This window comes from Pinus tabuliformis, chromosome 9, assembly GCF_031772625.1.
Source record: "Pinus tabuliformis cultivar Carrire ecotype Pingquan chromosome 9, CPIR1, whole genome shotgun sequence".
Taxonomy (NCBI): domain Eukaryota; kingdom Viridiplantae; phylum Streptophyta; class Pinopsida; order Pinales; family Pinaceae; genus Pinus; species Pinus tabuliformis.
The window spans coordinates 1,247,561,584-1,247,633,672 of NC_142307.1; the positions used below are offsets into that span (position 1 = coordinate 1,247,561,584).

Consider the following 72,089-nt stretch of genomic DNA (forward strand, 5'->3'; position numbering starts at 1 on the left):
GTTAGTAGATGCCTCCCAACCATATTTTCTGGCATAGGGTGTTACATGTGACTATTCTAGACACCCAATTTTTTCTCCATTACCATGCAAAAACTTTGAGCTTCCTAGAACGTGTTGCTCCACCCCTTAAGATCCATAAGCTGATGTGACTAGAAATAGTGAAATGTCAACTTACAAGGAAACTAGTGAAATGCAAGAATATTAGTGCAACAAACAAGGAAAGATTCCGTGAGTTGAAAATAGTGCAAGATTATGTTTAGTGCATGTTTATAATAACATTACAAAGGAAAGTGTGGAAGAATGATCTATAACTAAATATCATGTCATAGAGTTTAATAATACTGCATGTTGAAGATTGTTACAACGGGAGGATCATTGCGACAAAATGAAAACCAAATAAGGAAATGTTTGAGCAATCTAGCATTAGTAGTCTTTGTTAAAAAAAGAAATGTTGATGTACTAGACAAAATATGGGGAGGTAGAAAACACCATCTAAGAGGTAGAAATTTGAATAATTTAGTAAGTACCACTAATAAAGAAGAGTTTGAGGATGTGAGCCTTAGTGGACCAAATTTGCAATAGTTAGTAGAAGTGGAAGAATAACAACAAGTGTTTTTAAGTAAAATAAATTATGATCATTAAAAACAAGGAAATCAGTATGGAAAAGTTGAGTGTGGATATGAAAGATAACTTACAACTCTAAATTGTAGAGGTTAGGATTACCAAGAAGAATAAGATTAAGAAAGAAGAGAAAAGGAGATTTGTTTCCAACTATGATGTAATTGTAAAAGAAATTACAAACATGTTGAAGAAAGATAAAGAGGTTAAATGGAACTCTGAAGCTCGAATCTCATTAATTGAGTGATTGAGTGTTAGTCAATTAATTGAGTGATTGAGTATTTGAGTGTTAGTCAAGTCGAGTTAAGTGATAAACGTGTAGTTGCATGTGGATGCATGTCAAAGCGAGTAGCTAGGTAGAAAAGGATAAATACCCTTCATCGGGTTCATTGTAATCATCATATTTTGTGTGATCAATAGAAGAGAAGCAACTCGTGTTTTATGTGTGAATTATTTGTGCTTTGTCTTCTCTGCCTTTCCAACAAATTGGTATCAGAGCGCGAGGTTACATAGAGCGAAAGAGAATGGATTTGCAGTAGTTTGTGTAAGAGGAAAAATCTATTTTTTTCTTGTGGTTTGAGCATTAAAGCATCCTACAGTTCTATACAGGGCGCTATAACCCACCCGAGCTCAGCATAGAACCACGTTAAACGTAAAAAACTTACGTTGTGTTCGAAGCACGCAGGTCAAGTCAGGTTTACGTAGCGTTAGAGCCCTAACGCAGGACTTAGTCGTCATGCAGGGTGTTAGTTGCATGCGGTCTTCATGTGGGGAGTGTTAATAAACCAAAGAAGAGGCATGTGGTCTATCTGCAAGGTTTTAAAAAGGTCAACAAAGTCATGTTGATTTAAGTTTATGAGAGTGCCTTTTTAAAAGGCCTTTTAATATATCAAAGGATCCACATAAAAAAAAAAAAAAAAAAAAAATTGGTGAACAACGATTTATAAATGTGTTTTTTTTATATATAAAGATTTTTTTTTTTAATATTTCTTTTATATATAAAAAATAATTAAGAGATTTTCAAAAAGGGTTTTTTTGCCAAAGTATTTTTTAAGTTATTTTCCTTAAACTTATGGTTTTATTGAAAGGGGTATTTTTTTGAAAAAGAGTTTTACAAAGGAGAAATTTAGGGTTTTTTTCAAAAAGGGATTTTTGGAGAATAATGGCTTTCTCAAATTTCCAGCCCCAGTTCACACCGTTTACAGGGAAAGATTATGATGTGTGGGCCATTAAGATGGCGACCACATTGCAAGCACATGATGTTTGGGATTATGTCCAGTTTGGGTTTTCAGAACCTAAGAATGAAGAAGAAGAACAAGCTCTCAGTAATACAGAGAGGGAACAATGGAAGAAAGACAAGAAGAAGAATGCACAAGCGTTGCAGCTTATTTAGCAGGGAGTGGACCGAGTAGTGTTCTAAAAGATTATGATCACGTCTTCAGCAAAAGTAGCATGGGATACTTTGGCGACAAACTATACAGGTATGGCCAAAGTCAATATTGTTAAGTTGCAGAATACTAGGAGAGATTTTGAAAGTTTGCAGATGAAAGAGATAGAGGACATCGATTCTTTCATGAATCGGGTCATAACTATCGTAAATCAGTTAAAGATTTATGGTGAAGAAATTAAAGATCAAACAGTGGTTGAGAAGGTCCTCAGATCTTTGTCTACCAAATTTGATGTTGTGGTAGCAGCCATAGAAGAAGCCAAGGATTTGGCATCATTGACAGTTGATGAGTTAATGGGATCACTTCTATCGCATGAGGCAAGGATAGACAGAATAAGGATTCCACTTTATAGACTGCTTTCAAAAGTCAGGTTTCTATTTCAAGACACTGGGGTCGAGGCATAAGTAGAGTGAGAGGCAAAGGTCGAAGCGGAAGATATGGTGGTTAGAGAGATGAACGAGAAGAGCATGAACATGCAAGTGGAAGCAACTACAAAAGCTTCAACAATAATCAAAGAGTTGACAAATCAAAGGTGAGATGTTATTATTACAAAAAATTTGGTCAATATGCTCATGATTGTAGGAAGAAGATAGTTGATCAAGGGAACCAAAGAGCTAATACCACTATAGAGAGTACTAGCTCCATGTTCCTAGCTTGCCATACCATGCACGAACAATCTGCTAGTGTGTGCTTGTTAGACAGTGGTTGCAGTAACCACATAACAGGCAACAAGGATTTGGTTGCAAATTTCGATCAATCTGTGAAAACAGAGGTAAAGTTGGGGACTGACAAGACTATGGAAGTAGATGACAAAGGAATGGTCAACATTCTGACCAAGCAAGGGGAGCCGAAGACAATCTCAGAGGTATATTATGTTCTCAGTCTCAAACATAATTTGTTAAGTGTTGGTCAATTGACATAGAATGATACAGAGTTATCTTTCAAGGTCAAGAATGTGTTATATATGACAAGCCCCCAAACAAAAAGTTGATAGAAAAGGTGCAGATGACGAGGAACAAACTCTTTCCTCTAATTTTGAACTATAGTGGTCAGCTAAGTTCTTTTATAGTTGCATGTTCTCATGATTATTGGTTATGGAACTTTCGATTTGAACACTTGCACTTTTTTGGTTTAAGATTGTTATAGCAGAAACAGATGGTGAGAGGATTACCTCCCATCAAAAAACTTGCTAGTACTTGTGAGTGTTGCATCTTGGGAAAGAAACACCGTGAAAGCTTTCCAAATGGAGTTGCATACAAAGAAAAGAAACTTCTTGAGCTAGTGCATACAGACTTGTGTGGACCTATGAAGACACAGTCGATTGGTTGAAGTTGTTACTTCCTCACTTTCATTGATGACTACAGTAGAAAGACTTGGGTTTACTTCTTGAAGCAAAGTCTGAAACTTTTGCAAAGTTCAAAGAATTCAAAGCCTTAGCAGAGAATCAAAGTGATCGACAGATCAAGGTATTGAGGGAAGATCATGGTGGAGAATATGATTCAAAAGCATTCCATGATTATTGCAAACAACTTGGAATCAGAAGATAGTTTACAACTAGGTACACATCGCAGCAGAATGTGTGGTAAAGAGAAAGAATAGGACAATTATGAACATGGTAAGAAGCATGTTTAAAGGCAAAAACTTTTCTAATGAGTATTGGGCAGAAGTAGTTTCATGTGCTATTTATGTGATCAACATATCTCCTACAAAGAGTGTGATGAACAGAGTACCATAACAAGCATGGTCAGGTATGTATTGCAACGTCTCTCATCTCAGAGTATTTGGATGTGTAACTTCTGCACACGTGCCTAAGGAGCGAAGAGGCAAATTGGATGATAAAAGTGAAAAATCCATATTCACTGGTTATAGTGAGAAATCAAAAGCCTACAAACTGTATAAACCTGACACAAAGAAGACCATAATTAGCAGAGATGTTGTGTTCAAAGAAAAAGAGTCATGGAATGGAACTGTTGACAAAACAGTTGATGCACAAGTGCCACTGATGGAAGAAGATGATGTAGCAGAAAAGGAGCAGCAAGAATCACAGGTTAAGACATCAAACAGAAACACACCAACAAGGACTCCAAGGTTTTCAGAGCAACATGGATCTTCAAGCATATCAACAGATCGAGATTCTCATAGCAACCAATCAGGTGATGAATCAAGCAATGGTAAGAGAAAGATGAGAAGTTTGAAAGATATTTATGATGATTTGGATGTTAGTTCAAATTTTGCATTGTTGTCATTCCAACATTCTTCGTTTGAAGAAGCAATCAGAGACAAAAATTGGGTGTAGGCCATGGATGAAGAAATTGAAGCTATTGAAAAGAATGACACATGGGATTTGGTTGATTTACCAAAGGATAAAAATCTCATTGGTGTGAAGTAGGTGTACAAGAAAAATTTGAATGTGAAAGGTGAAATTAACAAATTCAAAGGTAGACTCGTAGCAAAAGGATTCTCGCAGCAACCGGGAATAGACTTTGGAGAAACATTTGCTCCAGTAGCTAGATTGGATACTATAAGAGTAGTTCTAGCCACAACTACTTAGAACAAGTGGAAAGTATATCAAATGGATGTGAAATTAGCCTTCTTGAATGGAATTCTAGAAGAAGAAATTTATGTGCAACAACCTCCAGGATATGAAGTTGAAAGTAACGAAGACAAAGTTTACAGGTTGAAGAAAGCGCTCTATGGCCTGAAGCAAAAGAGCTTGGTATAACAAAATTAACAGTTACATGATCAAGATGGATTTTGTAGAAGAAATATTGAGCCTACCTTATACACAAAGGTAAATGAGCATGGACAGATTTTGATTGTTTGATTATATGTTGATGAGATGATTTTTACACAGGATTTTGAGATAAATGAATTTAAAGCAGCCATGATGAAAGAATTTGAGATGACAGACCTTGGTCTGATGAAATATTTTCTTGGCGTGGAAGTTGAGCAATCTTAAAAGGGAATTTTTATTTGTCAAAATAAATATGCCAAAGATTTGTTGAAAAGATTCAGGATGGAGAATTGCAAACCCGTCCCTACACCAGTTGCAACAGGTGCAAAGTTAAGCAAGGATGATGAAGGATCAGATGTCAATCCAACTCTCTTCAAAAGAGTGGTTGGTGGCGTCATGTATCTCACAACTGCAAGACCAGATATCATGCAAGGAGTGAGTTTGATTTCCAAATTTATGGAGACTCCAAAAGACACACATTGGAGTGCAGGAAAAAGAATTCTAAGATACATAGCAAGAACTAGAGATTGTGGCATAATGTATGCAAGCACTAAAAAGAAGGATTTGATTGGATACAGAGATAGTGATTTGCAGGAAATTTGGATGATAGGAAAAACACTTCTGGTTATGTGTTCCACCTTGGTTCAGGTGTGATTTCATGGGCATCTAAGAAGCAACCCATTGTGACACTTTCGTCAGCAGAAGCAGAATATGTAGCAACAACATCAACAACATGTCAAGCAGTATGGTTAAGAAGAGTATTTGATGGACTCAAGCAGAAACAACAAGGATCAACAAGAATTTACTGTGAGAACACTTCAGTGATTGCACTATCCAAGAATAGTGTGTTTCATCAAAAGAGCAAGCGTATTGATACTAGATATTACTTTATTAGAGAACTTGCGAGTAATGGAGAAGTTCACTTGAAGCCTTGTAAATCTAGTGATCAATCGGTTGATATATTTACTAAGTCATTAGCACAAGATGTGTTTGGGTTTCATAGAAGAAACTTAGGCATTGTAAGCCTAGCTGAGACATAGACCAGCAGGCATGTTTGAGTTGTCATGAGTCAGGTTTTAGCTTAGCGGTCGTAATTAAGGGGGAGTGTTAAAATAAGATAATTACTCCTGCATGAGGAGTTAGCTAAACATAGAGAGTTAGTTAACTGAGTGATTGAGTATTTGAGTGTTAGTCAAGTCGAGTTAAGTGATAAACGTGTAGTTGCATGTGGATGCATGTCAAGGCAAGTAGCTAGTTAGAAAAGGATAAATACCCTTCATCGGGTTCATTGTAATCATCATATTTTGTGTGATCAATAGAAGAGCAACAACTCGTATTTTATGTGTGAATTATTTGTACATTGTCCCCTCTTCCTTTCCAGCTTTCCAGCGTACAAAAGTATGTATAAAATCTCTATTCCAATTAATAAATTTGCAGATGTCTTACCATGATATGATATGCACCACCTTGAGCAATGCATCAATCGTAGCTTTATTGACATTATATATGTACTTTCTGCCTGTTTGGAACCGAAGTAACCAGTGTTATGCTACCCACAAGCATAGAGGAAGGGTATCTTTGCATTTAGATCGGATGACGCAAGAGAAGGATTAGACAGCGATTCAGAGTCAACTATCGAGTCGAAGTACAATAGTGCGAAGCAGCATGCCTTGATAAGTTGGGAACATAAACGAAAATAAATTCGAATCAAATAGTGACCATGAGTATTGAATCAAAGTGTGTGCACTCTTCCTTGAAAAATTGCTGCATCCAAATCTGTTGCAAAACCCAAATGATTACAGTAGACTGTACTCTTCCACCGACTGTGCCCGGGCTATGACTATTGACTCATTTTTTTCATTTATTTGCATCATACCATTTTGCAGAGGTTCTTTGTTTCAATGAATCATCATAGAATAAAAGGAAAAAAAAATTCTAAGAGCTTGAGTTCCTTTGGGTAATCCTCACTTCTTTGACTTTTTAAACTTAGTGGGCTCGCATTTTTCGATTTCCCCTCTACCTTTTTGACTTTTCTCTCGTCGTCTTCTTCTTTTCAAGTTAGTGGAACGGTGTGTCTCTATTCTCTCCTTTTCAACCTTGACTCTATGTTCTCTGCTTCCGCAAAGCTCACTGGCTCTCAGCATCATGGATCCTCCCAAGTTCTTTTCTATTGATATTTGGGTTATGTATATGACTTATTTATTATCTTGTGTGGTTGGAAATATTGTTTGTTTTTTCATTTGTATGGATTTACTAAAAGAATAGGTTGGTGTTTTGTATAGGGCTGAAAACATAAATAGGTTGGTGTCTTGTGATAGGGCTAAAAAGATATTCACTCTAGTTAAAAAAGAAAAAAAATAGAGATGTGATAGTATCATCATTTTAGTTAAAAAATCAATCAAGATATGATTGCCCAATACAGTAATGAATAATCACTGGCAAACAAGAGCATCTTTTAGAACATCAATTGAAAAGAGAAAATTTAGGTCTTAAGAAAGTTTCAATTCACAGATCTAGCCGGTCTTAACAAACTTTCAATGTACAGACTATGCCGAAACCAACCAATATATGCAACAAACTATAAGAAATAGCCATATTTCTGATACATCCTACATGCATTGATGATATCGAAATTCATAGAAAGGGCTAGAACCCGCATTACACAGCATCTCCGATTGGATATTATGATAGAGACTGAGCTATAGTTTAGCATGTAGAAGAAACAGGGACACCATGGCACCTGGAGCCAACCTTTGGTACTACAGCCCATCATAGGCATACGGTTCGCATGGTATACCATACTACTTTGGGGAGTACATAACAATTGCGAAAGCCTACTGATGAAGAATACGAGAAATACTGAAAGCATACATATAAGGACAATTAATGCAACAATGGAACAACAGTAGCAACATGAGAAGCAACCAGAGTTTCACAAATTTAATGGCCTAGAAGCTTCACGGCCACTGTATTAACTTCTCCTTCCGCAGTGGACGGTGGAAGCGCAGTCGAATTAAAGAAGGGATATATTTCATAACGAACTATGCAGCTTCCCATCAAACCCTGCGCTCCCGGCGTTCCACCAAAAACTGCAAAAATATAATTGATTGTATTTGAGAGACATGTGTTGCAATCGTCAGTAGATATATCTTTCCAGCACTGGACGAGCGCGTAGATCTTTCGAAACAAGGAGTCTACCGTTTTACCGGAAGCGTATCCAGATCCAGATTCTGCTTCAGCTAACAATTTGTTGAATAACCTATTTAGAGCGGCGTTAAAGACTTCAGGGTTGGAGACATTAGTAGTAATATAAGTATAAAATCCATCAGTGTCCAAATTTCCGAAGAAACTATAGTTTTCGTAACGTAAGAAGCAGAGATCCAACCAAATTCTACCGCCAACAGCACTCACACAACTTTGTTGGATGGTACTCCTGGCTCTTTGTGAACAATTGTAGCATTGGTCGTTTGTTGCGTCTCCTCTACATTGCAAAAGGCCATATATTCGGTCAGGACTTTCTCCATATTCAGAAGTATTAAACCCAGTTTGGTACGTGTCCTGAACAAGAGTATTCAAGACTCTATTCAGATTTCTCTCAAACTTACTGCCTTGTGTATAGTTAACGTCGTGGTTGCACATAGTTAGCTGTGCATTGCAAATCTGTGCATCAAGATTAATAATAATCAGGAGAACAACAAATACATAGAATAACTTACTAGTTTCGCTGATCAGAAGAGAGAATGCGGAATGAGTTGGGATTGTCATGGCCTTGGGGCAATGGAGAGCTTGCAGTGAATTGGAAATCCCAATAATTTCCTAAGATTCAACTCTACTCTGCGGAGATATATAATCACTAAACCGTGGTTTATGGTTTCAGCCACGATTTAATTCTAAACGCACTGACGTTCCGGTCGACAGGGATAGCGAAACCAATTAAATTGTAAGTCAAATCAAGATATGAGCGAATCGATATCTAGACGCCCACGAAGGCGGGCAGACTTTGACTTTCATGGGCCGCCTCAGTCTGCATCAAAGTTATTCAACCATCCACAATCCATTTTTTTGTCTCCATTCTTCACCAACCACTTTCCAAAGTCATTACCAATTTTTTTTTGAGGTTTATATAGGAATGTGTTAAAATGACAATTCACTTATAATATATTATATATTTAAGGGAAGTTATTCAACCATCCACAATCCATTTTTTTCCCATTCTTCACCGATCACTTTCCAAAGTCATTACCAATTTTTTTCCTGAGGTTTTGGCGCATATATATATATATATATATATATATATATAATGGGATAGGAATGTGTTAAAATGACAATTAAATATTATAATATATTATATATTTAAGGGAAGTTTTAGCTTAAATGAAATATAAATGTTTATCAAGTATGACAATGTATACTATATTATATATTTAAGAGAAGTTTTGGTTTAAATGAAATAAAAATGTTTATTAAGTATTACAATTTTTTATATACTTATGGGAAGTTTTGGCTTAAATGAAATGGAAATGTTGATTAAGTATCACAAGTTTTGGCTTAAATGAAAGTTGGACACTGAACTTTTAGTGAATGATTATATAAAATTGATACTTATATCTAAATTACAATATTTTTTGACAAAAGAAATTATGCATATTCCATTTTGTTGCTAAGGTTAATTAAGTATCACAATGCCTTGTAAGTTTCAGGGAAGTTTTGGTTTAAATGAAGGTAGGTTGGAGATGTAAAGCTTTAGTGGATGATTATATAAAATTGGTACTTATATTTAAATTTGGATGGGACCATTGGGATTTTGTAATGGCAATATAATTCTAATAAAATTTTGATAAAATGTGAAGTAATTTATTTTTTTAATTTTTAATATTTTGTATATTTTATAGAAGATAATCATTATAATCCATGTTTATCCATATTAAATTTCAAATAAAAATGCTAAATTGTTATAAGAAATTATTTTACTTATATAATTATGTGCATTTGTATAGATTTAGCCAAATTAATATGAATTCCTTTAAGTTAGAAATTTCAGCCTAAGACCAAGTTGTATTACTTTTTTTTTTGTAGGAAACAATTTTTCTATAGAGAAGAGACATAAAAGAAGTGACCAAAATATGCATGTGTCGCATGTGTCACATGTACATGTCACGAAATTACATAGGAGATCAGCAACCATAGTTTTCTAACTATCTCAACCCTCTCTAATTCTATGCTAGATCCCTTGATCTCTAACCTCAATAAAAGCTTCCTACACTTGACTCTAATACATTGCACTATCTTTTTTTTGGCGTAGCAAGAGCCCATCCTTCTATTTCATTAATTCAGAATAAAGTTACATAATGTACACAAATATGTCCATTTCCATGAACTTCAGACAAAGAGTCCCTTACCCAAAACCAAAAACCCCACACCCATCCCCAGACAATTCCCAATCTGTGGGAAACCATCTCAAAAGTTAACAATGGTCATCCCCGGCCCCAAAAACCATGCCAAAGGGTGATCAAACCCTCCTGGCCCCACAAAGCAACCTGCTCCATCCCAACCGTCGATGCGGGCGCCTGGATCCAATGGCCAGGAACCATATCGCTCCTCCCAACATGACCGATCGTTAGTAAGTGATGAAGGGTGGTAATCAAAACAACCCTCTACCATGTGTTGAAGACTCAATGGAATCGCTGCCAAAAAAGTAAAACCGCTTACCATCCAAGCGACGCGCGATCACGAGGAAACCAGCCATGGTGAGGTTTTCCAACCCGAAAATGGCAAGGATATTAATTCTGGTAACTGGAAAATCAAACCTCCCACCCATCCTGATCTTACTACGGACCCTGAATCCGAGACTGCCCTGATAAAGAAAATGACCCATCTTGAATCCTTCCGAAAACCAGGGGAATCCTGTTGAATTACTTCAGGTGAAAAGCAACCTATCTCAGAGGCAGTGGAAGCTCTAGCTAGGAAAAATCAATTCGTGCTCGAAACCCTTCCTCGATATCGAACCACTTCTCTGTCCTCTACAGCTTGTTCATCGCAGAGAGCCTTTAAACGGTTCTGGGGCATTTCCTACCACTTCTTCTCCATCCTGCAATCAGCATTGTTCACACCTTGGTTGGCCAGAATGTCCGCTAGCTTATTGGCATTTCTACGCACATGATTGAAACTAATAGTACGAAGTCCCTAAAGGTGTACTTGAATTCTTTGATAAAACTGAATTAGTCTCCAGTGATTTGAGACTTTCTCCGGTTTAGTACCACAGCTAATTCTCTTTACAGAGTTGATGGTTATTTCTAAGTTCGCTTCTATAATGACATTTGAGCTATGGTTGTGAATCAGAATCTCCAGACATTGCTCCAGAGCCTTTAATTCTGCCATATTATTGGTGGCTTTTCCTAAATGGCTGTGGAAGATTAAGATGATGCTGCCCTCTTCATCTCTTAAAACTCCTCCAAAACCAGTTGTTCTTGGATTGCCTTTTGAGGCACCATCAATATTGAATTTCAGATAAATTTTTGGTGGAGGTTGCCAGAAATCCTTCTCTATATACATTGCTATGTCCTTTTTTTCTAGTTCTTGGGGGATAATCTCTTGCATTCCCAGAAGCCTGAGGGTTCTCATCTCTGTCTTTGAGGGAGGATTCTTTGGGATGTTGCGAACTATGGTGCTGACTGTCTCCCTGATCTGATTCAAAATCAAATCATATATCCGTTGAGGGTTGGACTTTTCATTCTTGAAAATTCTTTTATTCCTTTCTTTCCACACATTCCAGATAATGAATCCCAGCGTGAAGGCCTAGGCCAAATTAAGTGATTCATTCTCCGAAAAGATCCTTCTCCACTTATTTAGGGTATTAGTGATACTTCCTTTGTCCCTATCTGTCTGTTGGAAAATGTTGGAAAAAGAATCCCATAGCCAGGTGGTGTAAGAGCAACTGTTAAGAATGTGCTCCATAGTCTCCTCTTACTCTTCACAAAGCTGGCATCTGGAAGGACCTAAAACACCCCTTTTTCTAATATTGTCCCAAATCAAGATTTTCTTATGATGAACCAACCACATGAAAAGCTTGATCTTCATCCACCCTTGGTATTTCCAAAGGTGCTGCCAGGTTTTTCTTGGAACACTGGAATCAAGCCCAAGGAGAATACCTTTTGCTTCCTTTAGATTAAAGGTACCTTTATTGTTGTTACCCCATCTCAATTGATCCTGCCCCTCTGTAACCAAGATCATCCTTTGTTTTAGTAAGCTTCTCAGTGCCTCTGCTTCTATTTTTATGGGGTTGTCATCTCTGCAGTCAATGCTTCTCCAGCTTCTCCACTTTCCCTGTATTTGAGAAATATCCCAGAAATCCTTTACTTTGTTTAACCCTTGGGAATCTGTTTCCTGTTTGAGACTTAAAAAGTCCTCTTTTAACAGCATTGGTTCTTGTTGCCATTTGTCCTCCCAAAAGAGTGCTAGATCACCTGCTCTGATTTCCCAGAAACTGTTTTGTTGCACTATGCTTCTATTATCCCAGGCCCTGTTCCAAATGGAAGAGCCCTTTATGTTTCCTGACATTCTTATGAGATCATTAGTGTGCCAAGAGTTGGCATATTTTTCTTTCCAAATCCTTGCCCAATGGGCTTTTGGTTCCTGCACCCATCGCCACCAAAGCTTGGCTCCTAGCACTTTACTAAGAATCTCCTAATCATCTAAGCCTAGACCCCCATGGCTCTTGGGTTTGCAGATTTTGTCCCAGGAAACCAGGGCCCATTTCTTCCTTGTTTCCTCCTTACCCCACAGTAAATCTCTTTGAATATTCCTGAATTACTCTAAGACACCTTTGGTAGCTGGGAGGGCTGGTAACATGAAAACCTGGATGGATTGCAGAACAACCTTTGTCAAAACTAGCCTGCCAGCTAGGTTCAAGGCTCTGATGGTCCATTTTTTAACTTTATCCTGCAACTTATTTAGCACAGGTTCCCAGATACTTTTGAGCATTGGTTTGGCCGTGAGAGGAACTCCCAAATAATTTGAGGGGAGGGAATCCCTTTGGAATCCAAGGATTCTTGAGATATTTCTTTGAATAGCAATGTTAGTGTTTAAGAAAAAAAAATTGATTTAGAAAGATTGACTTCCATACCTGTTGCCATTGCAAAAACATTAAGGATTTGATTGTAGGCTAAAGCTTCTTTGACTATGGGGATTCCTTGCAACATGGTGTCATCTACAAATTGTTGGTGCATCAGTGTCTGACCATTCTCAGTTAATTGAAGACCCTTAATTTTGCCCATGGCTTTGGCTTGCTTGATAGACCTCCCAAGTCCTTCCATCATGAGGATGAAGAGAAAGGTAGAGAGCAGGTCTCCCTGCCTAAGGCCTCTAGAAGGAATGAAGATCTCTTAGGGAGAGTCGTTTACCAAAATTGAAAAGCTAGAAGTAGTCACCAGAGCCATTACCCATCTGACCCAATTGTGATCAAACCCAAAGGCTGTGAGCACCTTCTTGATGTAAACCCAATTGACCTTGTCATAAGCTTTGGCAATATCCAATTGCATGATCATCCCCGCCTGCTTTTTTCTAGTGAGAGAGTGAACCACCTCATGGGCTTGAATAATGTTGTTCAAAATTTGTTTGCCCTCCACATAACCTGATTGTTCCTCCGACACTAATGAAGGAAGGAGAGGTTTGAGTCTGTTAGCCACTACCTTGGATATTATCTTGTATACTAAATTGCATAAAGCTATGGGTTTGTACTTATCTGTTGTTTGAGCTGAGTCATGTTTGGGAATCAGGGAAATGAAGGAGGTGTTGAGGGCTTTCAGGATATTTTTACTACCCCTGGAATCCTCTACAACATTCAAAATATCCAATTTGACTATGTCCCAACAAGCTTTTAAGAAATCCACATTAAAACCATCAGGACCTGGTGTTTTGCCATTCTGCATTTCATTGAGGACCTCGCTAACCTCCTCTTCAGTTATTGGTTTGTTTAGGTTAATATTGTCCTCTCTGGACACCAGCTTAGGGATATATCTTGTAATTTCCTTTATGTATTTCTCCCTGTCTAGATTATTTTCCCAGGATATGTTTCAGAAATGTTGAACAAGCACCGCTTCAATGTCCTTATGTGTGTTCTGAAACTCCCCATTCTTGTCCTTTATTTCCAAGATCCTGTTGAATGCTCTATTGGCCATAGTGGATCTATGGAAAAATCTTGTATTGCGCTCTCCTTCTTTGAGCCATTGCACTCTAGACTTTTGCCTCCAAAATATTTCCTCTTGTTTGCATAGGTTTTCCCATTCATGATGAAGTTTATCAGCCTGCTCATTTTTGTCTTTGTCAAAGCCATCTTTGATCAGTGCCTGGTTGAGTTCTTGAATTTTGGTTTCCACTAATTTTTTGTCCATTAAATTTTTACCGAAATCCTTCTTATTCCATTCCTTGAGTCTAAACTTAATGTGCTTTAGTCTTTTATGAAGGAGAAACATTTTAGATCCTTGGAATTGCAAGTCCTCATTCCATCATTTTTTGATTTTACTCAAGAAATCCGGGTGGGAGAGCCAGATATTCTTGAATCTGAAGGGTCTATTCCTGGGAGAATCCAAACCCTTGATTTCCAATTGAATCGGCCATTTATCTGAGCCTCCAAAGGGAAGAATTCTTTCTGTAATTTCATTATTTATAAGCATAAGCTCCTCTGATATCATGAACCTGTCTAACATAGAGGCCACTTGTGCTACCCCTCCTCTCTTGTTGTTCCAAGTAAAAAGGCCATTGCCCAAGTCTGAGTCAACCAATTTCATATTATCTGTGAACGATTGGAATGCTAATGAGTATTTGTTTAGCACTCTGGTTCCTCCTTTATTTTCCAAAAGAGATTTGATCATATTAAAATCCTCTCCCATGATCCAAGGAATACTAGATTGTCTGTTCTTGAGATCAATGAGGGATTCTAGCAATTTGAGTTTATCATCTATTCTTTGAGGACCGTAAACATTAGTGACTAGGAAGGTTTCAGAAACCCCCACTGGTTGAATGACTACTGATAAGTAATTTATGGATGCCTCTACATCTATTACGCTGATTTTTTGGGGGTTCCAAAGAGTGAGAATGCCCCCAGTTGTGTTCTTTGCTTTAACTTCTAAAAACTAAAATCTATTGAGCCATTTTCTATGGATTAATTTTATTTTCTGGATGGAACACTTCGTTTCCCGTATGAAGATCATATCCGGCATATCTTGTTTCATTCTAAAATTGAGCATTCGTTGCTTTCTTTTACTTCCTAGACCTCTTATATTCCAAGATGTAAACTTCATAATTAAAGATTTGTAAAGGAGTAACTGGTCAGGTATTTCATCTTACCTGAGTCTATCATCAGCTTTCCACACTCCATCAATAGCTCCTTCTGCTTTTTTCTGACCCTCTTCTTTCCTACATTTCTGGTAGCTAATGTTGGAGTTGATTTCATTGTTTTCACACCTCTCCACTCCTGCATGTCGATGCTTTTTCCTTTATCTGACCCCCTTTCCTGAGTTTTCCACAAAAACAATTGTTGTATTCTATTTCATTCATCTTGAGGTAATGAATCTATCCCCACCATGGTTCCCTGTTTCAGGAACCCTTCCAGATCTAGGTGTTCTTTATCTAGAATTTCCTGAAGTTCATGATCCTCAAGATCTGTTTCACTCTGGGTCATTTCCTGGTCCATCTCTTGGTATGTTTCATTCATCATGGTTTCTTCCTTATTATTAGTATTTTGTGTTGGATTGTAGTTTTCATCCTCCTTTTCGTTAGGGCCTTCCTCCATAGATTGGTCTTCATTTGGCATTTCTTCAATCTCTACCAGAGCTTGGAACTAATTCTAACTGGCCTTTTGCCCCTCATTATGTTGCTACTTTGGTTCTTTTTTACCTCCTTTTCCTCTGCTTGCCACTTTCTCAAAGCTTTCCATATCCTTCTTTGTATTCAGTTTGATTTTGTCTTCTGCTTTACTGAGAGGGCAGTCTTTGATCAAGTTTCCATGTTCATGGCATTTACGACATCTAAATAGAATATGCTCATAATCCACCATTTGCACCCATTCCTCATCAAAGACTTCCAAGATAACTTCTTCCGGAAGAGCTCTTGAAAGATCTATCTACACACAAATCCTTGCATAGGAAGTATATTTACCCCCTTTGGTAGCTTCCGAGGCTTTGACAAAATGGCCTAGTTTCTTGCCTATTGCCGCAAGTGATTCATTTTGCTAATAATCCGGAGGTAGAGAATAGAGCCTTACCCAGATAGGAACTGAATTGAAAGTCTCTCGTTCTGGGACAAAGTTCATCACCCAAGGCCGCATATAGAGGCCCGCTTCTACAAAAAAGTAGTCTCGTCCTTCGAATATTCTATCTTTGTCTTCGATGTTTGTAAACACCACGGTGAAGAATCCCTTTGACCCAAGATGAAGATCGATGCTGCCTTTGGGTTTCTTTTGATACTTGATCCATGTCTGTAAATCCTTTTCAGTGGGCCATAATCCCATGAATTTTCATATTATGGCATAAGTCTCCATATGTTCCCTGTGCTCCTGCAGTGCAGGATTATTTAATACTACTCTCGGAGTGATTTTCGTTTTGGGTCTGCAAGGTCCCTTTTGTTTTTTTTCCCTTGTTCCCTGGTTTTTGTCTTCTTCCTCCTTGTCCTTTGTGTTGTTATTTTCCTTGGAATTTTCCCCATCTGTCTCCTTTTCATTATTTTTGCTTTCTTCCTCCACTGAACCTCTGACATTAGCCAGATGTGACTTGCCTCTGCTAGCCACTGCGTCTTTGTAGGAGGGAGTGGAGCTCCCTCCTCTGTGGCCCTCCATTAGGGTCAAACTTTGAGACTCTCAGAAACCCTACGCGATTTCCGTCCTCCATCTTCACTTCACCACATCATCGTCCTAATACATTGCACTATAATTTGCTACTCAAATATGTATATTTGCAGTCATTCAAGTTGGGGCACATTGGTGACAACTCTATATAAGATGATGTAATGGGCCTTACGAGATTGGCATTGAAGAACATTACCATGTGCTACTCAAATATGTATATTAGCAGTGATTCAAATTTGGGCACATTGGTCACAACTCTATACAAGATGATGTATGGGCCTTACTGTATTGGCATTAAGTAAGAATATTTATGTAAGATATTATTAAATTGGCTTTTATAGAGATACATTATGCTAACACTTAGAATGTTTTTGAATATGATCAAAGATTTTTTCCACTTATGACCAATTCTTCTATTAGCAATATTTTTTATGGATTTGAATCAACAATTAATTGGAATAGCAATGTTTTTTTTTATGGTTTCTTCATGTTGAAAATCAATAGTTAGTTGACCAATAAAGAAAAATGTGTTGTAGATATTTTGATGTCCATATCAACATTATGGCTCACATGGAAATTACTTCTTCAATAAATGGATCATTGATCGTAGATGGCTTGGATAAATATTGTAATGAACAAAGTCGAAGATGTGATTATTAACACTCTCATCATATTAATGGTGAGGATTATGAAATATAACTGAAATCAATTAAATGATATTACTAATTTATGGGATGAAACATGACAATTATAATTTTAAAAATCATAAATCCATTTTGTATAGGGACAACAAATAACTTCAATCCATTATAATTGTATGCCAAGTCTAACTTGTTAAATCGACTTTTATAGAGAAACATTATAATAACACTTACATTTTTTTTTTTAATATAATTAAACTTTTTCCCACTTAGGAACAATTCTTCCATTAGCAATTTTTATTTTTTATTTCTTTTTATTTCTTTTTCTCTTTTTTTTTATGTTGAGAATCAACAATTAGTTCGCCAATAAAATAGAATGTGTTGTATTTTTTTTTCATGCCCATATCACCATTATGACTCACATGGAAATTACTTCTTCAATAAATGAGTAAGAATCATAGATGGCTAGGGTGAATATTGTAATGAACAAAGTTGAAGATGTTATTCCCAACATTCTAATCATATTAATGGTGAGGATTATGAAATATAATTGAAATGAATTAAATGTTGCTACTAATTTATGGGATGAAACACAACAATTATAATTTTAAAAGACATAATTACAATTTGTATAAAGGACAACAAATAGCTTCAATTCATTAAAATTGTAAGCCAAGTCTAACTTGTTTGAATATAATGACCATTTGGTTAAGAGGTGGCACTTGAAACTATGAAACATCATCATATTTTAGTGTTATATATGTATATATTCTATTAATTTTAAGATAAACTTCTTTAAATTAGTAAGTAGATATGATAATAAACTTTAGGTGACTTGTCCATCTTTACATTTGGGTTGGTGTTAATTACCTTTGTAATAATCCTATGATTTGAGTTTATGGAAATGACCAATATGAATTAGATATAAAATTGTGTTTGAATATTTTTAAGACCAAGAAAATATAAAATAAACAATGTTGTGACAACTAATATTATGGGCTTGTGATGGAAACAATATATTATTGCAAGTCTTATAGGATTTTCATAATTCCTAAATTATTGCTTCCCAAGTAAATCTTTAGTATGAAATCTAGATTTCCTTCCCATTTACAATTTCCCTTTTTGGTACCTTTTTGTTGGGCATTCATGACTATTGAAAACCTTGGTGTTCCCAATAAAATCTAGAGGAAAACAAGTTTTTTACACAAATAGGGACAAGTGGACAACCATAGATGGAAAATAGTTTTATAAGACTAACACTATTTTTTTCCATCAAAACATGTTAACTATTACCTTTGGTTTTTGAGATTGTATGTTTGCATGGTCATATCACAATGTGACATTTTCTTGTAATAAGCCATTCAAAAAGAAACATAACTAAGCTCATCCTTACACCTCCGATGATTGAGTATTTATCCATTGATTCCATCAAATCCCAATGAGAAAGTATCTAACATTGAAGAGTGAAAATCTTGCATATTAGGCATATTTCACACAAATTGACCATTTGTTGTTCCACTTCGATGAGTAGGATCATTGGTGGAAAATATTTAAGTTTGGTCTATAATAGTGTACTAATCTATAATCTAAACAATCATTGATTACGTGTAAGAAAGAAAAAAGCATAGTAAATGAACCATCAATTCAAATCTGGCTAATTCCTTGAATTGGTTTTTGTATAAAATATTGCAATCTCAATATTGCTTCAACAATTGTTGAATGAGTTATCCATACATGAACAAGTTTGAGAAATGGAGGATATAACCCTATATTTACATACAATTACATGCACCTTCAAATAAAAGGAAGAGAAATTTCATTGGGTGGAATCAAGAGTAGTCCTATTGGCTTTTGCATTGAGTCTTTCATGTCTATGATGATGGGATTGTTGGATTGAAAATGTTTCTAAAGTTTCTGGAAGTAATTCTTATGGTAGCAAGGGGATTAACTCACCTCCATTATGATATTCCTTTGTCCTATTTAAATAGTATGCATAACAAAAAAAACATTTGGTTACATGGATGTTTTGGAACAACTATGCCATTTTCTCTCAATGAAGTCCAATTTTTTCTCATGGAAGCTAAATATTGTACAATTTTAATGTTTCACCCTAGCTCTTCTAGTTAAAGGAATGGGTCGATACTTAATGTATAATTGTCAATGCTAGTATATAAGGTCTATTAGGTAAATAGAGTGTGTAATCAACAAATGTAAGGTGACCTCACTAAAAAAGGTCCACTAGGTTGTTGGTGTAGCCTATATAATGAAGACACATTATGTGGTTGGGGTTTTGGGTAGATAGAAACTATTTATAGAAATAACAGTTATGTAAAAAAGTTCCAAGTGAGCAATATTGTATTAGAGCATTTCTAAATTGAAGGTTTCCTCGTTGTGGAGACTAGTGAACATTGCTTCCTATTTAGAATATTGAAAAAAGTTTGTTTATTGTTGGTGATTGAATACTTTGGTTATATTTTATTTTTTTATGGTACATTTATATAAATATCTCTCTTAGTATTTTTTTCCATGTCCCAAGGGGAAATTCAATTGGTGATTGAAGTGATGAGAAATCGTGCAAACCAAGAGATCCAAGGTTCAACCCTCTAGTCGTGGCCCAATAAACGAAGAGTAGGACATGCTGTAGGTCCCTAGAAGTATGGTAGTAGCAGCCATAATCAACCCTGTGTCATACAAGTACGATACTAACCCATTTTCCAATTCCTTTGGGTTAAAAAAACAAAAAAAAAATGTATCTCTCTAAGTCATTTTTTTTTCCATATATCAACATACACCACAAGTGGTATCAAAGCACTTTCCCATGGATCCTGCACCTAAAATTTAGGTATTTTTCTTTTTATTCTAAGGATGTATTCTAGAATATTAAGACATAAAACAAGTCATTTAATAGGTAAATTGTAATTGGTAGGCATACACATATGGAATACAAGTGAGTTCAGTTCGTTGGATTCTCTTATATACCTTTATTGGTACCTACTAAGTAGTACCATATTAGAAAGATTCTTTATAGGGATTAAATATTCCATGTAAGCTTAGATATATTGAAATCCCTCTAAGTGCACCTAAAACCATATTTACATAAAAATATCAACCATATTGTGTCTATAGTATATTGAGCATAATACTCAGAGAGATCACCCTAATTTACTAGGGAATTGGCTACTATGACTAAGGGTGTGGTTTATCCTCCTTATTTAGCATCATGAAAAACCAATTGAGTGTTATTATTGGAAAAATTATGTGTATCATAGAGAAATATTTTTTGGCACTACTTTTTTTGTAGGATTGTGTAAAACCTGAGTCCTTATAGCACAAATAATGCAATTATTAGATAACTTGGAATATTAACAATTTGAGAATTTTTCAGTATATTAATACTCAAGTGAGAGTAAGTACTTCATAAATGCTTTAAAAAAAGCACATATATCTCAAAATACTCTTATTATGATGTTGATCATGTTGAAATATCTCTTCAATAACCCTTTAGGTGGAAGTATGAGTCATAGACAAAGCCAACCCCTAGAAATGGCCTATCACAACAACAATATATTATGATGCTAATCTTACTAATATACTTTCCTAGTAACCCTTTATGGGATGAAACACAACAATTATAATTTTAAAAGACATAATTAAAATTTGTATAAAGGACAACAAATAGCTTTAATTCATTAAAAATGTAAGCCAAATCTAACTTGTTTGAATATAATGACCATTTGGTTAAGAGGTAGCACTTGAAATTATGAAACATCATCATATTTTAGAGTTATATATGTATATATTCTATTAATTTTAAGATAAACTTGTTTAAATTAGTAAGTAGATATGATAATAAACTTTAGTTGACTTGTGCATCTTTACATTTGGGTTGGTGTTAATTACCTTTGTAATAATCCTAAGATTTGAGTTTATGGAAATGACCAATATGAATTAGATATAATATTGTGTTTGGATATTTTTAAAACCAAGAAAATATAGAATAGAGAATGTTGTGACAACTAATATTATGGGCTTGTAATGGAAACAATATATTATTGTAAGTCTTATAGGATTTTCACAATTCCTAAAGTATTGCTTCCCAAGGAAATCTTTAGTATGAAATCTAGATTTCCTTCCCATTTTACTTTAGAATTTCCCTTTTTCGTACCTTTTTGTTGGGCATTCATGACTATTTAAAACCTAGGTGTCCCCAGTAAAATATAGAGGAAAAAAAATTATTTACCCAAATAGGGACAAGTGGACAACCATAGATGGAGAATGGTTTTGTAAGACTAACACTATTTTTTTCCATCAATACATGTTAACTATTACATTTGGTTTTTGAGATTGTATGTTTGCCTAGTCATATCACTATGTGACATTTTCTTGTAATAAGCCATTCAAAATGGAAACATAACTAAGCTCGTCCTTACACCTCCGATGATTGAGTATTTATCCATTGATTCCATCAAATCCCAATGAGAAAGTATCTAACATTGAATAGTGAAAATCTTGCATATTAGGCATATTTCACACAAATTGACCATTTGTTGTTCCACTTTGATGAGTAGGATCATTAGTGGAAAATATTTGAATTTGGTCTACAATAGTGTACTAATTTATAATCTAAACAATCATTGATGACTTGTAAGAAAGAAAAAAACATAGTAAATGAACCATCAATTCAAATCTGGCTAATTCCTTGAATTGGTTTTCGTATAAAATATTGCAATCTCAATATTTCTTCAACAATTGTTGAATGAGTTATGCATACATGAACAAGTTTGAGAAATGGAGGATATAACCCTATATTTACATACAATTAGATGCACCTTCAAATAAAAGGAAGAGAAATTTCATTGGGTGGAATCAAGAGTAGTCTTATTGGCTTTTGCATTGAGTCTTTCATGCCTATGATGATGGGATTGTTGGATTGAAAAAGTTTCTAAAGTTTCTGGAAGTAATTCTTATGGCAGCAAGGGGATTAACTCACCTCCATTATGATATTCTTTGTCCTATTTAAATAGTATGCCTCACAAAAAAAAACATTTGGTTACATGGATGTTTTGGAACAACTATGCCATTTTCTCTTAATGAAGTCCAATTTTTTCTCATGGAAGCTCAATATTGTACAATTTTAATGTTTCACCCTAGCTCTTCTAGTTAAAGGAATAGGTCAATACTTAATGTATAATTGTCAATGCTAGTATATAATGTCTATTAGGTAAATAGAGTGTGTAATCAATAAATGTAAGGTGACCTCACTAAAAAAGGTCCAGTAGGTTGTTGACGTAGCCTATATAATGAAGACCCATTATGTGGTTGGGGTTTTGGGTAAATAGAAACTATTTATAGAAATAAAAGTTATGTAAAAACGTTCCAAGTGAGCAATATTGTATTAGAGTTTTTCTAAATTGAAGGTTTCCTCCTTGAGGAGACTAGTGAACATTGCTTCCTATTTAAAATTTTGAAAAAAGTTTGTTTATTGTTGGTGATTGAATACTTTGGTTATATTTTATTTTGTTATGGTACATTTATATAAATATTTCTCTAAGTTTTTTTTCCATGTCCCAAGGGGAAATTCAATTGGTGATTGAAGTGATGAGAAATCGTGCAAACCAAGAGATCCAAGGTTCAACCCCCTAGTCATGGCCCAATATACAAAGAGTAGGACACGTTGTAGGTCCCTAGAAGTATGGTAGTAGCAGCCATAATCAACCCCATGTGACACAAGTACGAGATTAACCCATTTTCTAATTCCTTTGGGTTAAACAAACAAAAAAAAATGTATTTCTCTAAGTTTTTTTTTTCCATATATCAACATACACCACAAGTGGTATCAAAGCATTTCCCATGGATCATGCACCTAAAATTTAGAGATTTTTCATTTTATTCTAAGGATGTATTCTAGAATCTTAAGACATAAAAACATGTCATTTAATAGGTAAATTGTAGTTGGGAGGCATACACATATGGAATACAAGTGAATTCAGTTCGTTGGATTCTCTTATATACCTTTATTGGTACCTACTAAGTAGTACCATATTAGAAAGATTATTTATATGGATTATATATTCCATGTAAGCTTGGATATATTGAAATCCCTCTAAGTGCACCTAAAACCATATTTACATAAAAATATCAACCATATTGTGTCTATAGTACATTGAGCATAATACTCAGAGAGATCACTCTAATTTACTAGGGAATTGGCTACTATGACTAAGGGTGTGGTTTATCCTCCTTATTTAGCATCATGAAAAACCAATTGAGTATTATTATTGGAAAAAATTATGTGTATCATAGAGAAATATTTTTTGGCACTACTTTTTTTGTAGGATTGTGTAAAACCTGAGTCCTTATAGCACAAATAATGCAATTATTAGATAACTTGGAATATTAACAATTTGAGAATTTTTTCAGTATATTAATACTCAAGTAAGAGTAAGTACTTCATAAATGCTTTAAAAAAAACAAATATATCTCAAAATACTCTTATTAGGATCTTGATCATGTTGAAATATCTCTTCAATAACCCTTTAGGTGGAAAGTATGAGTCAAAGACAAAGCCAACGCCTAGAAATGGCCTATCACAACAACAATATATTATGATGCTAATCTTACTAATATACTTTCCTAGTAACCCTTTAGGTTGTCCACATGGTCCTATGACTCATGCTTGAAATATGTAAACCATGGAAGCTAGAATGAACGACTTAATACTAGCAATCAAGTACCTCACATAAACAATTAATGCAACGAAGGTTAACTTTAGAACCACATGACTATCGTCAACATGTAATTGTCACTTTGTTTTGATAAACATACAAGTTAGAGGGTAAACGTGATTACAATGAATGTTCTATGGGAGAAGCCTCTTGTAGTTGAAACCCTTTCTCTTTCATTCCCATAATATGTTTAATGTTTACCTAAGGCATGTCTGAATATGTTTGATATTTCCAATTCAAGGTGGGTTGACTAGATGGAACACCAATTTTACCTCTATGCTATAGAGAATGACAAACTAAAATTCAAAATAGGATTTTTACATTTGGATTGGGAATGTTGGAAATCATGCTAATGGCATAAGAAAGAACATTCAAGATATAATACATGGAAGTAGTTGGTGAAATCCCTTTTGGATCACTCAAAAAATGATACTAATTTTGTGGAATTACTTGCAAAAGTGCATCAAATAGGAACTATAGAAGAATATATCGATTCTTTTGAGCACTTGGTAATCAATATAGAATATTTCGCTAATGATTTTTTAGGCAGTGTTTTATTAATGGTCTCAAAGAAATAAAATCCCATGTTGAAAGGAATCAACATTACCTTGTTAATAGATGCCTCCCAACCATATTTTTTGGCATAGGGTGTTACATGTGACTATTCTAGACACCAGTTTTTTCTCCATTACCATGCAAAATCTTTGAGCTTCCTAGAACATGTTGCTCCACCCCTTAAGATCCATAAGCTGACGTGACTAGAAATAGTGAAATGTCAACTTACAAGGAAACTAGTGAAATATAAGAATATTAGTGCAACAAACAAGGAAATATTCCCTGAGTTGAAAATAGTGCAAGATTATGTTTAGTGCATGTTTATAATAACATTACAAAGGAAAGTGTGGAAGAATGATCTACAACTAAATATCATGTCATAGAGTTTAATAATATTGCATGTTGAAGATTGTTACAATGGGAGGATCGTTGCGACAAAATGAAAACCAAATAAAGAAATGTTTGAGAAATCTAGCATTAGTAGTCTTTGTTAAAAAAGAAATGTTGATGTACTAGACAGAATATGGGGAGGTAGAAAACACCATCTAAGAGGTAGCAATTTGAATAATTTAGTAAGTACCACTAATAAAAAAGAGTTTGAGGATGTGAGCCCCAGTGGACCAAATTTGCAATAGTTAGCAGAAGTGGAAGAATAACAACAAGTTTTTTTAAGTAAATAAATTATGATCATTAAAAACAAGGAAATGGGTATGGAAAAGTTGAGTGTGGATATGAAAGATAACTTACAACTCTAAATTGTAGAGGTTAGGATTACCAAGAAGAATAAGATTAAGAAAGAAGAGAAAAGAAAGAAGGATGAGTGGTTGAGATGAAAACATAAAAGAAATAAAAGAAATAGATTCTCCATGGTTTGTTGATTTATCAAAAATTTTATGATAAAATACCCTCATCATATAGCTAAGAGAATTAGATGCATGATCACCTCTAAGCTTTTGGCAATCTTACATAACCTTAAAATATTTCTAAATTTGTTTTATGTTTTGTTTCAAGTTTTCAAATTTTCAATATACAAAAATAGTGATAAGGTGTTTTAATAAGTGCTCTCTCACTCCATAACTATTTTGAACATTTTATAGAAAAAACATTATTTTATCTTCACACCCAATTTCATAAAAAAATGTAAAATTAGATATGATCTGTATACTCAGTTTTTAAAATTAAAATAAAAAATTAAAATGAAATATCAAGAAGATATATTTTTACATACTCAATAATTTCCACTAAAAAAATGGATTCCACACCAATAGCATATGATAAATTCTAGATTTTATTTATACTCAAAAAAAGTCCAAAGAAATTTCCATTAAAAAGTTGATTCCACGGCAATGATATATAATTTTTATTTATAGTTAAAAAGAGCCCAAAGAGAGCTCTAAGTATTTCGATTAGTATGTTCCAACACACTTTAGAGTTTAAAGCAAGAAAGTTGAATATGTTGTAGATAGATATTAATTTTATATATCCTTCACTTCCAATAAGCATATTTAATCCTTTACAATGTGATTAAAAATCGTTTATAATAAGACTAGAAAGCTTCCAGTAAATATACCTACCCAACCCAGGATATCGAACTGTTAAATATGAAAATGAGGTTTGCGTACTTTGAAAAAGTACAATAATGAATTATGACTAGTACACCATACCAGTTTTTTGAACATCACTTGAATCAACAAAAAATAGGTCATAACAAATTTTCAAGTTCCAACCATTGCATGGTACAAACTATAAGAAATGGTCATGTGTCTTCACTACATTGATGATGTTGAAATTCATAGAAAAAGCTTGGCACCTTCCATTGGATATTATGATACAGAGAGAACTATATATAGCATGCAGATGAAACAGGGACACCATGGCACCTGGAGTCAACCGAGGGAACTCAGCCCTTATTCTGATTGCATCTTTATTTTTCGATTTTTGAAATATTTCGAAATCTTATGAATAGTAGTTAGGTCATACTGACCTAGCTACTGCAACTGAAATTTTAAATCTTAAGATATTGGGAGAATACAGCGGCATCATAAATTCTGGAAATATCTGGGAATAAGATGGACAGCAAACGAATTAAGTCAGTCAATACAGGTCATAATTATTCTAAATAAATAAAAAGCAATCGAATCCAAAATATTCCCAAAATCTACCAAAATTAACTCAAAACAATAACAAAAGTAAATTTCAAATTTAAAGACCCATAACTTCACAGGCACCATGCATGGTGCTTCCGCAGTGGACGGTGGAAGCTCAGTCAAATTAAAGAGAGAATATATTTCATAGCAAACAATGCAGCTTTTTATCAAACCCGGAGCTCCCCACGTTTCACAAAAAAACTGCAAAAATATAATTGATCTTATTTGAGAGACTTTGGATATAAGTTTTAGGTTTTATACATCATTTAAATTACATTTAAAAAATGATAGTTATAATTGAGAATGAAATTAGTATAAATTTATTTTAATTTTGGATTTATTAAGTTTTGGGACATCAATTTTTTTTATTTGATTTATTTTTTATGTTTATTTTAAATAAAAAATTAAAATAAATCTAAACTAATATATACATTTCACAAAATGAAAAAATAACATCTTAAAAAGACATACACATCCCTCTAAATTTATAAAATTCACCCTAAATTTTAAAGGGTGGCAAAAAAAAATAGTTTATTATTGTGTTTATAGTATATTGATGTTGGAAAACTTTATATAATATCATTTATTGTATATTGATTTGGTGAAATTATTTAAATTATTTACATATTTTTTGAATTCAAATTTTTTAGTTTTTTATTGGGTGGGTGGCATTCTCACTGTTTGTCAGATTCTAACATTTGATTTCTCTATCAACTCAATAACTATGAGAACCAGAGAGATTAAGCGAACAAAATTTTGGGTCGAGAGGATTGAAGGATACAAAACTGTGAAGCTGGTCAACTCTCAAAGGAAAGTTGCTATTCGGCAACTCATTGGATTTCCTTCCAGTCATTTGACAATGGTATCTTACGGGGATGGACACATTCCGAAATAAAAATCATGATAATTATTTGGTCTGCAGGACTCTCTATCTCTGAATTTTTTGTTGTCGGTTTTGGCTTGTTGTTTGAATTCATAGCAGGTGACAATTTCTTCTTCATTTTGAGTTGTAACGAGATACAGTACTGGGATTAGCGGATTGTCTGATCAATGCTTTTAAGCGATACGTGTACTTTCTTTTTTTTAAGATTAATAGAAAGTGTTTTTTTCATATTACGAGCTACCATCATTTTCAGTCTACGCGACAATACTTCACTGAAATATTTGTGAAGAAAATACATCTGTGATAATCTCACTGCGTTGAAACAAGTATATGGATAACAATATCCAGAACCAATTCTCTCCTGAAATAGAAGTCATCTGTGCGAATACTCAGCAAAATAATTAGCCATAGAAAATATTACATCAAAGAAACCAATCAAGTTGTAAAATTGGCAGCATTTACGGTATGGGAATCCCTAAAGACTGATTTTAATGTAATCAAATTGAGTCCGCACAACATGAAGAAGCGAGTGCAAATGTTTTACATCATTGCCAAGATTATTTACCATATTTGACAAGAACTAGCACAATATATGTTGAAAGGTATCCCATTCTTTCTTAAGAAAGAATAGGTTTTTATTGAAAAGCATTTGGACATTGGGAATCAGATAGCAATATGGACATCATCAAACTGCATACCAATATTTGAAACAATGAAATATGACTTAGACATTCAACACGCTGCACCCACCAATTCCAGTCTTTTTGAGATTAAGCACCAAACAAACATTGTTGGTCCAACACACGCAACTATTTATATACTTTTAATGCATAACTAAAATTAACATTCATGCTAAGCACCTATATTTCCATTGTCCCGTTTCTAATTATTAGTTACTCTGCACAATTTATTGTGTCAAAACGATCTTACATTTAAAGCTAGGAAACTATAATACCCTTACCTGTCATAATAATGTAAATATATGTATAATAATACTTGGGCTGGTGAGTCCGCCATATGTGACTATTTAGGATGGTGAGCTAAAGTTATGTTGGGGCCTATATGCCTATGTGGTTATATTTATAAGTTTTGGGGATTAACCTGTCTAAATACAAATATTTGTTATTTTTGGTTAAGTGGGGAGAGGGTCAAAATTGTAAATGATGTAAATTATTATACATATTATATTAATAAAATGGAATACTTGTGAAGCTCACTCTCAAGTAAAAGGTATATGGGGCATACAACTCCATGGTGACAGGCAACTGGGTGTTTTGTCTGGTGTTGACGGAAACATTGCACCTAGGGTCCACATGGCTTTAGGGAGTGCCACATGGAAAAAGAAGGTCATGCATATTTAAAAGGTGTATATTTTTCCTAATAGCGATTCATTCATGCATAATGGATTCATGATTTTTCATTGTATCTCATTTTAGTGAATTTGGTTTTGTGAAAGCGGTTGGTGAACTCTATGATTGGGTTATAGACTGACTGTGAGCTATTTCGGTTCATGGATGGAGAGGTCCTAAAGAGTAGCACGAGCTCCTATAAGCCCAGGCTTAGACCATTTCTAGTTGGTTGTAAGGTACCTTGAGAAGTGGACATCGCTGAGGGACTAGCGGGGCACAGAAAGGGGTGTGCCACTAACACAAAGAAGGGAGAGTGAGAGCTTGTGGTTGGGGTAGTGTATGTTGGATGGGTACTTTGTCCATTATTATGTGTTTATTATTCAATTTTTATACCATTTCCTATGGAGTTGTTGCCCCAACTCGGGGATGACCCATGGTTGGTACGTGGTACGTGAAGGGCCCTCAATCAGTTGTTCTTTCTTTTCATATAAGTGTTCATGTTTAATACTCATCTAATTTATGAATTTATGGTTGAAACCCTAATTTCATGGTTATGTTTTTAATTGTTGTTAATTAACTCTTAGTCCATTGTGCAATTTTCTATCTATGACTTATATGCATTAAATATTACATTATAAGCATTTTATTTTGAATTCATGCTAATTAGGTATTGCCGAGCGTAGGAGCCACCATGGTACGGCTAGGGTTATTAACTTCCGTAACTATATTATGCATTTTCAAGAAGTATGGTTGTGGTAGCCATGCCTAACAGAGGGCTAGGGACGTTAAAAGGTAGTATCAGAGCACAAATTTCAACAGTGGGCTTAACTGGGCTAGATTTGGGGCATAATGAGAAAAAAATTTGCCTGCGAACTGTTTGTCGAAAATTAGAGTGGTGGGATTGATAAAAAAAATACCTCGAATAAGGGCATGGGAGTGAAGAGGGGCTCAAAAGGAATAAATCTTTGCAAACAAAGGAAAATCAAGGAATTGCTAAATTTTAGCCTCATACGAATACATTTGTGAGTAAGACAACAATCTTATTTATCATGGTTTATTTGTTATATTTTTTTATAAAATATATGCAATAATATATATAAAAATATAATATATTTATTTATATATTATATATGGTGTATAGCAATATGTGTGTGTGTGTGTGTGTGTTAACTTTGGGCAAGGTTCTAGGGTGGAACCCTTTTTTACCCCACCGAGTCTATCATATACTTCCACAGGTCAAGGGTTAGAACATTCTTATAAGATTATGGACAAGGTTGAATGGTTAAACAAGTGGAGTATATGCTCATAAAATTGTGGGAGGTTCCATGAGCAGGGCTTATCATGGGACATATGCCACAAGCCAGGGAGGAGGCAAGAACCCTAAATAGGAGCTAAGCCACAAGGGTTAGTAGACCTATGCCCAAGATGTTACAAGGACAATCCACGACATCAAGGAAAAGGGCCATGGTGGTGGGCCATTGTTCCATGGTGATAACACTTGGAGGCAGGCTCCAATGTGAAGCAACAGGATTTGGCACACGTTAGTTGTCAAAACGCTCATCGTCAGAGGTGGAACATTGATGTCAATAGTTGGAATGAGGAGCAGAGGTGGCAAGGTTACGAGGAGGGGAAGAACCATGATAGTGGACCCCCACCCCCCGCTCTCCCCAAGCATGTTTTCTGACTAACTTATTAAGTGGGGGCCATTAGATGGAGGGCCAGAACCGAGAGGTGAAACCTCAATAGCAACCCCCCCATCTATTGATGTGCACTATTAGATCTCCCTGTTGATAGAGAGTCGTTGAACAGATGATGATATGAATTATATTTTATATGTATTTTTATATATTGTTTCTATATATTTTATATATATATATATATATATATATATATATATATATATATATATATATATATATATATATTTCTTATTAGCAAGGTGGATAGATAACTGCGGACCCATTGGGGGAAAGCGTATATATATATATATATATATATATATGTTTTGTATCCATTATGTATATATATTTTTATATATTTGTGGTTCATGTGGGTGCATTAAGGACCCCATGCCTATGCACCAATTAATAATAGATATTTTATGTTACATTGTTTTATGTTGTGGGTATGAAGGACCCCTTAGGGATGTAGTTACGAGTGTTCCATTTGGGATGGACCATGTGATGGGTGTGGAATCAGCTTGTGCATGTTGGTAGAGCTTGTGAAGACGTTAGTTATTGACCAATAAAATATAAGAGGGAATATGGTTTAGTTTTGAAAAATTAATTGTTATTTTGACTTTGTAACAATGAGAGAACAAGGAATAAGAGAAAAAATTTACAAGGACATATATTTTTTTCCTAGGAGTCAAAATTTGGCTCGTGAATAGTCAAATGAAAGGGAATTTCGAGCATAACACATTTAGAAAATTAGAAAGTCAATTTGGAGGAAGGAAACATCTAGAAATCAAGGAGAAATCTACAGGGGCTTTGAGGAAAAGAATTTTAGTTTAACAAAAACTTCTATAGGGCATAACTTCCTACTCATGTGTCAAAATTTTGTAAGTGAGTAGTCTATGGAAAGCTATTGGTGAGAAGAACACATGGTGGCTAAAAAATTTCAATTTGGGCAAGAATTTTGAGGAATTCTTTGAAAAAGGTGAAGATCCTAAAGGCAAGTTCCACCATGAGTGATCCATAAACTATTGTGGATATTCCACTGGGCAGTTTCTCACAACAGATCTGATAATAATATATTAAAGTTCTGAATTTCTACAATATTACAGTTTTATTAAAACTCTAGATCTATAAATTTAACTGTAATTAGTGCATGCATGCGAATGGAAATCATGAAAAAAATTAGAGAATGAAAAAATAAGCTCACACACACATACAAGACACAAGATATGCTCCCAGAAACCCTTTCGAGAGAAAACCCAACTGGAAGGTGAGGTATTTTCATTCTCTTTCTTTGTTTTGGAAATATGGCTATAGGTACAAAGAAGTAATGATTGTGGTTCGCTGGCTACTACAATTCACATATCCTCTCTTGTTTCTCTACCTCCTATCTCTCATGGATATATTTGCTAAGCTATGGAAGAAAACACTCTCGAAAGAATGGAATGCCTCTTCCTCCTAGTGGCCTGGTTATAACATAGTTTGATAGCCTACTAGTGGTTAATTTTGACTACAACAACTCTTAACTAGAGTTACAATATAGACTCTTCTAAAGTATTTTACATAAAAAAACATGTGGCTAGAACCTTTTCCATGAACAATGTGGGTTGACGTGACATCCTCCCGAATTATAAGTGTGAAAGTAGGAAGGTCAAATTTTGAGTGACATAAATTTTGCATACAGACTTCAATTGACATGCTTCTTGTGCCCTTGGAAATATATCTTTGTGGAGAATAGCATGAAAATTCGTTATGCTAAAGTAGAAATTTTTATCCCCAAAAAACATCATTTGATGCCTGAAAATCCTCTTGAAAGGTTTCAAACCTCACTTTGCCAAACTGGGTCCCGCTGGTAAAAAAGATCCCATGAGTTGATTTCTCCACTTTTTCCACTCTGAATGCATTGATATGGATGGAAAACAATACAATGATGCAATCTGGATCAATGAGAATTGAAGAAACACATAATGTTTCAGATGTTAACAGCGCAAAAAAAAGAATTCAGGGCAGTAGATATCAGTGTGGGGAATGTAAGAACTAAATCAAATGGTGAGGAAAGGAGAAAGCCAAAGGATAGGAACTTGGAAGGGACTGTGAGAAGCCTTAAGATGAAAGTTCTTAGTTTTAAAGCTGATAATGATAGAATAGTTAAGGAACAACAAGATTTCAACACCCAAATTATGCAAAGTTGGAACAAAATTCAATGAGAATTGGACCAACAACCTGATATTAGACTAAGGGGTATCAGAAGTTAGAGGAGAGATAGGATTGTTGATAAAAAATAATGTATGAAGAAAGGAGGTCACATAAGTGGGTTTACACTACCTCTGAATCAAGTAGTAGAAATAGTGTGTCACTAGTAAGAAGGACCAAAAAGAGGAATTTTGATGGGAGAAGTTTGGAAGGATAATTATAAGAGATTAAGCCACCAATTAAGGAAGAGTGTAAAAAGGGTGAAGAGGAAGAGTGTAAAAAGGGTGAAGAGGAAGAGGCTTGTCCGTTAGAGATGCAGAAGTACCTATAACTATTTAATTACCTTTCAAATTTGACATCCTGTTGTTGTAGCTCAAAGTTGTTTCTTTTATTTTAAAAAATAAAATGTCAAAAAAATAAAAAAATTATGGAGGGATTGAAGAGAGGGACAATTGAAATTTTTATATGTAAAATCCACTATAAATATTCTATTCATATTAAATTCTAACATTTAAAATTGAAGAACAAAAACTGCAACTATAATAAAGTGGGTCCGCACTTTATATATAATTGAAAGTTAAATGGTGTGCAAGTCCAAAGTTGATCAATCTCCGTTGGAAATGACCCACAAGATTAATGGCATCCCGATGATTTAAAATACAAAGATATTATGACATGGAGAACTGTTGAGAAGTAGTTTTCCGAAACAACGCATCGTGAGATCAATGGTTGGGATGCCTCCCAACAATTCTCCTCCCACATTTCCAAAACCATTACAAGAACCATTGAGAGTGGGGAGTGGTTTCTACAAAAACTACTCATTGAAATCAAGCGAGCCAACCAAACAAGTGGGCCCCATTCTTAAACTTCATCCCCTTTATTCTATGTCATCACTTTTTCATACACAACATCTTTTGTCCACATCATCCTTTAATATGTTCTTTCGTCATCAAATTTTAGGTTTTCTTTGCCATGTATAAAAACAAATAAAAAGCTCGTCCCATCTATCATTCACCCTTCCATTCATCCGCGAAGTATGACAACCAGTGTATATTTTATACAATGGAAGTTCCAGATCCGATCGTTATCATCTCAAACCGTTGGGTAATTCACCAATCTTGTATACTTTTTCGTTTTCCTTTGAAGTGTGAATATGGAGAAAACCCCAGAGTTAGCTAAGAAACTATGCTTTCTTTACCATCAATCCATCTACCACTTATGGATAGAGAGGCTAAGAAATATGACTCCCATTTTCCCTATGACCTTCTAGAGATCCTAAATAATATTTTTGACCATTTCAATTATTCAAATGACCTCTTTTGAGCCATTCAATCTAGTCTTTATTTTTCAATTTTCATGCATACTTACAACTTTCCTAAATTTGCCAATTGATTAATAGCCTCTCTTGTTCCATAATAGAATTTAATTATGTCTTCATTAGGGGAGAATGATTTTGAATTCATTCCAAAATTAATCACAAAGCTCTCAAATTTTCTATGCTTGAAAATACCAAGGGTTTCACAGATGATTCCCTGCTTCTCGCTCATAGGAAACTCCCCTAGGAAAGCCAAGAAATTGTGTTAAAGATTATATGTTACTCAATTCACAAATTCCTCCAGTAGAAACTGAATATCCTATGTCCCTATTCTTTGAAGATGCATAATAAATTCTTGCTACAATATTGTCAATTTTTGGGGAAGATGATACAAGATTTGTAAATGAACGGGCTCTAGGGTTCTAGAGTTTAATGTTGTAGCAAAAAATTGTTTTGGACATTCCATCCTATCTAGCAAACTCTATCAATTCTCGATTTAAAAACTTTTATATTGATGGTTACTTTAGATGCCCTTCTCTCCTGGTCTATCTCTTTCTACTTGTACATGCTGATAAGTTCAGACATTTGGGTCTAAGCATGTGGGATTCAAACAATGAAAAAATGGTTGTAATTGATTGGATTAATGTTGTCAAAAAGAGAGAGGACAATGGGGATTTTTGTTATTTCCTACCATCATCCATGACCATAGTATATATAATCATGAAAAACCAGCAACCTCCGAGGATTTTGTAAGAGCCAAAAGAATTTCTACAACTCAGTAAAGGTACCAAAGTTGGAGATTGGTATGTCTTTGAGGACTACACTAAAATAAGGTTGTATGGAGCATAAGTGCAACCATACCGGTTACCAAATTTTTTTCCTATGAGAATATTTTCAATTGAATTCATAAGGAAAAGTCTAAATGTTGACCAGGTTCACTTTGTTTCATCACGCAAAGGTTATATTTTCAAGTTACCAAGGATTATTGGTACTTTTATTGTAAATAATAGACATGCCCTCTCACAAGTTGAAGACAGGATGAAGGAATTTGGCTTTGAGTAGGGAGAAAAGTGGAAGTATGATCCTCATCAAATAATTTCAAACAGAAGGTGGATATAATTTGTGCACCTTACCTTCATTCAAGTAGGACAAAACTTGAAAAGATGGCAAATCAAAAAACTGAAAAAATGCAACAAAAGATGGATGTTGAAACTCTAGTGTTAAAAGAGAAGAGCCTAAAAATAAATTCGCATGAAATGGAGGATTCATTGTTACGTAAAGGGCAAAGATTCAAGAAAAAGAAGAAGAAAAGACATCAGTCAAATTAACATAAAGGCCTTCAAACCAACCAGGTTTCCAAATGCAGTTGGTAGACTCAAATTTCTCCACTTCATCTTCATTTTCTACTAATTTGACCACATTATCCATGTTAGAAACTCCTTCTATAGTGGAAATTTTGCAAAGGAATTATCAACAAGTTGAGGAAAGAAGTTACAAAGAAACGAGTAATATGGAAAATCAGTTGGAGGCACAGGCAATCCCAACTTATCAAACAAGGCTTATTTTTATTATGGACCTAGAAAGAAAGCAATTAAAGCTATCTCTCATGCATCTAGCTATTCAATCTATTCCTTCATAGCCAGATTTCAAAACATTGGACCTTTCTTTAAATGTTTCAAATATTCTATTTCCCGATAAGATTAATTTGCACAGGCAAGTAGGGGAAATGTTTTATAGTGACTTGGGAAAAAGTTCTTTGATAGTTAAAAAATAGAGGAGCTCTTGGAGAAATTATCAAATTAAATTAAGAAATAAAAAGAAAACTCCAGGGCTTTGCATACACAGAATTAAGAATTTAAGAGATTGATTATAATGTAAGGAATAGATCCCAAGGAGAGGTTAGTTATCCAAACCTTGTTACAAAAAATAGAATCTAAAGTACAGTCATTGAGAGAAATTTTGAAAATTCCTACCACAGAACATACCTAGATAGTTGAATTAGCACAAGTGGAGAAAGAGAAAGAAGTATTAACGATAGAACTAGTTGATAGAGTTAAGGAGGTTGTTATTTTGAAAAAATAGGTACAAAGTCTACAACAATCTATTGAAATCCTTGTTTGTACTATTATTATTTCCACTGAATCAGAGGAACCTGTAGAAAAAATAAAAAGAGTAATGACAAATCTAAAGATTTCAAAAGGTGAGTTGAAGAAAACTCAGGATGATAAAAGAAAGGAGAGAAAGTTGAACGTGGAAAATGAAAATAACAATCAATTGACAAATAAGTATAAAGAATCACACAATGAAATTAAGGAATTGAAAGCCAGATTTAAGGGTAACATTCCCCTAGTTGAAGCTAGGCAGGTCATTTGGGATAATATTATTCGGAAAATGTGTTCTATATGGGGATGTATCCACATAATTGCATAGCCGAAAATTATGATCAAAGGATCTAAGATGCCTATTTATACATGTAAAGAATAGGTCAAAAAAGCAGTGATAAAATCTAAGAAGATGATCAAATATCTAAATGGAAATTCTAGAACATAATTAAGGGCATTGCATATAATAGACAAAGCTACAATGATTATGGAAATTAGTAATATAAATGAGAAAAATACTTTTGTATTCGTGATGACAAAAGGTTGAAAGAGGTACAAACATCAGTATCCTTATTTGATTCTAAATTTGATCAGAGAAACAAAGTTGTCTCACCTAAATGCTGGGATCAACAACGAAACTTTCTCTCATGGGAATTATATGAGAAAGAACTGATAGCAGCCAAAATAAAAGTAGATACAACTTGTGAGAATATTACAGTATTGAAAGGAAAAACTACAGTGAAACATTTACAATGAGATTTCCAACTTCTATGGCAGGTGAAAATGTTATTTGTTACATGTTAGCTCTGCTACATATTGTTGATACTTGAGGAGCAGAAGTAAGCTCGGTCTTTGGTTTTGCTCAAAGGAAGCCTCTATTGGTCATTCTCACCTTCTTCGTTACCTCTTGCACTCTCCTCTCATCTCCATACCCTATGCTCTTTTATTATAAAATTGTATAAAACTCCATTTCTTAAGCCCCGGGCACATAAACTCATACCCCCATAAACCCACACCCATGCGACCACACGCCTTCACAAACCCCCCGCCGCAATCGCAGCCGTTGATTGCCACACCCTGATCTAACGGTCCCCCATCACATCCAATGAAGAACCTGTTCGACTGATTCCCCACCGTCCGATCATCTCCGTTGCGATCAGACGGCGTTCGCTCTTCCCGCACCCACGAAGTGACAGCCCGATAACGCGTGATGGAAAGCAGTTTCCACTACCACGTGTCATGCCCTGAGGAGATTGCGTGCCTTTGTACTTTTACCACCCTGTGTCTGAAAGCGGTGCGATCAATACCGCCTACCACCGAAACCGCTTTTCCCGCCCATTAAATCTCGTGCGCCTCCTCCATCCGATGACCATTGGATCTGCCCTCCCAAGATCCAACGGCTCGCGCTCACTCTGCCTCCGTATCTCCCGATACCCTTCACCGAGTTGATTCCCACCGTCTATCCATTTGATCCAATGGCTGATGTCTTTCCTCCGCCCCTGCTCGTACATTTGCCATGCAATCTGCTTGCCCTGACCATTCCATGCACCCGAAGGACGAAGACGACCGCCTACCAGTACCCGGTGCATTTCCTCCTCAACCACCGCATTCAACAGACTGTATACCCGAGAAGAAGAAGGACAAAGCTCGAGCAGATAACTCCATTCAATAGGTATGGGATTTCATCCTATACGACACTCTACCTGCCTAAGAGGATAGCATAGCATCTGAGAAGATCAAGTTTATTCACTGAAGCAAGTAAACGTGCCAGAGACTCCATCAAGCAATTAAAGTGGTTGGTGGTCAATTATGACCCCTCCACACCTAGAATGGCTGAGTGCCTCTGTAATGAAACTCTATATATACCCAGAAGCCAGATGTAATCAGGGTTGATGGTTGTTGTTTTGATGTAAGGTTCAACTTCTAGAGACTGTAACTACCTTGATACTTGCAGTGTCTCATCTTCATTTTTAGCTAATACAAGCTTCTTTTGTTGTTAATTGCTCACTTTCCATTTCTATTCTATTCTAGGTTGTGCCTGATATGTAGTTTTCCTGAACTCTTGATGTTTAGCATTAGAGGAGCTATCATCCTACCTCTATGTTTAAATCTTGCATGTATCAGTGAATGTGTTAATCAGGTTTCTTTTCACTTAGTGACAGAGAGCTGTCATCCTGTCTGTACACTAGGGAATTAGATTTGCATACCTCTTTACTGGTTGCAACCAGCCATCACAAGGTCTTGTGCATCTGCTGGTGTGGTCAGTATTCTCCATATTCACCCAATCTCTGAACTATGAGTAATTGGTGGTCTAAATCCTTGTAGTCTGGGGGTGTTCACGCATGTCTGGAGTTCAACATAGTAGAAGTGGTTATCTGGCTTGGATAAGCATCATCTCTTCCATTCATCCATTTGCAACAATAAGTTGAATTTGTAATGTTCCTGAGCATCTCCGAGCTACAACAGGGGAGTTTCTTGTGGTGATAACATTAATTGGTGTCATTGCCGGGGAGAGGAGATTGAAGCTCAGCATTCCCTGGGAGAACGACACAGATACAGCTTTGATGATAGACAAAGTCTGGACACATTTCTTGTTGTAATCATCAATCTGGCGACTCTACTGGAGAACCAACCTAGTGGCGACTCCACATTTTAGTTCTGGCTCAGTTTGTGAGGCATACCCAGAGAAATCCTCAGAAATCACCAGCTGACTGAATGCCTGACCTTGAGAAGATTTCTAAGCAAAGGAAAACATCATAGAAAGGAGCATCAGGATCAGGTAAGCCTAAGAAATCTTATGCATCTCTGAAAGAAAATATTATAGCTGAGAATATACAATTTGAAGATATAGAGCCTAGCATTGTTAGTGAAGAAATACCCTCAGAGATTCATAAAGCTCCTTGTTCAGTCAGTTCCCCTTTGGATCTCAGTCCAAAGAAAGCCTCCCATACAGTCCATCATATTCCTTTGTCCCTGTCATCCATTTCACTGTTCCCTACTATTCAAGCTGCCAGTATCCTTCCACCTATCCCAGTCATGGCAGGTCAACAAGCTCCCACAAAGATGGAAAGAATCATAGCTGCTAGGTATGGACCCCTGGTGTTGCATGTTCCTTTGAATGCCATGCCCGCAGGAGAATATCAGAAATATATGCCCAAGTTCACTAGTACAGAGGGAGTAACAGCTGAAGAACACCTTGAGTCCTTTTATAGTTATGTTGATAACCTAGATATCAGTGAAGATGATGTGTGGATGAGAGTGTTTGTCCAGAGTCTTGATGGAGAGGTTAGAAAGTGGTTCAGAGAATTACCCCATATGTCCATAGCAGACATTTAAGCATTGGATGATGCATTCCTGGAGCAATGGGGGGATAGGAAAGATCTTCTCTATTACCATACAGAGTTTGGAAACCTAAAGAGGGAAAATGGGGAGTCATTGCCTGATTTTAATAAAAGATTTAACCGTATGTATAGTAAGATACCAGCTAAAGTAAATCCTACCCCCACCTCTGCCAAGCTCACTTATGCTAATGCTTTTGACTCTGACTTCTGCCTACTTTTGAGAGAAAGAAGATGTGCCACTCTAGCTGAAATGCAGGATGCGGCTCTAGAGGTAGAATCTAACATCATGGCTGCAGAAAAGCTTAAAATTCATGCTGACAGAAGGAGGCAGAGAGGTGAGGCTTCTTCTTCCTTTGCTTCATCTTCAGAACCCAAATTAGACAAAATGACTAAAATGATAGAGTCATTGGCTGCTGAGATATCTAAGCTGAAAGTTGAGCAGAGCTCTAGAAAAGCAAGGCTTCCAAACACATTTTCTCCAAGAAACCCAAATCCTTTCATATGAGCAAATGAACAATTGTAAATCATTCAAAGAGGCAAAGAAGCAAATTGAGAACAAAGAGTTAAGGCTCCTTTCCAAAATGTAGTCATGGAGGAGGAGCAGTTCAAAGAAGAGGATGAAATTCATTGCATGGAAGACAAAGGCAATGTTGCCTTTTTGACGTTGACTACATATGAAGAATCATTACTATAGCACCAAACCAGTCAAGAGTGGGATAGAGAGGCTGTTTTGCAGACTGGTGAACAACAAAGATACAATCTAAGGTCAAAAGCAAACAATGTCAAGGAGAATTATGCCCAAAGAGCTGTTGTCCAAACAGAGAAACAGAATATCAGACAGAAGAAGCCAGCAACTGATCCAGTCATCCTCAAAGCACCAGCTCAAGAGGTAAGAGGTCCTGACAAGTCCCCTTCCCCTTTTAGTTTTGAAGCAAAAGTCCAGAAGTTAAAAATATTTATACCTCTGATAGAACTAGCAAAGAGTGAACTTTTTAGAAAGCATGTCCTTGATGCCCTTGAGCTGAAAGCCTCACAAACCCCCATCGACTATGTCAATTTGCAAGATGATAAGCCTACAGTTGTGATTAGCCCCATGATCGAACCTGCTGATAGTAATTCTCCATAATTTTATGTCTCGTTGACCATTCATGACAAAATCCTCCACAATTGCCTGCTAGACACAGGAGCCAGCCACAATTTGATGCCTAAAGTTGTCATGGAAGAGTTAGGCCTTGATATCACTAGACCATATCATGACTTATTCTCATTTGATTCAAGAAAGGTAAAATTCCTAGGATTAATCAAAGACCTGGCCATTACCCTCACTTAGTTTCCCATGAAGAGCATGATCATGGATATTGTGGTAGCATATGTCCCTCCCAAGTTTGGCATGCTATTGTCCAGAGGGTGGATTAAGAGACTAGGTGGGACATTACAGAATGACTTATCTTATGCCACTGTCCCAGTCTTTGGAGGGGAAAGCAGGAGATTGTACAGAGAAGCACAGCTGGCCTACATCATCAGTGATGAGAGTAATCCTTCTAATCATCCCATATATGTTGTGGACACTGATTTTGGAGCTTGTATTCTCCAAATTGAAGAATCTTAGAAGGCCTCGATGTAGATCAAGAAACCAGTAAATCAGGCCGAGGGAGAGCAAGGAATTCAAGTTTGGGAAATGTTCTTTGATGGAGCATGTTCTATGGAGACTACAGAAGCAGGGGTGCTGCTAATATCTCCAGAACAGGAAAGCACGCATCTGTCTTTTAATCTGGCCTTTAAAGTTACCAACAATATAGCAGAGTATGAGGCTCTGATATTGGGTCTCAGTGCAGAAAAATACAGAGGAATCAGGAACATAAAGGTGTTTGGAGATGTTGATTTTATCATTCAGCAAGTGAATAAAACATTTCAAGCAAAGCACCCAAGGCTGAAAGCATACAGAGATGAGGAATGGAGACTTAAATATTCTTTTGATAATTTTTGTATCTCATATATCCCTAGAGTAAAAAATCAGCTTTTCGATTCCCTTGCTGTGTCTGCTAGCATGTTTATTCCTCCCATGCCTGCCAGACTAGTTCATGAAGTTCAGATGAAATACAGACCATCCTTACCTGATAACGTCCAGCATTGGAAAGCTTTTGAAGATGATGATGAAGTGAATAGGTTTCTGCAAGTCATTGATGAATTTTCTGAAATGCAAATTGACCAAGAAAATGAAGCCTTGGAAGAAAATCCCCAATCCCAGCTTAGAAATAGAATTGGTAAAGATAGCATCATCCAACTGTCCAGCAATCCTATACCTAAGGTTCTGGTTCCATTAGAAAAGTTGTTTGACCAAAATGATGTGCCTTATAAGGCTACCCAAAAAGAAGACCAATCTGTAGTCTGTAAGCATAATATAGGGAGTCCAAATCAGCCAAGATACATAAATCTGTCCACTCATCTGTCTGCTGCCCAGAGTGCTGAATACTGCAATTTAATGAAGAAATTTGTTGATGTCTTTGCCTGGGAATATAGTGACCTGAAAACATATGACAAAAAGATCATCCAGCATAAAATTCCTTTAGAGAAAGACACCATCTCTTTTAAGCAAAAGTTGAGGCCCATAAATCCTTTGCTCCTTCCTCTTATTGAAAAGGAAATCAAGAAGTTACTGGCTACCAAAATCATAGTCCCTCTAAAATATTCAAAATGGGTAGTCAATTTGGTAGTGGTGAGGAAGAAAAGTGGAGAAATCAGGCTTTGCATTGATTTTAGAAACTTAAATAAATTCTCTAAGAAAGACAACTATCCTCTACCCAAGATGGAGCATTTGCTGCAAAAGGTCTCAGGGGCCAAAGTGATGTCATTCCTAGATGGATTTTCAGGGTATAACCAGGTTGTTGTACACCCAGATGACCAAGAGAAGACTGCATTAACCACTCCTTGGGGCACTTTTATGTATTCCAAGATGCCTTTTGGACTGATGAATGTTGGAGCCACCTTTTAAAGAGCTATGGATATAGCATTTGTGGGTGACAAGGATAAGTTCATCCTTATCTACCTTGATGATATAACAGTATACTCCAGCAACCATCAATACCATTTACAGCATTTGAAGAAATTGTTCCTGAAGTGCAGGAGGTTTAGGATTTCAGTCAATCCTAAAAAGTCACGGTTTGCTTTAGAAGAGGGCAAGCTGTTAGGACATGTTGTTTCTACTGCAGGTGTCTGAATTGACCCAGAAAGAGTAAGAGAAATATAGACCTTGTCTATCCCAAGATCAAAGAAAGATATCCAGTCCTTTCTGGGCAAGATAAATTTTGTAGAACTTGTAAAGCATATTACCTCCATGTTGAGAAAGGGGTCAGAGATCAAATGGACTGAGGCAGCACAAAGATCCTTTGAGTCCATTAAGAAAGCTATTATGGAAGCTCCCACTTTAAGAAGTCCATATCACAGCAAAGAGTTCCATATATTTTCATTTGCCTCTGATGACACCCTTGCAACAATTTTATTGCAAGCAGATGAAGAAGGCTCAGAGCATCCAGTGGCTTTTTTCAGCAAAACATTAAGGGATGCTGAGCTAAAGTATGATATCATTGAAAAATAGGCATATGCTTTTATCAAGTCTTTGAAAGCTTTCAGCATTTACATTCTGCATTTCAAGATAATTGCATATGTACCCTCTACTTCAATAAAAGATGTTCTAACGCAGACTGATGCTGATGGAAGAAGGGCTAAATGGATTGCAAAGATGATTAAATTTAACATAGAATTGAAGCCCACTAAGCTTATCAGAGGTCAAGGCCTTGCCAGATTAATGGCTGAAGAAAATTGCAGAACATTGGACATAAATCTCATAAGCACAATTTCAAAAAATGGTCAAATAGAAGAAGAAACAGATGAACCAGGGAAAAGATAGTCATTGGAAGAAAATTTAGCTTCTTGTGATTGGTACTCTGCAATAGCTCAATTTTTGTTGAAGCTAGAAATTCCTCCAGGCCTTAGTTCAAGCCAAGCCAGAACTATTAAGCTCAGGGCAGCCAAATATTGCATTTATGAAAACCTGCTCTACTGGAGGGACCCTTCTGGAGTTATTTTGAGGTGTCTGGACAAAGAACAATCCATTGAAGCCATGCAGTAGTTTGATTCTAGCCTGTGTGGAGGGCATCATTATTAGAAACCTACATCTCACAAAATCCTTAGAGCTGGATACTATTGGCCTACCTTATTTTCTGATGTATTTTTATTTGTTAAGGTGCCAAAGATTTGAAGGAAAACAACAATTGAAGTCCCTGCCCTTAAAACCCATACATGCTAGTGGCCCTTTTCAGCAGTGGGGCTTGGATTTCATTGGAGAAATCAATCCACATTCCAGTGGCCAGCACAGATGGATCTTAGTAGCCATAGATTACTTCACTAAATGGATTGAAGCAATCCCCACCAGAAAGGCTTATCATAATGTGGTCATGAGGTTCTTGACAGAGAATATCTTCACCATATTTGGCTGTCCACATAAATTGGTTATAGACAATGTAACAACCTTCAAGGCAAAAGAATTGGTGGACATGTGTGACTCAATGGGTATTAAGCTGGTTCATTCCACCTAATATTACCCTCAAGGCAATTGTCTAGCAGAATAATCCAATAAAATCCTGATAAGGATAATTAAAAAGCTACTGGAAGACAACAAAAAGAATTGGGATTCTAAACTCAAGTATGCACTGTGGGCTGACAGAGTAACCACCAAGAAATCCACTGGGAATTCTCCATTCAAGTTGGTATATGGCACTAAAGTTGTATTCCCAATTTAGTTAACCCTCCCTGTGGAAAAATTCTTGCAAGAAGAGTAGGATGAGGAAGAAGACATGGCAAAAAGGATCACTGATTTAGCAGAGGTACATCAAATCAGAGAACAATTGGTTGAAAGGTCTGTGGCACACCAGAAGAAGATCAAGGAAGCCTTTGACAGAAGTACAAAAGTAGATAACTTTCAGGTTGGGGACTTAGTTCTTAAGTGGGATGCACTAAAAGAGAAGAAAGGCAACCATGGGAAGTTTGATGCTTTTTGGACAGGGTTGTTACAAGGAAAAGTGTCTACACAAAACTGCTTATCCCACTAAGGTGTGGTAGCTACCTTAGAAACAAACAAAGTAAAGCTACTTTCATTTTTCCTTTATGAAATATAGATGAGAGAAGAACAAAGGAGACCAACCTCTGTCTTGCGCTTAGCTCCTAGTTCGATTCCTCTCTCTTCTAATAGTCCTTTGCTACTTGCTTCCTTGTACGCCCAGCTTCACAGAGTACCTGTAGGATCAGAGTAGCATAACACTATACAAGAACATGGATCTATAATCATAAACAATCTAGGATCAGATGTAAATTGACCATACAAATGCATAAAACATAAATGACACAAGAGTATGGAGGAAAACTTGAATAGCTTTTATTGATAATCAAGAAAGAGCCAAGGAGTTACAACCAGTTGTTCTGACCCAGCATCATCCTCTCAGCAAGTAAGCCCTTCTTCACCTCATACAAAGCTTAGATCACCCAACACTATGATATTGTCTCAAGAAACCAACAGCAATTCCTTACAAGATGCAAAATTCCAGCCTCCGGATCTCTGGGATGAGGGATCCATATATAGATATCTGTAAGGGAGATGAGTCAGCTTGTGATTTGATTAGTGTCTTCCCTTTGATAGTTCTTGCTTCCACTTGGAGATTGATGATCTCTTACTCATCCTTGGTCGAATTCAGAGAGGCAAGTGTCACAGGAGAAGTTTCTGGAAGATTCCATGCATCTCCACCTCGCGGATTGACACTGCCATTTGTCACTTCTCGCCCATCGCACCCCATAGAAGGGATTTTTGAAATGCAACGCACCCATAGAGTGTACTTAGGTGAGATGCAACGCACTTTGCCTATGGAGCAGCTGAAATGATCCTGTTTTGACTAGTTCTGAGCAGTTTTTCATGGAGAACTTTTGGGAGAAGCTGTAATCAGTTGACCTTGTTCCTTTAGGGGTTAGAACAACACTTTTAGGGACTTAGGAGCCCTTGGTTTATGGACATTTTATGCTTGGGGTTGCAGTGCCAAAAAATCTCTATAACAGTTGCCCCCTAAAGCATGAGGTCATTAATCTTTTGATGTCAGGTGAAATGCTTTATTATGAGGATCCGAAGTTCTTTCAAGCTGGGAGGAGACCTGTAATAAAATACAATACAATACATTATCTTCATAATATTTTCGTGATCTAGTTGAGGCGGACATTCCCATGCTCAGCTTTATAAATTCATTTTCATGTACATAGGACAGACAATCGCCTGCGTGTAGACTGATGATTCTGGTAGAGCCATCATCCCTTTGATTGGATGATTATCTGTGCAGCAATGATGTACATTTGATGTCTTTATTTCCCTGAATATATATCGCAGCCCAGATGGATGAAACTAGATCCGGGGTCTTCAAATCTCGTTCTATCTTCACTCGAATTACAAGTCTATCCATGTGAGAGATGTTTTGGAGTCGAACATGGAAAGACATCGCCTGCTTACCAGTCAATGATGTAAGTTGTTAACAGGCGCGAGAGGAATCACCGATAATGATAATGACCCTCAAGGTACTGCAGTACAATTCACGTGGTGTGAATAAAGGACTTGGCGTCGAACACCACGCAAAATCTTTCGGTCGAAGGTCATTGATGTAAACCTGTCGTCGGAAGTGAGAAACTTGCCATTGAGGCATGCAAGCTTCAAATTACTGAACGGGGTGTTCCTAGATCGACTTCTTGGATAATGAGCTGATGTCGACAAGAAGCGATCCGTCATAGTAGGGCCTTAATGAATCCCACATCAATGACACGAAACGGAGCAAATGATTTTAATGGAGGTGAAAACGATCTGGTGATATAAGGTTCAGGGTGGCGGTCATGAAAGAATGGAGTGTAAAAGTATTGCAGCGGGTGAGACACAGGTGAATTCTCTGAATGACTTCTCTTGAACATATCAGCGACACTGACGTGATGGATTGGTAGCATTAACCCAAAATGTGGATTGTGTGATGGGACCATGGTGATGTGACCGGTGAATGAGACAACCCAACCCAACTTGGATGTGGAGTGAAAGTGTCATGTTCAAGAGCGGCTTGCTACCACCAAAGTTTCTTCAAGTTTTCTTCCCAATTTTTCCCTAGTCATTGCTGACCAGTACCTCTTTATTTTTGTCAAGCTTGAGGAGGATAACATATGCTTGTTCTATAATTTTCCCTTTGGGCAAACCCATCGCTATGTTTTAACGAGCCTAGCGATAGTGAAACTCGTTCTTGTCTGCTATGGACAAGTTTGTCGCTATTAAGTTTTAACGAGTTTAACGACAAAGATAACTCGGTCCTTTTCAATTTTAGAGAGTCTGAAAAGGGACGTAAAGGAAACTCCAAAATTCATTTTTCGTCATCTAATCCCTTAAGTCCGAAAAAGTATAAAACAATACAGAAGGGATGAATTTTCGATACTTTTAACGAGCCGAACAAAACAAGTGCTTGATATTTTTGTGTAATAATCCCTCAGGTCCAAAAAGATTAAAATCTAAAGGAGGGATAGCACTTCCGGTCCCTTTAACGAGCTGGAGAGGCCAATGGCTCGAAAACCTTTTCATATTTTATGAGTCAGTTGAAAAGAGCTTAAAGGAGACTCATCTTTTGAGGAACGAGTGATAAAATTGGGTAGCAGCTGATTCCAGGTAAGTTTTGGAATTTTCCAATCATGGCAGTGTTACAAGGATGGCTAGTGGGATCACTCTTCGCAGCTATTCCTCAAAAGGGGTAAACAATCAAATGGAGGTGAATGATCGGCCAATACAAAGTGGAGGTGATGATGAGAACACGACCAAGGCTTTAAAGGCTGAATTACTACATTCACGATGGTTATTTACCGGGAAATAGTTCATTTTTTAATGAGCTTAAACGCGGGGAGAAACATTTTCTCATGACTTATGTTTATTTTTTAACGAGCTTGAACTATGTGCTAAAACTACTCGATTAATCTAGTCGTATAATAAGAATGTCTCATATATGAAAACGGCAATTTTTAGAGTTTTGCCCCACATCCTTTCTTTATGCAAGTTAGGAAACGACCAATCCTACGAGTTTAAAGGGTTAGAGGACCTACAAATTTAAAAAAAAAATAGTCGCCCTTCGCTTGCACGCCAAAAGGTTTGTATGCCCCCAGGTATAAAATAAGGCTTCAAGGTCACCTTTTGTTCTACCGACAAAACATTTGTTTTATTAGGAAAGGTATACCTCTTTCAGGTTACCAAAGATTGTTCTATTCACAGCGCAAACAAAACATTTCTTCGGCGATGTCTACCGAAGTAGACAAAGGTGAGATAATCCACTCACATAACTTTGATGAGGGAATCTTATTCCAGTCTAACCCCCTTTTCCAATCACGGGCGGGAGTACAGACTAGTCATATATCTCTCGCGGAAACCTACCCTATACCCGAAGTTTTCCTGCCAAAGCAGACCAGGGTGCATGCCCCCTGGGTTTCAGTCATGTCCCCCAAATCACTCGCGCTCATCAGGTGGACGGACTGGGGATTGATGATACATTCCTTGTGTGAAAAGACCATTTAGGGATGGTATATGACTATTTTCTATGTGTGATCCGGGAAATGAAAGCTGGTCTACGAGCTTGACCACTCTTCCTTCATGCGGAAAACACATTACTCTAAAGAGTGATGAGACAATGGCTCCCATGCAATAAATATAGTCTCGTCCAAGGAGTATATTATAATCCAAGGGTCCTTGGACCACCATTACATTCATATGAATGGTTTTCCCTCTCAATGTTATGGGCACATTGGGAAGGATCCCTAACGGTCCACTGGTTCCTTTGTCAAAGCCTGTTAGATTTCTCATCTCAGGCAAAAGCGATGGCGAACCAAGCGCTTTCCAAGCAGTCGAGGAAAGGATACTCACAGAAGCCCCTTCATCTATGATGGTACTGGCCATAACCATTATATATATTTGAGCAATGATTCGGAATGGTACACTAGCCGGTAAACGGGCTCTGCCTAGTTGATTCCAGTCAAAGGAGACAACTAGGTTGCTTGGAGGTGGGACCGAATAGATGGCCGGGTACGACTCTGATGAACTTCCTTCCTACGGTAAAGGAATGGGTAAATTGCCCCCGTGTTCATCGGAGTCTGTGCTTACGAAAAGAATTTGGACGGTGTCATCCTTATTCTCTTCTGCGATTGTATCATCTAAAGATGGAACCTCTGAAGGCAAGACTGGGTCAACTACCGCCTCGACCTTTTGACTTTCGTCTGGTATGGGTTCAGATGGTTCGTCTTCAATGATAGATGCTTCGGCCGACCACTTGAGCGCGTCAGCCGGATTTTCAACTAGTGATGGACTTGGCAAGAGTTTTTTATATCCAGGAGGAAGTCGTAACGGTGAAACTGGACGATCGTCCAAAACTCTTTTAGCCTCGTCTAAGAAGGGACAACGGTGGACGGCATGATCGCCTTCGCACAGTTTACAAGGAAATCTATATTTTACTTTTTGTCCTGGGGCTTCACTTTCACTAGTCGACAGTGTGTTTTAAACATGATCATCAGAGGTTGACGACACCGGGTTGTGCAAATGAGGAGACCAGTCCCTTAAGATCCGAGGGATGCAGGGACAATCTCTATGATAGTGGTCTCCTTTGCAAATGACACATGGCGATTTAGGCCTGGTCGGTGCAGTGTGTGGATTTTCGCTAGACGATGCTTGGTTGCCCCCTTTCGCTTTTGGCTCTTCTTCTTCTTCTCTTTCTTCTTCTTTTCCTTCTTCTTCCCAGATACTTGATTTTTGGTTTTACCAGCCCCATCAAGCGAAGAGGAAGGAGGAGAGGAAGAATTGAAGTAGAGGGTTGGGGGGTAACTCTATATTCGTCTAGTTGCTGACTCGATTGTTGAGGAATTGCAGTGTTCTGAACGACAGAGGTTGAGAAGAGCCATACAGGAAAGACGATTGTCAGTCTTGGAAGCGACAATGTGGCCATATGGGGTGCACCAACATCTCCCCAAGAGGAGAAGGGACTAGGATTTCCTCCAAGGGGAATTCCTTGGTTGTTGGATTCCATTTTCTCAACCTAAGATCAATGTAGGAAAGGGTGATGATTATTCCGTTTAAAATAAATTTTAGACGCTTTGACACAACTTGTCTTTTCTATTTTTAATAGTCGAGAAAAAACAAAAGATGACTCTAGTCGCCTTCGATTTTTAATGAGCCTGAAGTGACAAGTGCTCAGATGGACCTTTTCCGTTAAGGAGTCTGAAAAGGAACGAAAGGGACTACTCTGGAAATCTAGGTAGAGGGATTACCAAACCAATCGCAAAACTGCAGAATACTTTTTACGGTACGGCAGTCAATCTTCCCGAATGTTGTGTTCAGTGCATTGCGATCGATAGGGCGGCAGACACGGCTTCCTATGGATAAAGGATTAAGCCTATTGTGGTCTCCCAAAATATACTCGACGGTACGTGGGAGCACAAGTTCATACTGGCACTTATCGTCTCAAAGTGGAGGAATCACCTAACCATCAGTGAGAACAACAGTTACCAGGCTTTACGACGCCAAAATACGTCTCTAGCCTAGACTTCTAGATGTTGTGCGTTAGGTTCCAAAGCGTTGCTAGATTCATTAAATTTATTTTATAGTTGATCTTGCTTAAGAAATTTGCCTTTCAGGTTCACCGCGTGATGTAGATGTACAATTCCTAAAATGCAATCTAAGATGATAAACAGTCTCTTATCTTCTTTGTGCAATGAAAATCCTAGCTACTAAGGAAAGAGAGACAGTTTTCTTTCACAAAGAGCAAAGAGCACACACTATATGCATTGTCCTAAATCAAACCAATCAAACAGTCTAAATGCAAATGCACATGCATGTATTTATTTTCGGCTTTCTTAGTATGTGAATGATAAAAAGAAAGCTAATGCGCAAATCTGAATTACTTTTCAAGTGACAATTACTAACAAATTTCTTTTCAAAATAAAAAATGAAGAAAATTACAACACTTTACGATTCGGAAATGAATACTTGCTTTCGACACTAGAAAAAACTACAAATCTAGATCGAATACAATAGTAACAGGGTAATCGACTATCAAGAGCAATCAGACTCTCTTCTACGACTAAAAACGACACTTGCGACACTTTCAAATCGAGAAACGACAGTACAACTACGCTACTTTTTGCAAAGGAGAACTAAAAATGACTCAACAAATACACAAAAACATTTACAGTTCTTTGCACAATGGAGGCGGAATAACAGAAAGGAAAAGGGGTTTCAAACAAAGATATACTGACTATAGGCAGCAAAATTCATGAATAGAACTGAAAAGAATGAACACAGAAACCAAAACTGAGGAACAATGCCTAGTCTGATCAGCGCACCTGTAACACAGTGAACTTGAAATGCAGCGCACCTACTACACTCAGGAAGTGCGCTGATTTTCAGATTCACAGAATAGAGCCTGCGCTGGGCCAGAGACAAGACTTTGCTTGGGTTCCGAGTCACAGTTTGCAGTTTAGTTCAGGGGTTTTGGCCGAGCAAATGGTAATCAGTAAATCAACAATCAGGGGTAGATCTAAGGAGGTTACTGGAGCTACCACTAGGGCAATCAGAGAGTTTCTAAATCAGTTGTTTAATTCATAAACAAAACCCAGAGATTGACTGAAGCGGCATTTATCTACTTTGAATTTGCATAGCAAATGTAGTTCGAAAGCTACCTGGCTCGACTTCAGGCCCCGTCTGTAAGTTTATAAAATAAACAACAAGGAAGATAAACAAACAACCTAATTCGTCCAGGGAAAAGTGTCTACACAGAATTGCTTATCCCACTAAGGTGTGGTAGCTAACTTAGAAACAAACCAAGTAAAGCTACTTTCATTTTTCCTTTATGAAATATAGATGAGAGAAGAACAAAGGAGACCAACCTCTGTCTTGCGCTTAGCTCGTAGTTCGATTCCTCTCTCTTTTGATAGTCCTTTGCTACTTGCTTCCTTGTACGCCCAGCTTCACAGATTACCTGTAGGATCAGAGTAGCATAACACTATACAAGAACATGGATCTATAATCATAAACAATCTAGGATCATATGTAAATTGACCATAAAAATGCATAAAACATAAATGACACAAGAGTATGGAGGAAAACTTGAATAGCTTTTATTGATAATCAAGAAAGAGCCAAGGGAGTTACAACCAGTTGTTCTGACCCAGCATCATCCTCTCAGCAAGTAAGCCCTTCTTCACCTCATACAAAGCTTAGATCACCCAACACTATGATGTTGTCTCAAGAAACCAACAACAATTCCTTACAAGATGCAAAATTCCAGCCTCTCGATCTCTGGGATGAGGGATCCATATATAGATATCTGTAAGGGAGATGAGTCAGCTTGTGATTTGATTAGTGTCTTCCCTATGATAGTTCTTGCTTCCACTTGGAGATTGATGATCTCTTACTCATCCTTGGTCGAATTCAGAGAGGCAAGTGTCACAGGAGAAGTTTCTGGAAGATTCCATGCCTCTCCACCTCGCGGATTGACACTGCCATTTGTCACTTCTCGCCCATCGCACCCCATAGAAGGGCTTTTTGAAATGCAACGCACCCACAGAGTGTACTTAGGTGAGATGCAATGCACTTTGCCTATGGAGCAGCTGAAATGATCCTGTTTTGACCAGTTCTGAGCAGTTTTTCATGGAGAACTTCTGGGAGAAGCTGTAATCAATTGACCTTGTTCCTTTAGGGGTTAGAACAACACTTTTAGGGACTTAGGAGCCCTTGGTTTATGGAAATTTTATGCTTGGGGTTGTAGTGCCCAAAAATGTCTATAACAAGGGCCTTTCATCATTTCTCAGATCCAAGGGAACAATACTTTCATGCTGCAAAGCATGAAGGGGGAAGCAGTTTTTGATGACCCAGTCAATGGGTGTTTTCTGAAAATTTATATTATTTAAGGTCTTGTGGCCTTAAAGTTGTAAATATGTTATTTTATCTGTTTTAGTGTAGACTCAGTTAGACTCCATGCCCAATGGAACACTAGGAAATTTTGCTAATCTGGTTTTCATAGGAAAGGCAATGATCTGCAGTTCTTGAGACCTCACAGGGAGGATCTCATCCCCAGAAGGAGCCAGTGTTAGCTCTGCTACATATTGCTGATACTCGAGGAGCAGAAGTAAGCTCGGTCCTTGGTTTTTCTCAAAGGAAGCCTCTACCGGTCATTCTCACCTTCTCCGTTACCTCTTGCACTCTCCTTTCATCTCCGTATCCTATGCTCTTTTATTATAAAACCATATAAAACTCCATTTTTCTTAAGCCCCAGGCGCTTAAACTCATGCCCCCATAAACCCACGCCCACGCGACCACAGGCCTTCACAAACCCCCTGCCGCAATTGCAATTGTTGATTGCTGCACCCTGATCTAACGGTCCCCCGTCACATCCAATAAAGAACCTGTTCGACTGATTCCCCATTGTCCGATAATCTTCGCCGCAATCGGATGGCGTTCGCTCTTCTCGCACCCGCGAAGTGACAGCCCGATAACGCGCGATGGATAGCGGTTTTCACTGCCACGCATCATGCCCTGAGGAGATCGCGCACCTTTGTACTTTTACCACCCTGTGTCTGAAAGCAGTGCGATCAATACTGCCCACCACCAAAACTGCTTTTCCCGCTCGTTACATCCCATGCGCCTCCTCCGTCTGATGACCGTTGGATTTGCCCTCCTGAGATCCAACGGCCCGCGCTCACTCCGCCTCCGTATCTCCCGATACCCTTCACCGAGTTGATTCTCACCGTCTATCTGTTTGATCCAATGGCTGATGTCTTTCCTCCACCCCTGCTCATACATTTTCCATGCAATCCACTTGCCCTGACCATTCCATCCACCCTAAGGATGAAGACGACCGCCTACCAGTACCCGGTGCATTTCCTCCTCAACCACCCCATTCAACAGACTGTATACTCGAGAAGAAGAAGGAAAAAGCTCGAGCAGATAACTCCATTCAATAGGTATGGGATTTCATCCTATATGACACTCTACCTGCCCGAGAGGATAGCAGAGCATCTGAGAAGATCAGGTTTATTCACTGAAGCAAGTAAACACGCCAGAGACTCCATCAAGCAGTTAAAGCGGTTGGTGGTCAATTATGACCCCTCCACACCTAGAATGGCCGAGTGCCTCTGTAATGAAACTCTATATATACCCAGAAGCCAGATGTAATTAGGGTTGATGGTTGTTGTTTTGATGTAATGTTCAACTTCTGGAGACTGTAACTACCTTAATACTTGTAGCATCTCGTCTTCATTTTCAACTAATACAAGCTTCTTTTGTTGTTAATTGCTCATTTTTCATTTCTATTCTGTTCTAGGATGTGACTGATATGCAGTTTTCCTGAACTCTTGATGTTTAGCATTAAAGGAGCTATCATCCTACCTCTGTGTTTAAATCTTGCATGTATCAGTGAATGTGTTAATCAGGTTTCTTTTCACTTAGTGACAGATAGCTATCATCCTGTTTGTATACTAGGGAATTAGATTTGCAGACCTCTTTACTGGTTGCAACTAGCCATCACAAGGTCTTGTGCATTTGCTGGTGTGGTCAGTATTCTTCGTATTCACTCAATCTCTGAACTGTTAGTAATTGGTGGTCTAAAGCCTTGTATTCTGGGGGTGTTCACGCATGTCTGGAGTTCAGCATAGTAGAAGTTGTTATCTGGCTTGGATAAGCATCATCTCTTCCATTCATCCATTTGCAACAATAAGTTGAATTTGTAATGTTCCCGAGCATCTCCGAGCTACAACCTAGGGGATTTTCTTGGGGTGATAACATTACCAAGCACAACTATACCAAGTTAACAAACTTAAAATTGGCATTTCAAAAAATGATCGTATGTACTCCTCCAATTTAGTAATTTGGAAAAAATGTGAGAAGCTAATTGCACCTATTGAATTTTGAATTGTGGAACTAGGAGTTCATTCTCAAATTCAAAGTTCCACTAGTCATATTACCTCTCCACAATAAGAGTGTACATTTTGTAATTTTTTAAAACTCTTTATTTTAAAATAGTTAAGATAATTAGGGAAGATTGACAGTTATGCTATAATTGTTTTTGATGTAATATTTAAAAAACATTGGAGAATCACTGAAGGGGGTTCATAATTTTTGGCTTAGACTTTTGAGAATTGTGTAATGTGAATTTTTTTTGTTGGGAGGTGAATAAATATTATCAAGGTTGATTCGAGAATATTGATTGTTCACAGCATGTGTGCCTTTCTTTTGTGATGCATTCATTATTGTTTTTTGTTATTTCAAGTATGTGTCTGATTGCAATAGGTTTTCTTATTTAAATGAATAGATTTATCTATGTTTCTTAAGGGTTGTAGAAGATGCATGTAAATTTGTTTGCAGAATCCTTAATAGGTGCTCCACTACTTCATCGCTGCATTCTCCTTTTTCTTTTCACCAAGATATTTTCTTCATGGATTTATTAAATTGCATTTTGTAAAGCCTAGTATTTAAAACCCTTACTTTTTATTTTCTTCTCACTATTCTACAACTTCAAAAAAAAATTGTGATCAATGATATTAGGCCATTTTGAGTACTTTTTCAACCCCCAATATTATATTTTGTTTACACATAAAGGTTTGTCTCTAGGAAATATTTAAAAATAAATTATCAAATTTAAAACTAATATTCTAGGCACTTGTTCCCCTTCAGCTAGGAATTCGATTTAGGGAGACACATCAATTGGCATCGTTTTCGAGGACTGATGTTGAATATTTTCCCTGGGTATTCATTGAACATTTCTTTTTTGGGGGAATGAAGAAAGTGTGGGCTGAAATTTCTCGCCAAGTGAAATTAGTTGATTGCAAATCTGACTCCAAGAACACCACATACACATTCAGATACTTCATAACAAAAGACTCCAAATTTGTTTGATCCTTAAAAATTCATTTCTAAAAGAGTTAGGGGAGAAAGACAATCACTAATAACTCCCAAATTGACAATTATACTCCTCGAAAATTTGCCGCAAGTTCATATAATTTTGAGTTGAGTATTCTTGAAGCTTCTCCTAAAACCCTAAATTTTTCTTCTGGGTAGTTTCCACCACCTAACTTTCCTTTTCCAAAGCTTCTGTTGGAACAAAAATATTTCAAAATATTTTCATTCTCTTTCCCTTCTATATTTGAAGTTAAATAAATAAAAATAGTTTGTACTAGAACTGAACCTCAGAAAATTCCAGTTGTATCACAAGTTGTTCATGTTTCTGTAAGACTCCCTCCTCCTTCTTCATATCAGATAGGAAGTCTTCCATTTCCACCTGTCAATATGGCATACCTGGATTTTTAGCTAATTGTTATCTATCCCTCAATCTGCCTCAATGAGTGAATTAGTTCCACAACATTACGTAAAGATGCTACCAAGGTTTAGTGGGGAAGATGGTATCACAATGAAAAATAATATTTCAACTTTTTCTGCATTTGTAGAAAATTTGAATATTGAATATTTAGATGTGGTGATGAGGCTTTTTGTTTGGTATTTGGATTGAGAATATAGGAAATGGTTTAAAAATCTTCCAACAAATTCAATAAATACTTGGGAAGAATTGGAAAATGATTTTACAACTAAGTGGGGTGAAAAGAAAGACCATGTTTATTATTTGACTGAATTCAATAATATAAAGAAGCAACATAATGAGGAGGTGATAGAGTTTATTAAACGATTTAATAAGCTCTATAATGGAATACCAACAATGACCAAAGTAGCTTTTGCAGGATCTTTTGATGAAGACTTTGGTTTTACTCTTAGAGAAAGGAAGTCAGATACTCTCGATAAAATTCAAACTGATTCCTTAGAGATTGAAGCAAATCTAGCAATCACAGGAAAATAGAAAGGCAAATCTAATCATCCTATGAAAAGAAAGGGAAAAGAATAGGCTGGACCTTTAGGGTAGAAAAAAGACTCATAAGATCAAAATTTAGATGAAATGACCAAAATGATTAGGAACCTTTCAAACAAGTTAGTTAAGTTGGAGCTTGAAAATAAGAATCCACCAAGACAATTGCGGCAAGGGGGAAATATAAATTTCAATCCTCCATTCAGGAGACCTTACAATCATCCTCTTCAATTTTTACAAAGGGATAAAAATATAAAGAAGATCAGGTGCTACCACCTTTAATGGTTAAAGATGAAACTGATGAGAATTTAAAGGAGGCTTTAAAGTTCCAGGAGAACTAGTACTCAATGTTATCATATGAGGAAATAGAATTTGAAGGTATGGACTAAATTTTAGTCTCTTTTAAATGAGGAGTAAATTAATGGGTATTCTAAAATATCTACAAATCTAATGCAATTTGAGCTTCATAAAAGATACGAGTTGAGGTCGAGAAAAATATCAAGGGTTCAAGACCAAACTGGTAATCAAGATCCACAATTTTCAAAGAAAAATGGTGATAAGGGAAAACAACCTGTACAAATTGTTCCAGGTTCTGAAGGAGAAACATCACAGTCATGGCAGAAAATTAATGAAAAACAATAGAACTAGGAAAAACAATAGACTAAAGCTAAGTAGTCAACCCCAAAAAATAAAGAAACAAAAGAGCATTTGAAAGTGGAAAAAGGAGGTCTTATATTTTGCATTGAAAAGGAATTAGAGAAGGTAAAAAAACCTACAACATTAGCATAATTGGTAAATTAAGCAACCTACTTATAAAAAAAATAACCAATTTCTTGAACTTGACTTAGGTAACACCAAATCAAGACAATTTTGATTTGTAGGAGGATAGACCTGTATTATTGTTTGGGCTGCATGTGGAAGAAAAATATTCTAATACTTCTCCTTTCTACATAACTTTATTGATACATAGCTTAATGCTTCACAATTTCATGCTTGATTCTGGTGCCTCACATAAATTGATGCCTTTTTCTATAATGGAGTAGTTAGGTTTGTAGATTATTAAACCATATAAATTCTTGTACTCATTTGACTCAAAGAGAGTAAAGTGTATTGGTTTGATCAAGGAAATGGTTGTTTCATTGGTACGTATTCTTGTAAGAAGTTTGGTAATGGATATAGTGGTGGCTGATATTCCATCTAGATTTGGTATGTTACTTTCTCGGTCATGGGGAATGAAGCTTGGAGGTTCAATAAAATTGGACTTATCCTATGATCTAGGTGGATGTTGGTGGCCACCCGCCTATCCCACTTGGACCCTCACAATTGTCTCTTTCAGTTTTGCAGTTTCCTTAATTGTAGCACAATTTACTATTTCTAGCAGTTTTTCGAGTCCTAAACTTCTGGAGTTGTTTTGAGGCCCTAAATGACGTTTTTTTGGCAATCTACCGCCAATAATTTTTTAATATAATTGTCTTTTCCATGGTAATCCTCGGAGAGAGCTTTCCAACAGGGTATCATGTGTGTCAAATGGAGATAATATGACCAAGTCACAACCCCGTGAAGTTAGTTGTCCACTAACCCCAATGGGGGCCATAAACTCTTGGTGTTACATCTCCTCGGGTTAGGGTTTTGGTTGTTTAGGGTTTTAACTTATTGTTCAATAATAAAAAGGCCCTTGAGCCTCATTGTAACGTAGTTTAGAGGCATGTAGCCGCCACATCTCTCCTCAGAGATAAGTGACCATCGCCCGATCTAGTTTATTTCCATTTATGTTTGTAAGCATATTTCAGTATTTTACATTAATGAAATGAAGTATTATTTTAGCTGCATTTATGTATCTATGGTTATATCTATAATTTTTTGCGTTCCTGTTTAAATCCAGACCATCCTATGCAACTATATCAGTATTTGGAGAAGAAGAAAGAAAACTGTATCAAGAGTCCAAATTTTTGAAAAGAGTCACTAGAGAAGATAATCCTAGCAACTCTCCTATATATAGTAAAGATAAGGATTTTGGTTGTTTTATTTTGGAAGTAGATGATAAATTAGTCGAATATACTAAAATTTGTTCACCAAGAGCTATGAAGCAATCAAAAGAACTGTAAAATCTTTTTTGGAAGATGTATTTTGATGGAGCTTATTCTTAGGAAGGTATTCGAGCAAGAATTTTGTTGATATCACCAAAGGGTGAGATGATACTTCTGCCATATAAGCTAGAATTTGATACCACTAATAATGTGACAGAGGATAAAGCTCTGATTTTGGGTCTACAAGTTGTTAAACATACTAAAAATAATAACTTATGACCAGTCTTTGGAGATGAAGTGCTCATGGTTAAGAAGGAAAAAGGCCTATGTTAGGCTACACATCCAATACTGAGGTCTTATAGTAATCAAGTTTGGGATTGTATGGAATTTTTTTTAGATTTTAATATACAATTTCTGCCTAGGGCGAAGAACATGCTTGTTGATAGCTACTAGTACTTTTAAACCACCTCAGGATCCTCAATTGAGGTATGGAATTGAGATCAGACATCAACATTCAGTACCTAACAATGTCAAATATTGGTAGGTATTTTAATATTAAGATCAATCAAGCGTTTTATGGAGGTCATTGGGGATTTTATGCTTCACGAATTGATGAGGAGGATGAAAGTGGAAATAACCTAGAAGAAATAGGTGATGAGGATCCACCATGGAAAGTTATTATTGTTGTTCATAAGATCCTACAATTAAAAATTAATGTAATACCTAGAGGTCTTGTTCCATTGAAGAATCTCTTTGATGCAAATGATTTCCCAATTAAAATAACAAAACAAGTTCAGGAAGAGGATGTTGAATATTGTAACATTGGGAAAGAACAACAACCCAAGATGATCAAATTAGCAAAGAGAATTCCTAAGGATTTCGAGCATAGGTATGTTTATTTGTTCAAAAAATATTATGATGCATGTTGAATCCCAAACCTGCATCTTCCCTATATACCTTTTCAGCCTTCTTTTCCATTTATTTGATCCACCAAGCTGTCAAATCATTGCATATTAGTCTAAAAAGAGCTTATGAAATGGTTTCCTAACTATGTTTATGACTTCTGTTTGATTTAGATTTTTGTTCACGCAGTTGCGGAAACTTGTCACTTTCTGCAGCCATTTTGTTAAAGACTATGTTACAGGTGTCCAGTGGAGAATCCGGCCACATGGGAAAGTTGCAAATGACATGTACATGGAGCGTCTCCCCTCAGTTCAGCCGAATCACTCACAAACATCCATGGTCAGAGATGGTCAAAGGAGGGGTCAAACCAAGAGTTTTGTGGTGGCACGGCTCTGTTTTGCCAAAGTGAAGGTTTGCGTGGCAAGATCCTCAATTTCCGAAGGTGTGCCAACACCTGTGGATCAATCCATGAACTGAATCGAACAGCCACCACTCCATGGATTTATCTGCCATAATTACCATACTGCTAGATCTCAGGCCGTGGAGATTTACGTGTCTGTTTGGCAGCGTAGAATCTAGGAATTAGTTATAGCATTTTCACTTATAAATAACGCATTATCAAACGCTTGACAGTTAGCTTTTCATATGTAATCTTGACTGTGTTTTACGAGCCACTGTACCATGCTCTATTTCTATGTTTTTACTGCACTTTAATATATGAGAAGACAACATTCTTGAGTTCCATTTATGACTGAGTATTGATTGGCCGAGGTTGCAGAGGGCCCCTGTACACCAAAGCCCTGTATCTACTGTATAATTTCTCGCCTTCTTTCATTATGTTACTGCTTTTATAATTAGTTTCCTGTATATATATTTCCTGATGTTTATAACTAAGTGCTATTCATCTTTTCCTTTTATGCTTTCTTATGGTTGCTAGCTGATCAGTCTTTGTCTTTCAGGTTCTTGTAGGTAGCCCAGGAAAATTACATAGTTTTAATGACTACAGACATGAGATCATCTTGTCCTTTCTGTTGATTCATTTACTGAGTTTTAATTCCAGCATTGTCATTTCTTTCAGTTTTGCTTTGCTTATTTACTTTTCTGCTACTTATATATCATATCACTCATCTGTTTATGATTTCTTCCTATAGCCAAGCGACTCAATTAGTGAGGAATCAGAATATTATTTGATGTAGTATGATTTAGTTTGCTTTCCTGCAAGTTAGAGATTAAATTACTAATGTCATTTTCAAGAATTGAAATATGAATGAGTAGTTAAATCTTAGTTTCCTTTTATGCAATTTGATTTCCTGCAATTTAGATATCATATTACTCAGCTTGTTTATGATTACTTCCTATAGCCGGAGCGAGTCGAAAGGTGAAGGGTCAGAATGTGGGTTGAAGTAGTGTGATTTAGTTTCCTTTTCTTTCAGCCTTCGAGTTGCTTTGAGTTCAATTTTTATTTTCTTTTCATACAGCAGTAAGGATACTGGGCCATTGTCACTAGTTTATTGTTTTGGTACATTTATTTCCTTTTGAGAATTGATTTCATCACAGACAGTTTGAAACCTTCTTTTTGAGAACTTTAAAGTTTGGAAAATCATTGTAGAAATCACCATTACAATCCATACTTGAATCATTGTAGAAATCACCATTACCATCCATACTTGACTTTCAATTTCGCCATCTCACACTAGGGAATCCACAGAAGATAAACCCAAAAACAAACCAAAAACTCAAAAATGACAAAGAACTAAGAAATCGGTTATCTTGCATATACAGTGCACTTCACTTCAGCAGTTACGAATCCCGGATTGACATTTTAAATAGCAATTTAGGACACACTAAATTGACCAAACATTTTGGCACCATTGCAGGGGAAGTGAAACTAGGTAGCCAATTTCTTAAAAAAAAAAAACAAGAAAATTTCAAGGAAGGAAAATTGATAACCTCTCAAAGTATGCTCTCCTTTTGCACTTAATGTGAACTGGAGGATCAGAAAAGAGAGATTTATTGGTTTAATAATTTCTTGAGTATGCTCTCTTCTTGCACCTAGAGTGAACTGGAAGATCAGAAAGAGAATTATTAGCCCGACTTGAAGAAAAATAAAAATGACATGCATACAGCAAGAGATTCTAGGGGAAGGTTTTTAGCTAGGGCCAAGAGTTCAATTTTTACAACTCCATCTACTTCAAGGAATAGACAAGAGACACCTCCATCATCTCCAACTCACACTCCTAGCGTTAGGATTCCTAGAATTCAAGAGGCAGTAGTTGAATTAGGAGACTCTCCCACACCATCCATAGAATCTAAATTAGGAAAAGATCCTTTCTTTCCTTCTACAGGGAGACACATTGTAGTTGAAGAAGTAGAATCACCTGAAGAAGAAGAGGGAGAAATTCCTCCTCATTCGCCATTAGTAGAGGAACCAGAGGACTCTGAAGTCTCTGAGGAAACTATCATGACAGAGGAAGTAGTAAATGGATTCGGTAGAGGTAGAGGTAGAGGAGGAGGAGGAGGAAACAATGGAGGAGGTAGAGGTAACAATGGGGGAAATAGGGATGGAGATAACTCATTCGGATTTCCTATAGTCGATGAGGATTCTCGAGCAACAATGAAAAACATCTCACCATCTGTCCTCCCAAACTTTCATGGGTTAAGAAATGAGGATCCTGAAACATTTCTATTTGAGTTTGAGGTCGTATGTCGAACTTATGATTATCTGGAAGACTCTCAAAAACTCAAATTGTTTCCTTCAACATTGAAAGGAGCTGCTTTGAAATGGTTCATGGGATTAGTCACTCAATCCATTAGGACTTGGAATGATATGAAACAAACATTTTTGGATAGATACCTGGACTATTGTATGCCCACCAATCACAAGGATGAGGTATTCAAAATGGTGCAAAGAGAAGATGAAAACTTAGAAGATTTACTTGAAAGATTTCAATACAACCTGAAAAGAGAAAAAATGAATAACTTAGATGAGGAAACCTTGAAAGCCCTTCTATTAAAAGCCATTAGAGATGAATGTATAGATATTTTGAACATGATGGGAAAAGGAGATATATATCATTCCATTTCATGATATAGCAGAGCTATGTGTGCATCTCTCAAGGGGAAAATCTAAAACTGGGAAAGGGCCTAGAGATCCTTCTCTCATTAGAGCAAATAAATCTACAATTGGATCAGTAAGTAGGGCTGAGATTGGCAACATGCTTGATGAATTCAAAATTGATATCTTAGGGAGTCTTAGTGAGCAACTAGACACCCTTAAAATACAAAACAAACAGAAAGCAGAAGCTGAAGATTTGGCCATCTTTTGCCCAAAATATAGAAAAAACATGCTCTAAGGGAATGTCCCTTGGATGCAAAAGTTGTAGAACATGTGTAATTTGTTCAGAAAACCATGAGACCAAGGATTGTCCTTCAATTCCTGGGCTCAAAGCTGTCTTTCAAGAAGATCCAAATACAATTGAGTCTCTCTGTTTTGTTGCAAGGAGACCTTGGCAGGGGCAACAAAACCAAGGGTTTAACAACTCTATGAACTTTCAAACCCCACCAAATTGGAATCCTTGGCAACAACCTTGGTCCCAACCTCAAAATCCTTTTCAATCATGGGTACAAGGTATGAAAAATCCTTATGGGATATTTGCTCAATTTTATCAATATCCTCCATCTTTTCAAAACCAACAAGCTCCACAACTTCCAAATCAAAATCCACAACTATCATTGCCATTTCCACAACAACAACAACCTTCTCAACAGAATCCAAATTCTCAACTCTCGCTTCCATTCCAACAGAAGACAAATCAATTACCTTCCCAGCCATTGCCAAACCCCAACAATAAAAACCCTCAAAATGCTTACATGGTAGAAGGACAACAATTTCCTACCTATATGATTGTTCCTCTCAATGATGTACAACTCAAATCTGGTAGAGTTTTAGATAAGCCTTCTATAGATGCTCAAAAGCAAAGCATTTCTGAGGAAGATTCTCTTGAAGCCAATAAAGGTTCTGAAGCATCTCTTCAAAACCCAAGCATTCAAAAATAAAAATAAAAAGAGTCAACCCCCACAACTCCTATAGTTGAGCAACCTGCATCTTCATCCACACCTCCTTTTCCTGAAAGATTACAAATTGACAAAGGAGTGGAAAAACAAATCTTGTTGCCTGACTATGATTTCCTAGATGAATTAAAGAATGTCTGTATCAAGATTCCCTTGTTACAAGCCATTAGATAGATTCCTATTCTAGCAAAAACAATAAAGGAGTTGATTCTTAAAAGACCAGGAAGGAAACCGAGAGATACAAGAAGAATCCACCTGGTAGGAAAAATTGCGGATATCATGATGGGAAAAATTACTATGCAGAAGTATGTAGATCCTGGTAGTCCAATTTTCAAAACACATATCAATGGGGTAGAAATTCCAAATACTTTGATTGATTTAGGGGCTGCTATCAACATTATGAGTAGACAGACTATGGAACAGCTGAAACTTCCTAATCTTCTTTTTACACCTACTTTACTGCAACTTGCAGATCGACCAATTATCAAACCAGATGGTGTATTAGAAGACATTTCGGTCTCCTTAGACTCTTAGGAATATCCAGTAGATTTTATGATTTTAACTCCCAAGAGTAATTTAGGAGGACACCCTCTCATCTTAGGAAGACCTTGGCTAGCCATAGCTGATGCTTTTATCAATTGTAGGTCTGGGGATATGTATATTTCTGATGGTAATTCGACAAAGAAATTCAACCTGTATCCTCCAGCAAAAGCAATTACAGAAATAGGAGATAATGAGTGAGTTGATGATGAGGATACTATACAACCTGTCTTTACCATTTCTGAAATCAGTGAAGATAGTCAAATTCTGAACACATTAGAAAAATTTGAAACATCTTCAGAATATGACCACACACAATTTCAGTTAGATTCTGACATTGAGTATCTATCATCTAGACAAATGTCTCTTTTCTCTATGGAAGAGTTTGGTAGTTACACCATTGAGATCTTTCCAGGTAAAACATTGAATATCAACAAAAACTTGGAAAAATCACAACAGGGAGAGCTAACCAAAATCTTGCAAAAACATTCTAACTGCATTTTCTTGGGAGTATACCGATATGAAAGGTATTGACCCTAAGACTTGCATTCATCACATCTATATCGAGGAAAACAGTAGACCAATCAGACAACCTCAGAGAAGGATGAATCCAAACCTTAGGGACATAGTGAAAGAAGAGCTCCAAAAACTACTCAATGTAAACTTCATTTATCCAATTTCAGATAGTCGATGGGTTTCTCCTTTTGTTATAGTACCTAAAAAGAATGGTAAATGGAGGGTATGCATTGATTACAGGGAATTAAACAAAGCAACTTTGAAGGATCACTTTCCTTTACCCTTTATCGATCAGGTATTAGATACTTTAGCAGGCAAAAAGTATTTTTCATTTTTGGATGGTTTTAGTGGCTATAATCAAATTCAGGTAGCACCTGAAGATCAAGACAAGACCACATTTACCTGTCCATGGGAAACTTTTTCTTACCGAGTACTTCCTTTTGGATTATGTAATGCACCCGCAACATTTCAAAGGGCAGTACTAGGAATCTTTTCTGATCTAATCCATGATTGTGTAGAGGTTTATATGGATGATTTTACAGCTTATGGTAATTCATTTGAAGAGGCATTAGAGAATTTCAAAAAAGTCCTTATAAGGTGTAAAGAAACAAACCTTTCATTGAGTCATGAAAAATGCTTTATGATGTTTACTGAAGGTATTGTTTTGGGACATCATATTTCGAGGGATGGGATTAAAGTTGATAGATCAAAAGTTGAAGTCATCTCCAAGTTGCCTATTCCAAATTGTCAGAAACATGTTAGAAGTTTTCTTGGATTTACTGGATACTATAGAAGATTTATCGAAAACTTCACCAAAATAGCATCTCCACTCTTCAAATTACTTACAAAAGACTGTGAATTCAAATGGGATCCTGATTGTCAATCTGCATTTGAAACTTTGAAAACAAGAATATCTGAAGCACCCATTTTGAGAGGGCCAAATTGGAAACTTCTTTTCCATATTTCTACAGATGCTTCAGATACAGCTCTAGGAGTTGTTTTTGGTCAAAAGGATTTAGTTCTTTATGCCATTTACTACACCAGTAAAAATTTGACTCCCACCGAATTAAACTATACTGTGACTGAAAAAGAATTCTTAGCTGTTGTTCACGCAATCAATAAGTTTAGACATTATATAACAGGCTATGAAACTTTTGTCCATACTGATCATTCTACAATTAGATATCTAATGAACAAACCTGTTACTAATGGCAGAGTTACAAGATGGCTCTTACTTTTACAAGAATTCAATATTACCGTGTTGGATAGACTAGGGAAACAAAATACAGTAGCTGATTTCTTGTCTAGAATCCAAAATACTAACGAAGATTCTCCTGTAGAGGATAAGTTTCCAGATGAATATTTATTTTCGGTAACTACTAAGACTCCTTGGTATGCAAATATTGCTAACTATTTGGTTACAGTGAAGCTACCTCCACATTTATTTCCTAGTGAAAAAAGAAGAATTATTCAGGAGAGTTTGAATTATTCATGGATTTCTAATGAATTGTTTAAAACAAGGCTAGATTGTGTGATCAGAAGATGTGTTCGGGAAGATGAAATGCCTGACATCCTTAAGGTATGTCATGATGAACCATGCAGTGGACACTTTTCTGACAAAAGGATGGCCTGTAAAATCCTTTCTTTAGGATATTATTGGCCTTCCCTCTTCAAAGATACAAAACAATATGTTAGAAGGTGTGACAGCTGCCAAAGAGTTGGGAGACTGACTCTTTCAAATGAAATGCCATTACAACCACATGTACTCATCGAACCCTTTGAAAAATGGGTTTTAGATTTCATTGGACCCATTAATCCACCATCTAAACAGAAAAAGTATATATCGGTCTGCACTGATTATGTCACTAAATGGGTAGAAGCCAAAGCATTGCCTTCTGCCACTGAAAATTCAGTTGTTCATTTTCTTTATGAGGATATTTTTACTCGTTTTGGTGTCCCAAGAGAAATTGTGATAGATCAGGGAAGTCAATTTACATCTAACTTGATGGAGAAGCTGATGGAAGAATACAAAATCAAGCACATAAAATCTACTCCTTACCATCCGCAAGCAAATGGCCAAGTGGAGTCTACAAACAAAGTTCTTTAGAGCATCATCACCAAAATTGTCCATCTACACAGAAGAGATTGGGCAGAGAGGCTTCCTGAAGCCTTGTGGGCCTACAGAACTACATGGAGGAACACAACAGGGCATTCTCCCTATGAACTTGTTTATGGGAAAGAAGTCCTGCTCCCCATTGAATTTCAAGTCAAGAATTTCAAGATGGCAGTTCAGTTGGGGATGAATCTATCAGAAGCCCAAAAGCACAAAATGGAGCAGTTGAATGAGCTAGATGAGATCAGACAAGAATCAATTCTAAGAACTGATCTAGTTCAACATCAAAGAGCTAAGTGGCATGACAGATACATCAAAGAGAAAAAGTTTCAAGAGGGATATTGGGCACTACTGTTTGATTCCAAGTTTAAATACTTCAAAGGTAAATTTCAGACTCATTGGCTTGGGCCATATGAGATTGACAAAGTCTTTAGCAATGGAGCGGTAAGAATCAAGACCATTGATGAATTCCAAACTCCTCTCATTGTGAATGGCCACCGATTGAAAATTTATCATAAGCCACTCTCAAAAGAGGAATTTCTCAAAATGTTTCAAGAGAATTCTTCAATAAGGATGGTGAAGAAGAATTCTTCTTCCCCACCAGCCTAGCCTTTGTTTCTTTCAGTTAAAAATAAAAAATAAAAAATAAAAAATTGTATAAGACTGAAAACCAATCTCAAATTGGTGGTCTTATACAGAAAATGTAGAGTGAAAATCAGGGACACCTGACACTCTATATTTTCCAAAAAAAAAATCTCTTCTCTCCTTCTTTTTCCATCTTCACTCCACCTCATTTGCCATGCCACTCCATCTCCATCTCATTTTCATTTCACTTCACTCCGCTTCACTTTCACTCCATTCCACTCATTTCATTTTCATTTCATCAATAAAAGTCCCTTTCAGGACTATTTTCACTTAGTTAGTTATTATCTAACTATCTTTGTTCAGCTAAGAGGATGTTGTGCAGTTTCCGCAGCTGGTAGCAGTTTCCGCAGCCAGAAGCAGTTTCTGCAGCCAAAAGCAGTTTCCGCAGCCACCACTATGTTTTTCAAATTCACAGTCAAAATGTTAGTGCAATAATCATGAAAATGCAGGTGTAATTGAGCATATGCTATGAAGAAATGGAGCATCTCCAATACATCAAGGAAGAGCAGTTGGTTAAAAGCTATGAGCAAGAAATGACAAGGTTTCCAAAGGTATGAGAAATTTTTTTTAATCAAATAGCAATTAAAGTCATGATTATGCATAGTTATCAAACCATAAAAGCTCTACTATGTGCAATGATCGGTACGATAGCTCCATTACCCACTCCCATTCCACGATATTATTCCGCATACCATGCATTCATTTCTTAACGGTCTCATGATTGATTTTCGGCTTTAAACTCATAGTCGACTACACTTTCATTTACCACCTGTACTCATGAGATGTGACCTATCCCATTACGGCTCCTCTCCACTGCATTTTCCGCAGCCATCCATTAAAACATGTAATATTTCGTACGCAACCGTTTAATTTAAAAATCTCGACCTCACTCCATTCCCTTACCATTCTATTAAGACCATCCTCTTCACATACATCCGCATTTCATCTTGTGAATTCATTTTTCGCTGCTCATCCTCTGTTCCGCCTGTAATCTCGAAGCATTCCCCTTACTTGCTATCCATCTACCGATTGCAGCCACTGCATTTTACCATAAACCCTGCACCGAGCGACCTTCCCTCTGCTAAACCCTCACACGCAATTGAGTTTTCAGTTGAAATTGAAAACAGAGGAAGGAATGGGAAAATTACTAAGGGCAGAACCAGAAGGACCGAAATATTTAGAAGGTTACCCTCAAGCAAAAGATTTGCTGAAGAAAGCCAAATGGTTACGCTCCATCCAAAAGTTTAAGGGGTATAATAAAGAGGTAACCAAAGCTTTTGCACAGTCTTTCGATGGCCAAATGGTGGAGATTAGAGACTTGAAACTCACGGTGACTGAAACAACAGTAGCAGCTGCCACAGGCTTACCCCAGGAAGGTGAGTGATGGTTCAAAAACAAAAGCGTGGACGAACAGGCATGGAGAATTATGCTAAGAAACCTAGGTATGGACACCACTGTGTTTACGAAAGGAATTCCTGTTCATGCGTTGAAAGAAGAATGGGCCAGTCTGTTGTTAGTTATCCAAAAATTTATCACTTGCGAAGGACGCTTTGGTTCAATGTACATGTACCATGCTAGACTGTTGATGAATTTCTTAGAGAGTCAAACTCTTAATTTGCCTTATTTCTTACTGTTGAGTTTGAAAAAGATGAGTATTATAGTCCAAAAACACATAGGAAATATAGAACCTCATCTATATCATCATGGACTTGTAAAGATTCTCATTGAGGACCAACTAAAGAAAAACAAAGATACCTGGGAACAATTCTTGATAAGAAACTACTTTCAAGAGCCATCTGAGGCATCTGAAAGTAGTACACCAAAGACACCAAGAAAGAGTAGGAGAAAAGAAAAGAGTGCCATAGTCCAAGACTCTCCTACTACAGAAACTCAAGAAGTTGGTCAAAAAGAAAAAGAGAACAGAACTAAGGACAAGAAACAGAAAAAAGTGAAAGGCAAAAGAAACATACAAGAAGTCTACCAATCACCTGAGCCATCTATAGAGGAAGATTATCAAACACTGTTGGAGAGATTAGTGCATCTTCAAGAACAGGCTGCTATAGCAAAGAAAAAGGAAAAAGGGAAACAGAGCATACAAGAAGAGAGTACTAGTCCACCATACTTAAGGAGAAGCACCAGGCTAAGAGGAAAGGGGAGTAAAACACAAGTAAAACAGCCCCACTTCATTGACTTGGGTGGGGAAACACCCGAGAAACCTCCAGCTGGCCGTAGTCCACCTTGTCCTCAACCAAATATTGAAACTAGTGCTCCACATATTGATGAAAGCCCTTCTCGGCCAGAGCTAGAGAGCAGTCCTCCTCCTCCACAAGATTTTGAACTCAGTCCAAGAAAGACACCTGAAATAGATCCCAGTCAACAGGAGGTATATGACTACCTTGAATCTTTAGAAAGATCAGCTGCAGGTCCGAGTACCACTCTTCCCCACATGACACCAGATGCACAAGTTCAATCCTTAAAGCAGGAGGGATTTGAATTAGAGGTTCTAAACAGGCATATCAAACAACAAAATGAAGCACTCAAGGAGCAGAGCAAAGTAGATAAAATTATTCATGATAACACTATGCTTCATTTGGGACTATGGCAACAGAAAAACAAGAAACTAAAGAAAAAGTGCAGAAAGTTGAGCAGAGAATTGATCAATCTCAAATTCAGATGTCTAATAAGGAAACCCAGGATGGTGGTAGCACCAAAGAAGAAGAAAAGAGGGCTAGATGTCCTAGTAGAGGCTTCAGAACATATGGATTAGAGGGGAATGACTAAATTTTGGTTGCATGAGGACATGCAATAAGACATACTTTAGTCATTATGAATTTGTAGTAGTACCATTCATATTGATGAATGTTGCAACTAGTGTACTTATGATTTTAATAGATGGAGTATTTCAACAATATTTTGACAAGTTTGTGGAAGTTTTTTTTTGATATTGTGGTATATTTATGAACATAAAAGGAACATGAAGAACATTTAAGGTGAGTATTATGATTTCTTGGGGAGTATAAATTATATGGTAAATGTTTCAAGCATTCATTTTTTGAATCATAGATTCAATACATGGGACATAGAATTTTAGTAGGAATTGTGGTAAATTTGGTGAATATAGAGGCAATTACGGAATCTCTAACACCCAATAATGTGCATGAAGTATATATTTTTAATTTTTTTCTTGGATTTATAGAAGGTTTGTAGAAGTATTTTTGAAGATTATGAACTATATTACATAATTACAAAAGAAGAATAATAAATGTTTATGGAAAAAACATTATAAATAAATATTTCAAAAGAATAAAGTGTTATTAACAAAGGATCCTATATTCAAGGTACTAGATATAGATCAAAAAAAAACTGTATCTGCATATGTTTTGAAGGAAGCATTAGCTAAAGTACTAATGCGAGAAGGTAAGGTGATTACTTAGAATTTGAGTAAGTTTTTACTACATGAATAGAATTATGTGATGCATGATATAGAAATTATAGTGATTATACATGCATTAATAATTTAGAGACATTACTTAGTGGGAAAAAAGTTTGAGTTTAGTGCAAATCATCATGGGCTTCAACATATATCTCCAAAATGTAATTTGAATTCTAGACAAAGGAGGTGGTGTTAGGTCCCTATAATACAAGTGTAGCCCCTATATTGTTGTTGTGCCCCATAGAATCCCACTATTGTTATTGTTGTGTGTTTACATTATTATTGTTATGTAGGCCCTACTTATAGTTTTAACCTTTAGACTCCTATATATATCAAGTAGGTATTGTCATTTGAATCATCCAATAATTTTTCATTTATGTGATGTAAAAGGAGGTTTCCACCTCAAAGTGGCTTATTATCAAGGCATTGATCTATATATTTTTTTTGTCATTTTGATCTAGGTAAATAACAATTGGTATCAGAGCAGATGAATCTCGGGATTGTCTTCCTCAAAACTAGACATCATGGAAATTTTTCTATAACTTATTTTTGGCTCGGAATAAGGGTCTAAAACTTTTATAGTATGAATATTATAGATCGAAGTACTTTGGGTTCAAGGTTTAGAAAAATATTCATTATGGTTTGGATGTTATGATAGGTGCAAGTTAGGGTTTTTTGCAGGCCCTGAATTCAGATTTAAACAGGTGTCTCGGGGAAAATCAACATAACTTCCTCTTCGAGCATCCGATTTGAATTCCATAAAAAATTATTGAGATTCAGAGACTGCAATTTTTCTAGTACTAGTTTCAGGGCCAAAGATTGAAACAGTGACACGTGGAATCCTATACAAGTTCAGTATACTAAACCAGCGCATAATTAGGTCATTGTTGGATATTTGGCATAACTTTATATTGAATAATCCAATATCGATCTAACTTATGGGGTTGGAAAGAAGACACACCAAGATACCTCAAGACAAATTTTCAAACCTTGGGAGGCCAAAATCACATAGATGCAATAGTTTCAAGGTTGGTCAGATCAACAAGATTAAAATTAAACTCTTAAAAACAAAAAAGATGTGTGATTTTTAAATTGCATAGCTTTTGTTTGAAAAACTAATTTGAAGTGATTCAAAGGATGTAGTGAAGCATATATATCATTATTTGGTTCCAAAATTCTTCTCAAACAAAAGAAGGCTACACCCATTAAGCCCCCCATGAAGCTCTACTATGACGCATGAAGAAGAGGAAAAAATGCAACACCATATATCAAAATTATGGGACCAAGTGCAATAAATTCCGCTCTCACAAAGAAAAACCAAAAATGAACTAGAAG

General features: G+C 36.6%; 1 protein-coding gene across 1 annotated transcript; it reads right to left on the bottom strand.

Annotated features, from left to right (window-relative positions):
* Positions 1 to 7,740: 7,740 nt before the first annotated feature.
* On the bottom strand, positions 7,741 to 37,466 carry LOC149153092 (antimicrobial ginkbilobin-2-like protein). Its single transcript, XM_089443697.1, has 2 exons — positions 37,326 to 37,466; positions 7,741 to 8,460 (listed from the first exon to the last, which is right to left on the bottom strand). The coding sequence occupies exons 1-2, from the start codon at positions 37,464 to 37,466 to the stop codon at positions 7,741 to 7,743; spliced, it is 861 nt and encodes a 286-aa protein (XP_089299823.1).
* Positions 37,467 to 72,089: the final 34,623 nt, after the last annotated feature.

Coding starts and splice junctions, on each gene's coding strand:
- LOC149153092 (XM_089443697.1), bottom strand. CDS start 37,466: ATGACACGTGGTAGTGGAAACTGCTTTCCATCACGCGTTATCGGGCTG. Junction 8,461..37,325: donor GAACAGGTTCTTCATTGGAT/GTGATGGGGGAC, acceptor CTTGATGCACAG/ATTTGCAATGCACAGCTAAC.